The sequence below is a fragment of the Lissotriton helveticus genome, chromosome 7 (assembly GCF_964261635.1).
Source record: "Lissotriton helveticus chromosome 7, aLisHel1.1, whole genome shotgun sequence".
Taxonomy (NCBI): Eukaryota; Metazoa; Chordata; class Amphibia; order Caudata; family Salamandridae; genus Lissotriton; species Lissotriton helveticus.
In genome coordinates this window covers 1491660570-1491732658 of record NC_136068.1, presented here as the reverse complement: position 1 = coordinate 1491732658, position 72089 = coordinate 1491660570, and positions in this window count along the sequence as shown.

The following is a 72089-nucleotide window of genomic DNA, read 5'->3' as shown; positions in this document are numbered from 1 at the left end:
AACAGATTATAGTACTCCAGGAGACACATTTGGCTGAGTCTGAAATGCTTTCATTGGTTAAAAAGAATAGGTGGATCGACATTTGCATAACAACTTCGCAATCGATATACACTAGAGGAGTGGCAATCTTATTTAAAAAATCCATTAAAGCGAGATTGGTCTCTAAGTTGGTTCACTCTGGTGGCCGGTGGGTAATAGCATCAGTTATAATATCGGGGTCTCCAATTACTATAGTGGGATACTATGGTCCTAACCAGGATGACCCATCAGCTTTGAAGACTCTTTTTTCACATCTGTACCTATTCCCCGAACCGGTTATCTTAGCAGGCGATTTCAACATAGTCCTGGATCCCTTAGTGGATAAATCACCCTCTAACAGAGCTAAAATCTTATCTAAAACCAGGTCTTACCTGCAAGATAGCATGAAGCAGCTAGAATATAATGACATCTGGAGATCAATGCATGGGCTGCAAAGAGGAGTCATATTTCGAAACTACAAATATCATCACCAGTCTCGAATTGATTTTATTTTGATTAGCCAACCATTAGTTAACCTGGTTAAATCGGTATCCCATCTACCATTTCACTTATCAGATCACGCGGCGATTCTTATAGATTTGGAAGGGTTTCCTAAGAGTCGATCAAGAAATTGGTCCTTTGATCGTTCATTGCTCTCCTCACCTAATATCATCGATGCTCTCAATATGGAGGTGCAGTTCTTTATGGATGAAAATTTGGGTTCTGTCTCTCCAGCTGTTATATGGGATGCACTTAAAGCATTCTTAAGGGGTTATATAACTAATAAAGCTTCACATAAGAACAAAATCTATAGAGGAGCAGTGGCCTCCTTAGAACTGGAGTTGACTAAACTTCAAATAGAAATTGCTAGGCATCCGGACTCCTTCTCGTCCACATGAGTGGCAGAATAAAGTGACCACCTTAAAAGGAGAGCTAAGCTCAGTTTTAAATGCTAGGGTCCTAGAGAGATGGGAAGCCAGTAAGTTGGCACATTTTGAGTATGGCAAGGGGGCCAGTAAGCTGCTGGCCTGGAAGACGAAGACTGAGCAAGTTCGTAATAACATCAGCTCAATCACGGTCGGTGGTATAACATTCTCCACCGATGTCGACATTAGGAGAGCGCTTCGAGATTTCTTTAGTGAAATATATTGTGAAGATAAGAACGTTGAGTCAAAGCAGGTTGAAGATTGGCTGGCGGGGGTCTCTCTTCCGGCATTGTCATCAGAACAAAGTAATGTACTAGAAGATCCTATCTCGCAAGAGGAGGTTAGGCTGGCAATTGCTAGTAGCAAAAAAGGTAGGGCATCAGGTCCAGATGGTCTGTCGTCTGAAAGTTATAAAGCTCTGATTCCAACAATTCTCCCTTTCTTAACTGAGTTGTTTAATAAGATCCTCCAGGAAGGGATGCCCCCTCCTATCTCATGGGAAAGCACCTCAATACCACTGATTTTAAAACCAGGCAAATCAGCAACAAATTGTGGGTCTTATAGACCAATTTCTATCTTAAACACAGATTATAAAATCTTCACATCTGTATTAGCAAATAGGTTGGGGGCAGTTGCAACAAACATCTTGCATGTAGATCAAAAGGGCTTTGTAAGGGGGCGTCAGCTGTACGAGTTGACCTATGATCTTATAGGTGCCATCGATATGGCGACGGCGGCGTCACTTCCTCTTGCAGTCCTGACTTTGGATGCCACCAAGGCCTTCGATAGGGTTAACTGGGTGTACCTATCGGAGGTCTTGGGAAAATTTAACATCGTCAAAAAATTTAGGCGCGTAGTCAAACTCCTGTATAGGAATCCGTCAGCCTCTATACTCGTCAACGGAGAACTATCAGACCCATTTAACATCACTCGGGGTACCCGTCAAGGTTGCCCCCTCTCCCCCCTTTTGTTCGATCTGTATATAGAGCCCTTTGCTCAATGGATTCGAGACAATAGTAACATCAAGTCTTTTGTGTTTGAAGGATGGGCGAGGAAGGTAGCCTTGTACGTGGCCGACGTTCTCATTTTTTCATCGGAACTACGGTCGGCATTTCCGGCTGTAATTGCGTTGGCAGAGGAGTTTGGATCTGTATCTGGCTATGAAGTCAATGCCGCCAAGACGGATATAATAGTCTGAAATTACCCTGTGCCTGTGGAAGGGGTACAGTTAAGTCCAGTCCTGCGTTACCTGGGCCTAAATATATACACGGATATAAACGAGATAGTTCCATCAAATTTCTCGCTTATTGCCAAAGAGTGTCGTAGGCTAATAAAATCATGGTCTTCACTTCCGCTATCTTTATTGGGCAGATCTAACCTAGTTAAAATGATTATTCTACCGAAGGTTACATTTTTATTTAATACCATCCCCCTTTTTTTTGAACCTACAATGATAGCCAAACTCCAAAGTGATATATGCTCTTTTATTTAGAATAATCGCAACCCCAGAATTGCTTTGAAGAAGATCAGGCGCCGAAGAGACAAAGGTGGTCTGGCGGCGCCTGACCTACAGCTATATGGGTGGGCCTTTCAGGTGTCTCATGCCAGGATGCTGTTAAAATCTCCGATAAACTCGGGATGTGCGCACATGTTTGCTGCATTACTCAGAGGGGAAAAGGTTGCAGATCACAAATTTTTGTTTAAGTTTGGGGATCCCAAGTTTTTAAAAAAAGTAAAACTGAAGGTGTTGAGAGATATATGTAAAATATGGGCTAAACTTAGGCGTTCCATCAAAATTGACTATTATTCTTGTAAGGCTCCATTATGGAATTCACCTGGATCCCCGAGCTGGCTTTTGGATAGCCTTGCAGTACCGCTGCGAGAGGCAGGATTAGTGGTATGGGGTGATCTTTTTGTTGATGGTAGCCTACTTCCGTAGGAGGTATTGAGCTCAAAAATAGGGACTCGGTTTTCCAGGTTTAAATACCTACAAATACAAAGCTGGGCACACTCGCAGATTTCTGTTAAAGGTAGATTTCAGTTGGGGGGATAGTAAATTAGTGTCCCTCTTAACATATAAGCCTCCAACTAAGAAAGAGGTCTCACTCTGCTACAATCTTTTATTAGATGAAATCGAGGGTGAGTTCCAGTTGCCTGATTTGCTGTGGACTGCAGATATTACTAAACACCAGCGTGGAGAACCTGTGGTTTGAGTCTTTTAAGATCATGTGGAACATTGTGAAACCATATTGGCTACGCCGAAACCACCTGTTCACGTTGCATAGGGCCTACTATTCGCCTCAACGTCTGTCAAAGTTTTCGGATAATTCACCTGTCTCATGCCCTAAATGCGGCTTGATAGCAGCCTCAGACTTGCACATGTTCCTAGATTGCCCACTTTTATCACCTTTTTGGAATTCAGTTTGCCTATCACTCTCCACTTCCCTGGGATCCCAAGTTATATTATGTCCTGCTCTTGTCATTTTTGGTGTTTCTCCAGAGTTTCAAGGGCCGGCCAAAAATTTACTTTTCTATGGTATTTTGTTGGCCAGGAGGGAAATATGTAGGAGATGGAAGGATCCGCTACCTCCTTCCTTGCTGGACTGGCGCACTTCTGTGCTACAAACATCGAAGTTGGACCTCTTAAGATCAGGCAACTCACGCAAGAGAAATTTCTGGTTGTTATTAAATTGGTAACGGTTCTTTTATTGATCATGGGGTTTGTTTTTTTGTGGGGTTTTTTCCCCCCCAAGGTCCAATGATTACGCCGCTTGGCACCTTTTTCCACGTTTCTCGATACCCAATAAAGTTGACATCGGTATAGAAATGGGTATATGAATGCAGCATGTGACCCTGACGGTTGTTCCAAGGTGGTGTAGCTGGAGTCTGACACTACTTACTGAGGGGCAACCTGTGGTGCTCCACTTAGAGCCCCTACCAGTCTATCTGTGACAATAAGTTCATCTCCACGTGCTACTATTTGGTCACCAAGGGCGAAATATGAGAACAAAAAAAAAAGAGAGATAAAGAGGAGAAAAAAAAAGAAAATATTACTTTATTTTCCTTTTCTTTTTACTGTAACAATAGTGTCAATCGTTATAGTATAATAGATTGTCCTATTGCTACAGAAGAGGAATGGGAGAATATTCAGCGCCATCTGTAATATAACTTTAAAATATTAAAAAGTACTTGATCAGATATTTTTTTCAAGAACCATATTTTACAAAACAGAAGAACAAAAAAATATAGCTATCATGCATACTTTGTTATTTTAAATATTTAATAAACCCTACATTTCTGAATGTTATTTTCTTATTTCTATTCTTATTTGCGGTTCCTATTCACCTTCTCCCTAAAGAATATATAGGACCTGTACTTTATGTTATAAGAGTACCATCCTATATATTCTTTAGTGAGTATGTGATTTATTAGCAGAACAGTCTACAACCTCTAAGCACTACGACCGCACGTTCCTGAATTGTACAGAATACAAATTTGAAAAATAATAATGCATGCATTTCTATGTAATATGTAATCATTTGTATTTAACTGTTTTTTACTTGTTCTCTTGATCTGAGATAATGTAGTGCGGGAGTGTTTGTTGTAGCACTTCTATTCTACTTTATCTAAAAGTAACTGATGCCTTCTTACATCATCAAAAATGTGGGGCAACACTTTTACAAACTGTAGCACAAAAAAGAAGTATATAGCCACGCTTAACTGATATTTGATGAAATTCCATTTTTAATTGTCACCCCTTTCATATATACAGCGACAGTTTCTGAAGAAAGTTTATTTGTATTTGCTTAATAAAAACTGTTTCAAACCTAGACTGATTTTTTTGCTGCGCAGCCACACCTCCCCATCAGGAAAGTAAACACCACATTATAAGTAAATAGTACTCCTAAGAAGTATGTCACCTACAAACTTGATAAAAAAAACAGCGCACGACACTATCATTTTTCCGCCGTGATTTATACACCACACGGCAATTATATCAATAGCCCTTGAAACATATAAAAAAAATTATTTCCCTCATAATTCCTCTCCACCACCTTATGGGCACTGTACAGAGGTAATAGTGTTCCTAACCTGCCCTCTACTACTTTCTTTCCCCATACTCCTTTGGGAAATGCATCACAATATCACTGACAACAGTGAACCATTCCCACCCAACAGAGAGCAAACTTGTGCTCAGAACACTTTAGCCAATAAAATGTCCATGTTGTTCCACAGATGAGCAAAGAATGACTGCCAAACCTTCTACTTTTAATACTTCACAGCCAATGAACATTAAGCTTCGTAAAGTTCCGCTTGGAGCACGATACCCTAATACTCCCCGAACAGGAAGGAATCGCTTACAAAACTTTTCCACTGACTTATTCTACGACTAACGGTTCCTATGAAAAAAAGAAATATAAATCTCCAGCACAGTAACTATTTCAATTAGCAACATATTGTGGTGAACTTCTAACCTCTGTACTCACGCAAGTGATCCATGAACTGTTACTATGGCAACAGGCAGAGAGGTACTGGCTGTACAAAAAAACGTTATATTTACACTGGATCCTCTACAAGACAGAAAGGAAAGCAAAATACCACATTTACAACCCCCTAGCACAGTTTCTTTTAATAAAAAGAGTCCTCAGGGGGGGACGCGGTCATGAGCCCCCCGGCATACATATAGTTAAAAACATTTTTTTTTTAAAACCCGCGTGACGTCATGTTTGGCGCCCCGTACGCGTACAGCGCGAAAGATTCGAATTGTTCAAAAACATATATTTATGTACATATTAAGGGAAGACATTATCTAGGATAATCATGAAAATAGTTTTAAAAAACTTTAAATAAGCGTATATTACTTTTAAAAGCAATTACGAAAATAGCGGCCGTACGTCGTAAGAGCAAAGATGATTTGAAGAGTTATACGTTTTATAAAACAATATAGTACTGCACGCTAAAGGAGAAAAGTCAGCACAATTATTGACACCTCTCCCAACATTTAAAAGCCCCTGGGGGAGGTGGTAAATTAATCGAGACATAATACGTTAGTACACCCTACTGTGCTTACGCTACCAGGAAAACACAACAACAGTACAAGGCCCAGATTTCCATTGTAGTGATTTATTAGTTCCAGGTCTAGTTGTCAGATCGACACACACACACACTCCCTCATGGCTGGTTTACACCCACACCACATCCATCCAGCACATTCGTCACTACACACGTGACCCTATGTATAAAAAAGACGGAGCGCACGTGTTGTATGCCATTTTAGAGTTGTTCCCAAAGTACCGAACAAGGGGCCCACTACTACATGCGTGGCCTCTTTGGACACTGAGTTAGTGGTGCACGAAGCACTGAGTGGGTGAAGAACCTGCGATGATGATGATGGGAGCAGGAGTATGTCGTTAGCCATAGAGATATCAAGACTCGGCACCATATATGAGACTTCTTTGTTGGAGATCGGGACTACATCATGCGGAAGGTGTCTTTTCCACGAAAAGGTGAGCAGTGAGGCTTGAGTACGTATCGGAAGGAGGTAAAGGGTTGTAGCAGACTACATACAAAAACGCGACTTACCGTTTTAGACAAACGTATTCCTATATAGTGTATTAATTTACATGCATACATTTATTTCCCAATAGCAGGAACGTTTTTATAATCGCTGAAATGTCTAGAATACTACCAATACAAACAGTTAGTAGAAATGTGAGAAGGAACGTGTATAAAAGCGCGATGTTATCTAACTCCAAATTAATATAGTAACAATTACCAATCATAACATCTTTCTTTTAATATCTTTTAGATGTAGAGCTTCACGATGCATTATGTAACAAGGACGACGGCAATGGCACAAAGTGAGCAAAGAAGCTTGTTTCCGAAAGAACGACAATTTATCTGTGAATCGAGAGAATGTGTAGTATGCAGCAGGTGCGCAAAACACACATTGGGCTAATGGGGCTTCAGCTAGGATCAGATAGCTTCCTGGGCCCACACACAGTCGCACCGAGTAGTTCGCAGGTCTTTTAAAGACATTTTGCTTGTTAATGAGGCTTTGATGTCCCCCCCGCTTACAGCCCCTGCAGGTCCACTCTTCTTTTTGCTTGAAGTTAAGCCCCCCCGAAAAAAAATTCTAGCCCCCCCCCCCGATATTTTTGACTGTGGTTGCACCTCTGGCTTCAGGCACCCCCCCGCCCCCCTGTCGTGTGTGCCTCTCCCACGTTTTAATGTCCTTTTTTCTCTCTTTCTCTTTCTTACGCTCTCACATCATTTCTCTTTCTTTTTTAAAGTTTTGGACGCTGCTATCTCCAGTCTGCTATATACAACCTTGTCTGAGTTGAAGTGGGGAACTCTCTTGATTACTGTGAAGGCTTTTTCAACACGTAGAGCACCCTCTTTCAATCACACCAATGGCACTAGGTGAGCAAAGAATTTTGTTTCCGAAACAACAACAACTTATTTGTGAAAGGAGAGAGTGGGTAGTGTGCAGCAGCTTGACTGTGTAGAAATGTATAATTACCTCCGAGCAGTGACAACAGATAGGTTACAACAGTCTGAGAAACAGATCTACAAGCTTATTGCATCACTTTTGTGTCACTTTTAACATGGGAAAAGTGGCGCAAGGAGCTTGTAAATCTGCGTCTGACTTTTCAAGAAAAAATCTCAACTCCAGACTCTGCGAGACAGTTTTAATGTTGTTTTCTCTCTCTTTCTCTCTCTCACTCTCTGTGACATCATTTCTCTTTCTCTTTTAAAGTTATAGACACGGCTGTCTACTTTGACGTGTAGAAGCAGAGTTGAATTGAAGTTGTGAACTCTGGTGGCCGCAGTGTTTATACAGGGTGAGCACAGCGGCCTAGATATACAATGCCTCCATTGCAATGCATTAGAAATAAGTCGGCGTATTTACAATCCCGTTGTGCCACTTTTGTGTCAGTAACGCAGTAGGCACTTCCATATAGACACCACTTGAACGCGGGACTATAACAGAAGTGAAATGTACTAGGCACACTGCACACGTAAAATCGTAGTGTTACCTTCACTTGTAATGCTTCATCTTATTTAGTCACATCTACATAACTTTAAACTCTTTTTTTCTTTTTTGTTTTGCAGATTACCTACCCAACGTCTTTTGGAGTCCACATCATAATTTGTTTATAATACTGTTTTATTAAAGTTATTTTTCTAGTTGTTTATTACATTATCTTTAAGTTACGTTTACAGTTATTGTTGTTTTAATAAAAGTTAATAAAAAAAACTATATAGTTGTTTTTTTTGGGGGGGGGGGCGGTCCACAACAAAAATAATATTTATAATTTGAAATACTATAGTAAGATGTTTGACAGTAGGGTTGTACAATAAGTTATATTTTCTCTGGATGGACTACAACATAGAAAGGAAATCAAAGTAAAACAATATGTACCACATTTACAAACCTCTTGCGACATTTTCGTGTGCAAACCTACCCCCTACAAAATTAACTCAGTGGGCCTCAATGACGCCCCTCAAACCACGAAAACGACCACCCCCCGGAGATTTTTATATAGTGTGAGGGAGGCTGCGTGGCCCACCGCCTGATGCCCTGGAGTCAGCCACACCCAGACCCGGTTCCTGCAGTGTCCTGGGGAAAACAGCCATTACAACGCGGTCATAACCATGCGTGATCGTCACCACGAATTCATTAGCACGGATATGGCTTTACCACGCATGCCTTTACCATGCATGCTTTTACAACTAGTATACATTTACCACGCATGATAAAGGCATAAGCATGATAATGGCTTTGTGGTGACGGACACGCGTTGTAATGGCTGTGGCTTCCCTGCTTCAAATGAGTTTTTAGGTATGCATGTGTCCAAGTCTGATAACATCAGAGGCCAGGGACAAACACCGTGGTGTCTGTGGCAGGAAATCTCATCGATCACAAAGAAGATAGGCGGAGGGTAAAATGAAAGTAACAGGTATAATAAAAATAACGGAGGAAAACTACTAAAATGGCGGTGGACGGAGTATGTAATCAACGTTTGGCGCCTCTGCAATACGTTTCAAATAAATATAGATAGAATATGATTATTAATATATTACAAAAGTATAGCAGCGGAGACACACACGGCCCGGGAAAAGAAAGCGGCAAATTTAATACCTGAAATGAGGACAGCTTTGCTTGGCGAACTTGAAGAAAAAGAAAGAAACATGGGCTTGGAAACGAGGCTGCACATTTATAGAGTACAACTGGAGCACAAAAAAAACCTGAAAGTTTTACATACTATCATAGAAATATAGCTTTTTTTTGACCAGTAAAGTTAGTTCTCAAAAGAACAGTTTTTTTTTAGCCCCAATGCCCCCACGATCCCAGACGGATCCCTGCGTCCTTTGAGAGCCCGCATTGCTTTGTCAGAGAGAGCAGCTTACATGCTGCTCTCTCTGACGAAAAACAATCTGCTTTCCTACTTGAAAGAGAGAGCAGATTAACTTGCTCTCTCTTTCAAACAGGAAAGCGGTTTGCTGTGGCAAAGTGGGAGCAGCGACGCTCCCGCCCTACCATAGCAAACAGCAGTGTCACGGGGGTAGGCACCCAGCCCTCGGAGGTGGTGGTCCCCAGGGCCATCAAGGGTTCCAGGAGGGGGGCCGTGCGACCCCCCCTCCCAACATTAAAAAGCCCCGGGGAGTGCAGGTCCCCGGGGCTTAATGGTCATTTTACATATTACTGCCCCAAGAAGGTGGCGGTCCCCGGGACGTGTACGGGGAAGGGGCCGTGAGCCCCCCACATACTTCAAAATAAAACTCCAGGGGGTGGCTTTCCCCGAGTCTCGCTGGACCTTACAAGCCCCCAATTATGGAAAAAAAATGCCCCCGGGATTTGACCCCCCCGGGGGTTTAATTAAGAATAAAACAGACTTTTACTCTTTTTTCCTTTTCCACCGCGTACGGGTACCGTACGCGTACTCCACGATTTTTTATTTCTTAAAAAAAAAATGTTGGGCCTAAAGATCCATGTAGGACCCCCTGAGCAGGCCTAAAAGGTCAGGATGTTTCTACACTGCCCCCTTTCCTTATTTTTCAACTTTGTTTTACTGTTTTCTTGTGACTCGGTTCTACCGAGGCACAAGATGGCTGCCAACACTTCCTGGTTTGGAGTGTTGACAGACAGTTGACATCCAATCAGCATGCAGCTCGTGCTCGTAATTGTAAGGATTTCCGTACGCGAGAAGTACTTCGTCTATAGATATCACTATGATTTTACTTTTGATTTTCCCAGGAACTACTGAACGGATTTACACCATTTAACAAAAAAAGCACAAGCTGCGAACCGAACTCTACCTCTCTGCCAAATTTTGTGTAATTCCGTTCAGGCTGTAGCCCTGGCTAAAGGTCCTCATGGAAAATTGCATGGGGAAAACATGTTTTGGGACCCCCCTTTTTTCTCTGCCCCCACTTGACGAATCACCCCCAAACTTTCAGGGAAGGAGCGGAGCAGAGCAGGCCATTTTCTTGGAGAAATTCGCAAAGATTCGTCCACCAGCGCCAAAGTTATTCCAAATAGAATGTTGTGGATTTCCTATGGAAAGTAGGTCCTAACTATAACTACCTACTGGCGACCGCCAGTAGGTAATATATATATATATATGTACCTTAAGCCCGCATGGATTGAATCAGGATGAAGAGTTACATTACCATCTATAAATCCGCCGTTACCTTTGATTGCCCCATGTAAGACTGAAAATGGAAATGGGCAAAAGTTGAACTGATCCCCCTCACCAAAGGTTTTTAACCCTTTTTACAATTTATTTTTTCACTGTTTTTTCACTTTTAATTTTGAAACAATGACTAATACTCAATATGTAAACAGGAAAACATATGGATCTACAAAGAGTGGTGAATATTGTTATTAATGATAAGTAAACAGTTATCCTCCTTAGGATTGATGAGATATTGTCACCCACCAGAGGGTTTGAATGAGAAAAGAAAAAATGCAATATAAAATGTCATGACCCAATGAAGTACATAGTCGCCCACTAGAGGGCATAATTGTATGAAATAATTATGTAAAGTATCTTCGTTCAAGGCAGCAGGGACTAGACAAGTATTGTGTAAAAAATGGTAACAATAGAAATAAGGTTGAATTGGCAAGAGAATATTTTGTTGTAAGATTGCACTACAAGATCCATAATTCCCTGTGAAAGGAACAGGAAATGACGTCATTGTTTGTATTCACTTATTTAAATCACACAAAAAAATGTAGAGTAGTTGTTTGTCAGTCCCGTGAGCAAGGTCTAAGTGTAGACCGAAACGCGTAGGGAATGCGTTGCTGGCCTGCTGTGAATAAATACAAATTTCAACAACAGAATTGGATCGGAGAATCATTACCTGAAAACTGCGAGTGCACGAGAATACAGTCCCACTTTTCGTGGGAAACCGCAATACTATATATATGAGAGAGAGAGAGCTACATATATGGTTTCCACATATGTGTTTTATATGTTTCCAGGGTCCCGCGCATGGGCGGGAATATTCATGTGCTTATGACTTTGATGAGGATACCCCTAGAAGAGATCTAGGATTACAGGTAAGTAACTTATCATTAGTGCGTATGAATTCACATGACTATATTGCTCTTATCTGAGTGATTGGATGAGCACATGGGTGTTGCCTGCAATTTAATGAGTACATATCTGAAAGAAACACATAGTGATAGATTCCTTACCTTAGAATTACCCCAAGGCGTCAGACTGGATCCGTAAAGTTTTCGTCAGCAGTACCCTTGCACGGTGGAAGGTGGCGTTGTGCGGCTCCGCGTCCGTTGTTGGCATCGTGGTCCCCGAGATGACATCGCAGCAGCTACTTAGACGCGGCCCTCGCGCGCTGACGTCAGTTCTTTCTCTTTCCGCACCAGCAAGCGCAGGTCCGTAGAGAGTGATACCCCCAGTTATTTTTTGACTGAGTTTTTTGAGGCTTTTGTTTCTGGTTTTTTTTAGTCGATCGACTCTTGGTGTTGTAGGGATGCCCGGTTTCAAGTCTTGCGGGGACTGTCATCGGATGATGTCGGTGACGGACCCGCACAGCGTGTCTCTACTGCCTGGGGTACGACCATGACCCTAATTCATGCCCTGACTGCCGGGCCATGGCTTTGAAACTTTGTGAAGCCGTCCAGAAAGTTGCTTGAGGTCCAGCAGTCGGCTCCGCTCCACTCAAGGTCCTGGTCACGTGGGAGGTCTAGGGACCGGTCGCGGAGCCATCACCATTGTTCTTCAGGATCGAAATCTTCGCACTCTGGATCAGGTAAGACGAAGCACAAGAAGTCGAAGAAGCGTCATCGCTCGACGACTTCCCCTTGCACAATAATGCTGAGGGTGCAGGCGGTGCCTCCCCCGCGGCTCCGGTGGAGCCTATGGTATCGCCTTCGACCTACCTGCCCTTCCCGTGTCCGTCGGTGACTCCGGCCCACCTGCAGGAATTTCTGTCAGCCATGGCCTGCCTCTTTGGGCCGTCGGGTCTCGCGGGTCCGACTGGGGGCCCTTGCCTTTACGGTCAGCGGCTCCAGTATTGCTGTCAGCTCCTGGCCCGACGCCGCAGTGCCCCCAAGGATCCAGGCCTGGATCCCGGTCGACGCCGGTTGACTTTGTTACACCTCCAACGATGTCGACCCAACCGGCACCACCTCCAATGTCGCCCGTGGCACAGGATGACGTCGCCCCTGATTTCAGCCCCGATATGGACATGGGGCCAAAATGGCATCGCTCAACGCCGATTCCTATGCTGATGGGGCGTTTCTACCCCTATGTCCAGCCTCCTTATTTTTGTCCTGTACATCAGCCTTCGGAGTAAGGGGAGGACGGAGAGGGGTCTGTGTACCCTCTCACAGATTAGTGTGAGTATGACCCGGACTGAGCAGAGGAACTGGGGATGCCTGTGGTCTGAACACCTCCCCTGACCTTGACATGCTCACTCCTCCTACTGTGGCTATGGAGGAGGGTGCAAGCTATGCAGTGGTGTTGCGCAGGACGACGGCCCTCAACCTCCAACTCCCTAAGGTGGCCGTCAGGACTAACCTCCTGACAGAAGTGCTACAGCCGGCGGCTACCTCTGCGGAGCCACTGCTGACTTTCAATGAGGCACTTTACAACGTTCTTTTGGGCACCTGGTCAACTCAGGCGCTCCTGTGGATAGGAACGTGGCCCGACGCCAGTGCAAGGCCCCGGGCGACCCCATTTTCCTCTCACCCCACCCCTGAGAGCTTGGTTGTCCAAGCCACGGCGTGTTCCTGCACCAGAAGCAGGTCGCGGATGTTATTTCCACTACATTCTGGTGCCCAAGAAGGACAAGGGCCTATGTCCTATCTTGGACCTCAGGGACGTCAATCGCTTCCTCCGGAAGGAGAAGCTCAAGATGCTAATTCTGGCTCAGGTCTTGTCTGCTCTCAACCCTGGAGACTGGATGGTAGCGTTGGACTTGCAGGACGCATATTTCCACATTCCCGTCCTGCCGGCCCACCGACGTTAACTGCGGTTCATGGTAGACCACTGGCATTTTCAGTTTACCGTGCTCCCCTTTGGTCTTACCAACGCCCCTCGGGTGTTCACGAAAGTGATGGCGGTGGGCGCAGCTCATCTGCGCGGATCAGGGGTTCCAATCTTCCCATATATCGGCGACTGGCTGTTAAAGGCGGGCTCGCTCCAGGCAGTCATCTCCTCCCTCCAGACTACGGCCGACCTCCTGCATTTGCTGGGGTTCTCCATCAATGTGCCGAAGTCATACCTGATTCCCTCTCAGAAGCTCCTCTTCATCGGAGTGGTTCTGGATACGACGCATATTCGGGCTTATCCTCCCGAAAGGCGGGTCCAGGATATTCAGGCTATAATTCCGATCTTTCGGCCTCTATCCTGGGTTTCAGTTAGGATGACCCTGAGGCTGCTGGGCCTCATAGCCTTCTGTATCCTGCTGGTCACTCATACCAGATGGCATTTGTGGGCTCTGCAGTGGGCGCAGCATCAGGGGAACCTGTCCGATTACGTCCAGTTCTCGGATGGCACGGCACAGAAGCTGCAGTGGTGGCTCATGAACCGACTTTGGGTCCAAGGCAGATCCCTCTCCCTTCCCCAACCGGAGCACACAGTGGTGACGGACGCGTCCCTCCTGGGATGGGGGCCACATGGTAGAGGCGGATATCAGAGCCTCTGGTCTCCGGCGGAGTCCATGCTCGATATCCACGTTCTGGAGCTTCGGGCGATCCGACTTGCACTGAAAGCATTCCCTGTGTCAAAGGGAATGTGGTGCAGGTGTTCACAGACAACACCACCGCCATGGGGTACTGCAACAAACAGGGTGGGGTGAGGTTGTGGACACTTTGTCAAGAGGCTTGGTGCCTCCGGACATGGTTGGAACAGCAGGGCAATGATGCATGATGGATCACGAATGGTGTCTTCACTCGGACATGGCGCAAGGTCTCTTTCGACAGTGGTGAGAGCCTTGGTTAGATCTTTTCGCCACAGAAGAGAATGCGCAATGGCAGCAATTCCGCGTGTTGGAATTTCCAAGGCAGCACTCGCTATGCGACGCTTTTCGTTGTGAGTGGAGTTGCGGTCTATTGTACGCCTTTCCGCCTCTACCACTTCTGCCCAGAGTGCTGAAGAAGATCAGGCGCGACTGGGCCCAAGTCATTCTTGTGGTGCCGGACGGGGCTCGAAGAGTTTGGTATCCCAAGCTACTCAGTATGACGATCGATCCCCCGATCAGACTGCCTCTTCGGGAAGATTTTCTGTCGCAGCAGCAGGGGATGGTCCTCCACCAGAACCTATCTAGTCTCCACCTCTTTGCGTGGATATTGAGCGGCGGCAGTTGATTCCTTTTGACTTGCCTCCCGAAGTTTGTGATGTCATTCTGGCAGCCAGGCGTCCCTCCACTAAGTTGGTATACGCCTGCAGTTGGACAAAATTCTGCCCCTCTTTCAGATGTTCTTCTGTTCCTTCTTTCCTTAGCTCAGCATGGCTCTGCTCTGGGATCTATCAAGGGCTACCTTTCTGCTATTTCGGCCTTTCTCAGGCTGCTTGATCAGCTCTCTCTTTTCAAGTCCCCTGTTGTAAATAGATAGGCATTACTCATCTTTTCCCTCCTATTCCTTTCGTAATGCCACATTGGGACTTGAACCTGGTTCTTACATATCTAATTAGCGCTCCCTTTAAGCCTCTGCACAACTGTATTCTTCATCTGCTGACCTTGAAGACTGCTTCACTGGTTTCCATCGTCTCTGCCAGGAGAGTGAGTGAGCTCCAGGCTCTTTCTTGTAAGCCTCCTTTTCTATCTGTCCATCCGGACAAGGTTGTGCTCAGGACACGTCCATCCTTTCTGCCAAAGGTTGTCACTGTCTTTCACATCAGGCAGACCATCACTTTGCCCACCTTCTTTACGCCTCCGCATGCTTCCAGAGAGGCAGATAGGCTCCACCGTCTGGACCCAAAACGTGCGCTCTCGTTTTACTTGAACCGCACACAACAGTTCCGGGTGGATGACCTGCTCTTTGTTGGCTACCTTGGCGCCAAAAAAGGTCAGGTTGTACACAAGCGGACTATCTCCCGATGGGTCGTCTTGTGTATTAAATCCTGTTATTCTCTGGCTAAAAAGGAAGCTCCGTTGGGGCTCCACGCCCATTCTACCAGGGCAATGGCTGCCACTACGGCGTGGGGACGTGGTGTCCCCTTACAAGACATCTGTCAGGCAGCTATGCGGTCTTTGCTGCACACTTTCACTAAGCACTATTGCCTAGACAGCCAAGTCAGGAGAGACAGCTTCTTTGGCCGTTCTGTTCTCCGTGACTTCCTGGTGTGATCTTGTTTTGCAGACCCACCACCGGGACTGGTATTGCTGGGGTATCTATTCTAAGGTAAGATATCTATCACAATGTGTTTCTTTCAGATGAACAAGTTACTTACCTTCGGTAACGATATATCTATAAGGAACATTAGTAGTGATAGATTGCCTACCGCCCCACTTATCCTCTCCGTTCTGCGAACTGATTTCTAGGCTTACGGTCATCCTTTTCAGAAACCTAGTTTCAAGGCACCAGTGGTCAGTATCTTGCATGGCTCTGCGTTTTCTGGTGTGGAAAGTCATGTACAGAACTGACGTCAGCGCGCGAGGGCAGCGTCTAAGTAGCTGCTGCGACGTCATGTCGGCGACCACGACGCCAACGACAGACGCGGAGCCGCACGATGCCACCTTCCGACGCGCAGGGGTACTGCTTACAAAAACTTTCTGGATCCAGTCTGACACCTTGGGGTAATTCTAAGGTAAGGAATCTATCACTACTATTGTTTCTTATAGATATATCATTACTGAAGGTATGTAACTTGTTCTATTAGTGCATGCGTGATTGGAAGAATGCATGTGTAGTGCCTGGGTGATTGAATAAGTCTAGAGATCACATATGATATATAATTGCATACATGGCTCTCTAAGAGCATACATTGCTCTATTACTCAGCGTGCAAATGCAGCTGTAAGTTTCTAAAACTGAAAACAACAATTCTCACTTTTTCAAAGCACAAAACCTTTTCTTAATGGCATACGTAAATCATTTTGTAAATATTTTTTATGTCTTTAAAACATATTTAGGCCCAGATCTCTGTATTGGGGTGAATATATGACATTGTTCTGCATTCTATCCATCAATTGTTCTTTTTGCATTTGTCACCCCGAGTGGGACGGGTATAACCCAGACATGGGTCCCGTGCTCTCCATGCCACTGGAGTCAAGCTATCCTGGCTGATGAGGGGGGAACCCCTAAAGCTGTCCTAGGATGCTTGTTTCCAGTCCAGGGAGGATCTGGCCTGGCAATTCGACTGGACGGTTCCCATTGGGCGCAGGGTCAAGGCTGATCTGCATATGGCTGGATCCAAACTGGAATGGCACAGTGAGCAAAAAAGCAATGGATTTAGGCCCAGATCTCTGTACTGGGGTGAATGTATTACATTGTTCTGCATTCTGTCCATCAATTGTTCGTTTTGCATTTACCACCCCGAGTGGGACGGGAATGCCCAGACGTGGGTCTTGTGCTCTCCATGCCACTGGAGTCAAGCTATCCTCGATGATTAGAGGTGAAACCCCAAAGCTGGTCCTAGAATGCTTGTTTCCAGTCCAGGGAGGACCTGGCCTGGCAGTTTGGTCTGGACTGTTCCCATTGGGCGCAGGGTCAAGGCTGATTTGCATATGACTGGGTCAAAATGTAAATGGCATGGTGAGCAAAAAAACTTTGGATTTAGGCCCAGATCTCTGTACTGGGTTGAATGTATGACATTGTTCTGCATTCTGTCCATCAATTGTTCTTTTTCCATTTACAATATATTCAGCATTTCTCAAAATAAAGTTACACACCAAGAAAATCCAGCACAAGAATTCTCAAGAGATATTCTGCACTAGTAACCTTCCTCAGTTTTAAACATAGCTTGTTTAAAGAAATACACCACCCTCACCATATACATGAAATTTCAATAGCCTTAAAAAACATAGATCACCATGTAAACATATATGATTTCATAATAGATATACTCCTTCAGGCCATTTTTCCAAAAATATTTAGTTCCCTGCATATTTAGGTAATAACCAAGAGTCTAGTCGTACATATAATCATCTACAACTACAAAACCATATCGCACCATCTAAGTATATGCAAACCGGTCATATAAGTTAAAAACCACATTGACAAATACTTCCTTATACATACCTAATTATTATTATATTATATATATTATTATACAGATGCAGCACATTTTACCTTTTATTTCTGACTACACAAGTCCTGTTTAATAAGATCACTGATGACATCTCAAATGCTATCACTGATGACATCATCAAGTGTCAAGTGTCTGTTAGTGTTTTTAGACAGTTTATCAGTGTTAAATTTATATACCAAGGTGCATTGGTGAACCAGTGGGTGTAAGAGTCCCTGTATGGATGATTCAGTGGGTACGTGACTGAGTGTATAAGTGCCTGATTATGTGTCTCAGTGAATGTATGGGTGAGTGACTAGTTGTGTGAATGTCTGTATCTGGCAGTCAGTTGGTGTCAAAGTAGCTGTATGGGTGTGTGAGTGGGTACGTGATTGGCTATATGGGTGAGGGATTGGTTGTCTGAGTACCTATATGGCTATCTGAGTGTCTGGGTGAGGGTGTGTGTAACTGCCTGATGGATGAGTGAGTGGGTGAATCAGTGGCTGAATGGGTTAGAAATTACATGTGTGGGGGGCTGTGTGGGTGAGCGAGTCAGTGATATATGGGTGAGTAACTGGTATATGAGAGGCAGTATAGGTGAGTGATGGGGTATATGAGTGACTGTATGGGTGAGTGAGTGAATGTGAGAGTGGCTGTATGTGTGAGTGTGTTCTTGTGTAACTGACTGTAGAGGTAAGTATGTGTTAGTATCTGTATGAGTAAGTAGGCGTGTGTGTGTAACTGTATGTGTGAGTAAATGGCTGTGTGATTGGATGTATGGGTGAGTAGGTATGTGAGTAGCTCTATTGGTGACTGATGCAGTGTGTGAGTGGCTGTATGGATGGCTATGTCAGTGGCTGTATCAGTGGCTGTATCAGTGACTGAGTGGGTGTGTGAGTGGCTGTAAGGGGATGTATGTGTAGATATATGAATCAGTGAGGGGTTGTGTTAGTACTGGTGTAGGTCTGTGGATCGGTATGTGAATGAATTTGTGAATGGTTGTGTGGGAGTGGTAGTTGGTGTATGAAAGGTTCAATGGGGGTGTGAGTGGTTGCGTCAGTGATTTTGTGGAAGATGTCATCAGGGATGTCATTTGAGATGTCATCAAGGATGTCACTGGCCATGTCATGAGTGATGTAATATATGAGGTCATAAGCAGTGCGCATTGCGGAGGCGCGTGCTATAGTTAGCTCAGCGGCGAAATTTCACTGGTTTTGTACTAGTGAAATTGCGATTCTTCTATTACCATGACTAGAGAATCTGGATTTCATGAAAGACTCAGAGGTTAACATTATGCACTTTTAATGCGGACCCAAGCAGCCGCATACATCATAAAGCAAAGGTTCCACAATAGAAAATTAGCAAACAAACAAAAGGCATGAGCACATAACAATCAGCCTCTTTTAAATGTGGTAAAGAAGGAATAGTCCCATAAACTTTAGAAGAGTCGATAAGAATTCTATAAGCCATCACGAAGAGAAGAAAAGATGAACAAAATGTATACTGTATGTATAAACAACCACCAAACAACCACCCAAGGGAAAGGGTGGGAAGGATAATGTTAGCCTCCGAGTCTTTAATGAAATCCAGATTCTCTAGTATAGGAGAATCGCAATTTCATTGGAAGACCGGAGGCTACCATTATGCATGTTGGTTGCCTTGTAAGACAACGTCAGATATATGAGCGATTGGTTTGCAATAGTGTTGAGCGAAAGTTCTAGAATAGTTCAAGTTCAAGTTCGGGCATTTGTATAGCGCACTACTCACCCAGAGGGTCTCAAGGCGCTAGGGGAGGGGGTTCATTATTTGTCGAATAGCCAGGTTTTAAGTTCTTTTCTGAAGGAGATGTGGTTCTGAGTAAGGCGGAGGTGAGTGGGGAGTGAGTTCCAGGTCTTGGCAGCCAGGAAGGAGAAGGATCTGCCACCCATGGTGGATTTCCGGATGCGCGGGATTGCGGCGAGGGCTTGATTGGACGATCTTAGTTGGCGGGTGGGTTTGTAGAAGGACAGTCGGGTGTTGAGGCCTAGATTGTAGAGGGCCTTGTGTGCATGGGTGAGAAGGCGAAAGGTAATTCTTTTGTTGACGGTAAGCCAGTGGAGGTCTTTTAGATGTCCGGTGATGTGATCTTGGCGCGGGATGTCTAGTATGAGTCTCGCTGATGCGTTTTGGATGCGCTGGAGTTTTTTCTGTAATTTTGTTGTGATTCCGGCGTAAAGTGTGTTACCATAATCCAGTCGACTCGTGACCAGTGCGTGGGTGACAGTCTTTCTAGTTTCGAGGGGGATCCAGCGGAAGATCTTTTTGAGAATGCGAAGTACGTTGAAACAGGATGACGAGACGGCGTTGACTTGTCTGGACATCGAGAGGGAGGAGTCTAGGATGAAGCCGAGGTTACGTGCATGGTCTGTGGGTGTGGGTGCTGTGCCCAGAGCAGAAGGCTACCAAGGGTCGTCCCAAGCTGAGGGGGAGGATCCTAGGATTAGAATTAGCCCAATCAGCTGCTTTAAGAATATCATTCAACTTACCTCCGGACCAGAAGGATTTACTGGCCATTGCACCTCTGATAGATTGAGGCTTAAAAATATTCAGATCGATACCTGCTAAGTTCATAACAATTTTAACCCATCTAGCAATAGAGGCAGAGCTAATACCTTTGTGAGGTTTAACGAATGAGATAAGTAACTGATTCACACCGGAAGGGCGAAGAGCATTCATTCTAAAATCATAATCTTTCATACAGTCTACAACACAAAGTTTTTTATATAGATCAAAACATGGGTAGAAGATAGAATCAGACATAGTCTTGGTTCTTCTATACAGCTCAAATTTGACTCCAAACATGTCATAGGATCTATAAGAAATATCAAGAGCTTTAAGATCAGAGACCCTACGGAAAGATATTAAGCAAAGTAGTGTAGCGGGTTTAATGGAATGGTTATTTCTGTTCAAGAGGGAATTATCAGGCCAACTAGAGAAAAGATCAAGAATTAATTTAACGTCCCAGAGAGATTGGTATCTTGGTTTAGGAGTTCTCCTTCATCTAATACTTTTAAGAACTCTACAAATAATGGCATTTTTCCCTACCATTTTACCGTTGATCAGAGACAAGAGGGTGAATTTGACTGTCTATGTCTGTAAGAAGGTCATTGAGGGAAGGAATTATAAGTCAGCTCCTGGGTATTGGGGAACCAGTCTTGGGAAGGCCAAAAGGGAGTCACCAGGACAATGGAAGAGTGTTGATGTCTCACTTTCTGCAGGACTCTGGATCATGGCAAATGGGGAAAAGGCATAAGCGTTGATTCCTCCCATGATTGGAGGAATGCGTTCACAGCTAGAGCACCCGGGTCGGGCATCCAGCTGTAATAATTCTCCAATTGGAATGTTAGTCTGCTCGCGAAGAGATCGATTTGGAAAGGACCCCAAAAATCGTTGAGGGAATTGAACACAGAGGTGTTGAGTTTCCAGTCACTGTGATCTAAAAGGAACCTCGAGTTCAATCCGCACGAAGGTTCGATTGACCTGCAAGATATTCTGCTCTTACAGAGATCTTGTGTTCCAGGCAGAACATCCAAAGTTTTTTGGCTAAGTTCAAGAGGTCTTCGATTTTGTACCTCCCAAGCGGTTTATGTAGGCAACTGCAGACATGTTGTCCATTTTCAGAATAACTGATCTGCCTTGAAGGGAGTGTTTGAAACTCATTAGAGCATAAAGACCTGCGGTCAGTTCCAGGTAATTTATATGGTGGGGAGATTCTTCTTGAGACCAAACCCCTCCAGTGTTCTGATCTAGGAGACAGGCCCCCCAGCCATGAAGGCTTGCATCTGATTCTAAAACAAAATCTGGCGCTGAACCAAAGATCGCTCTGCCGTTCCAGGCGTCCAAATTGTCTAACCACCAGGTCAGTTCCACAATAGCCACCTGGTTTAAGGAAACACGATCTCAGTACCAGAGGCCTTATCTCAGAGCCCTCGCTTTTATCCTTTGAAGGGCTCGATAATTTAGGGGGCCTGTAAAGATAGCTTGAATAGAAGAGGAGAGAAGACCCAGGAGCCTGGCTAATTCCCTCAAGGATAGACTTTGTTGTTTTAGGACGTGTCTTATCTCTTTCCTGATTCTGAAAATCGTCTTTGGTGGAAGAAGGCAATTTGTGGTGTCTACGGTGAAATCCAGGACTTCCATAGTCTTTGAGGGGGATAGTATTGATTTCTCCATGTTTATGATAAATCCCAGATTCTCTACAAGGTCTACTACAGTCTTGAATAATTTGAGAGTGACCTTGAGAAAGGATAAGGATATTGTCTAGGTATATGATAAGGCGAATACCCTTTTCTCTTAAAGAAGAGGCGGCTGTTCTCATTACCTTGGTGAAACACCAAGGGGCTGAGGAGAGGCCAAAGGGAAGAGCTAGGAATTGAAAGAGATGGTTTTTCCAAATAAATTAGAGAAAGGGTTGATGTTCCTTGGCCATTGGAATGGTAAAGTAGGCATTCTTTAAATCTAATTTGACCAACCAGTCCCCTTCCAACAATAGGTCTCTCAGAAGATGGATGCCTTCCATCTTGAAGTGTCTGTAAACAAGGTATTTGTGGAGCTCCCTTAGATTTATGACAGGCCTCTATCCTTTGTCCTTTTTTTCTACAAGGAAGAGTGTGCTTATAAACCTCAGCAAGTCCATAGGGACTTCTACAATTTCGCCTTACTGAAGCATCGAGGAGATCTCCTCCTCTATTATTTTCTCTTGAGCTAAAGTGAGGGGAATTTCTCTGGGAAGTGAATTTTGAATTGGAGTTTCTGTAAAATCTATAGCAAACCCGTTCACGGTATTTAGAACCCAAGGGTCTTGAGTGATAAGTTTCCAGTTCTGAGAAAAGAATTTCAGTCTGCCTCCCACTTTTAGTGAAATAGAAGGGGAAGGATAAAGCATTGTAGTACTCATTTTGAATGTTGGTGTCACTAGATGCTCCTCTTGCTCTGAAGCCTCTTGAGCGGAAGTCTCTTCCTCTTGGTGGGTAGAATTGAGGTTGATTAGAGGATTGGTAGCCTCTCCTGCTGTAACCTCTGGATCTCGAATAGGGCCTGCGGTTGAAGCGTCCGGAAGATTGGCCCCTTCTTCCGGCCCTGCCAAAAAGGTTGTTGGAATTGAAGACTCTTTTCATATTCTGATGGGCTTTGTCTAACGCGGTGAAGGTAGAAACATATTTACCTAAGCTTTTAATTAGATCTTCATCGAAAAGCATACCCTTAGGGTCGAGTGAGGGTTCCTTGTCAGCTAAGTCACTTAATTTGGGACTGATCTTAGTTTGGACTACTCTTCTCCTCTCCGAGTTAAGACCTGCATTGGCGTTGCCCAACAAAACTAAGGCCCTTTGACTCCAACCTCAAATTATATCGGTGTTCAGTGGAGAGCCATTAAGATAGGCTGGCTGATGAGGGGTGATGCCCTGAAAACGGTCCAAGGATGCTTGTTTTCGGTACAGGTAGCACCTGGCTTGGCAGTTCGGGCTGGACTGTTTCCATGAGGCACAGGGTCAAGGCAGATTTGTTGATGGCTGGCTCTAAACTGGGGTGGGATGATGAGCAAACGTACTATGGATTTGACCTGGTGCTAAAGTTATTAGCAAAACAAAAAAAAACACTTTCCTATGGAAACTTTGGTAAATTACCTACTGGCAAACGCCATAGATAGATAGATAGATAGATAAATCTCCACAAAACAATTCTGTTCTGGAGCCCCCGACCCTTCAGGGCAGCCTCAATTCCAATGGGCACAGAGCAGCCCATCCATTTGACACCAAAGAAACACTTTGAGGCTCATTACTGGTGGTGAAGCTTTATTCGGCATCCAGACGACACAGCATGCTGTCTTTTTCTAACGTTTCGGTACATAATTAGCCTTGCTCACAGGTGGGAAATCAGGTTTGCAAAGTGCGCTCATGCATGCCTTTTTTTTAAATGTTACATCACATGACTGCATGATGGAAATACAATTTCATAGTGCATTTGTTAAATCCATACGAAATAACAGTCAGGAAGTCCTCATATTTATACTATTATTGGAACATCTCATTTGGCACAAGCACTGATGTTGGTATGCAAACTTGAAAAAACAGTCCGGTGAGTTCAAATTGTGTGGTGCTGCAATTCTACGAATGTCCTCACAAACCTTCAAACGCCAGCACGATCGACGTGGGATGTTCTTCCCCTCGAATCCCCTCCACATGCGTTCATATTTGCATGATGAGCAAACGAACTATGGATTTGACCCGGCGCTGAAGTTATTAGAAAAAGAAAAAAACGCTTTTCTTATGGAAACTTTGGTTCTAACTATAATTACCTACTGGCAAACGCCAGTAATATATATATATATATATATATATATATATATATAGATATATATATATATATATATATATATATATATATATATATATATATATATATATATATATATATATATATATATATATATATATATATCTATATATATATATATCCAACACTTGCAGGAAACCCCTTTGAAGAAGGCCACAGGAAGAATCTGACATCATCACATTGTTTAATGGCAGCATGGAAGCAGGCGACATGGAAGAGCACACATCAAGGAATCCTTACCCCAGACGCGTTTCGGGAGTCTCTGCCTCCCTTCTTCTGTGGCGTGCTGTTCGAAGACAAATGAAAACGCTGTTGCACTGCGCACCCTTAAATTGAAACACCTGCCGAGGTGGGCGTTGCCAACTGCACGGCCTCCTGGTTGTTGTGGTGCGCTGTATCTAAATTCAAGTGAGTGCGCTATTCATTGTCCCAATAAAACACAAAGTATTGTCCCAAGTGGGTTTGATGAGGGCACTGACAGTCACCTGCCCCGCTTCCTTGCTGTCAAGGTGAATTGGATATATATATATATATATATATATTATATATATATATATATATATATATATATATATATATATATATATATATATATATATATATATATATATATATATATATATATATATATATATATATATATATTCCCAGACGCTGCTTCACACATTTCACCATATCATGTACAGAAAGCAGGCCCGGACCACGTTTCAGTGCTCAATCAGTAGTTTATTCTTTTAGTCGGCCATGACGTGTTTCGGTCCTTCCTGGACCTTGATCACATGACAACGCTCATTGGCATTTTTTCCCTTTTTAAAGTGACAGTGCTTGTGGAAAATTGTTGTGATACTCACCCAATAGACTTAGAAAACATACTTATATTGGCAATTCTATGTCAGGACCGGAGGCTTCAGATTATGCTTTTCCTTCTTCGCTGTTTATTCCAGTACAATCTCACAGCAGCCAGAAAAGCTCAAACAAATGCTTCCCAGGTCCCAAACAAAAGGAAAAAGCATTATATCCAAGAAGAAACATAACATTTCTGGGGAGACAAACTACAAATCCCATCAGTCCATTAGGATAACCATAACATTAGTCCTTCTATAGTGTCCTCACATGTAGATAGGGAATCCATCGTGTGCCATCTTCCTCTTTCTTCGCTGCATCGCAGCCAGTTAAGTGGTTTTTGCTTTCTCTGTACTGTATTAACTGTATTTGGCAGTCAAATTGCAGTTTTCTCCATGATTGGCCTGTGTTATGCCTCAAAGTTAATGTTGGGGGGGCCCGTTTGATCACGGGGGCGTTTTAACCGCCCCTCACGTGATCTCCCACTAGGGGGAGGAGTTCCGTCCCGTTGCTCCTCAGCGCGGTTTCTCTTCAGAAACTGGAGCCGCGCTGAGGAGTAAGACGCGCCGGTGCCTGACCCCCCACCGCCTCACCCGAACGCCCAGAGTTGGGTCCGTATTGTCCCTTACACCAGACGCCCCGCTGGGGGTCCGTATAGCGGTTCTACCGCGTTGCCGCCTGCGGGCGATATTTTCAGCACTGTCAGTGTTTAAACGCTGGTTTGTTTCTGCTTCAATAGCGGGTTATTAACTGCGTGCGCTAGAGACTGCTTGGAAGTATTTAGCTTTATTGTGCAGCACGCAGGGAGGCGGCCAAGACCCGGTCTGCTAGAGAGGGTCAGCGCGCTCCGGGGCTGGTGCTGCCTCATATTCCTGGTTACTCAGGCACAAACAGTTTAGCTGGCCTCAGGCCTGCCCACATTAGTGCTGTTTTTTCAGTGTTCCCTCAGTCTAGCTTTGATTACTCACCTGTCAGATGGTACACATGGAGCAGGAGGGATATTATGAAGAAGAGGAAACTCATCAATATATTAATGTTGATGAGTTCTATGATGCAGTAGACAGTTCCATCTACCGTTGTGTGACAGAGATAGTAGGCCCCATGGAGGAGCGCCTGCCCACCCAAATAGTGGAGGAGTGCCCAAAATTGGCGCAAGCAAATTTTGGTGCACCTGCTACTAACCCGCCTCCCTTAGGGGAAGTTCCTCCTCCCCCAAGAAGGCTTGCAGGGAGGGGGACTCTGTGGGGGCGCAGGGTGTGGATAAGGACGCATTTGAGCGCCTGCGAGATGCATTTTTAGCTAAGGCGACCAATCCCACCCCTGCGCCACTACCGGCCCCGTTCCCTCGGGGTCTATGGGCACGGCTCCTTCATCCCCAGGGGGGATGTCTCCAGCAGACTCTGACGAGGACGAGGGGTCGGTGCGTTCTTGGCGCCAGTCTGGCTCTGCCGCCGAATTGCCGCAGCTTGGACACCTGGGGACAAGGTGGCGAAGTTTGTGGCGGGGCGCCTCCGCAAGCCCCTGGAAAAGGAATCAAGAAGCTGTCTGCGAGGGGAGTGTCCACGCCCCACGTTAGAGGGAAAGGTCGCTTTGACACCAGAATTGGATGCGAAAATGACCACCTTCATGGCAAAATTCGTGAAAGACTCCCGTAAAGGCATTGATCGTTTCTGGCGTTCATGTCAGGACAAGTTGCTTGACGCCATAGGACCCATTACAAAAAATACTAGACATGGCGGAGGAGGCGAAAGTGTCAGGATCCGTCATTTCCCCTGAGGTATTGTCTAATTTGGGGCAAAGAGTGATTATTTTTGGGGGAACGCTAATTGCGCCCTCTCGACCGAACGAAGTATAAAGAGGGTGTTTCATAGGCGTTTCTCTCGAGGGGCCGGTCGCGGCAGGGGCCACGCGACCGGCCGCGGCGGTCAAAATTTTGCCAACAAGGGTCAAGGCTCCGGGCGAGGTCAATACAACACCTCGGCCAACTACACAAACTTCTATCCTACGGGAGGCCAACGCTTCAGAGGGCGCGGTGGCTTCAGAAATAACGCCAGCAACAACAGTTCAAACGGTAAATGTTATTTCTGCAGACCAGGTTCAAATTGGCGGCCAGAAAGCGGCATTTCCAGAGGCATGGGCAGCAATCACTGAAGAAGCGTGGGTCTTACAGACTGTGCGTGGTTTCCATATAGACTTTTACGATCAACCCCGTCAGTCAAGGCCTCCACGCCCCATTGTCTTTTTCAGTGGCAGATGCGCAGTTGATTGACAAAAAGGTCTCAGAACTTCTCCGCAAAGGGGCCATTTGTCGGTCAACTCGTCATCCTTTGGGTTTCCTCAGCAATCTCTTTCTTGTGGAGAAAACCGATGGAGGCAAGCGTCCGGTAATCAACATCAAAGAATTCAACGGGTGGTTGGTCTACCGACATTTCAAGATGGAAGGAATCGATCTTCTCCGGGATATTCTCCTTCCAAACGACTGGATGGTCCGTTTGGACCTCAAGGACGCGTACCTGGTGGTGTCCATCCATCCCCGCACCGTCAATTCCTTCAGTTTATCTGGAAAGATCAGGTATACGAGTTCACGGCCCTTCCATTCGGACTTTCCTCTGCCCCTTGGTGCTTCACACAAGCTGCTTCATCCAGCGGTGGAAGTCCTGCGGGGCCAAGGTATTCGGATGATTGTCTATTTGGACGACATCCTCTTGATGGCCCAGTGCCCCGTGAAGCTGGGCCTTCAGCTTCAGCAGACGATTTCCTTGCTTCAAGGGTTGGGATTCGTCATCAACAAGGACAAATCTGTCTTCGTCCCGTCGCAGACCGTGGTATTCCTCGTGTTTGTTGTGGACCCTCTTCAATCATCCTTGAGTCTGCCGTCCAGGAAGATGGCCAAGATTCGGCATGTGCTGCGCCAGATTGCCAGGGTGGTGGGGCTTCTCTCCTCCTTCATCCAGGCAATCTTCCCGGGGCCCCTCCATTATCGAGCCCTTCAACGCCTCAAGGCGCATCATCTAAGGAGCGTTATGTCGTACGAGCACTTGGTTCCCCTCACAGAGGAGGTGAGTGGGGAGATGTCCTGGTGGCTCACCCATATGGAGGCCTAGAACGGTCGCGCTATCTTCGAATCAACCCCAGATTTGGTGATAGAATCAGACGCCAGCCGGTCGGGCTGGGCGCCCGCTGCGGGGAATTCTCCACAGGCGGCGCCTGGTTGTCAGAGGAACAGGACTTACACATAAACTGCTAAGAACTTCTGGCGGGGTCCTTCGCAGTGCGTTGCTGGACTAGAGAGTCAGCGCAGTCTTGTGTTCTCATGAGAATGGACAACGTCTCAGCGGATCGATACGTCAACCATCTGGGTAGTCCACGGTCTCGTGCACTGGCAAACCTGGCAAAGGAGTTTTGGGACTATTGCCTGGCCCATCATGTATCCGTGACAGCGGAGTATTTGCCGGGCCGGTCCAATCAGGTGGCAGATTGGCACTCCAGATACCTGCGGGACTCCAGCCTGTGGAAGATGGATGTCCGGTTATTCCAATGGATGAACGTCCTTTGGGGCCCTTTCTCAGTGGACCTGTTTGCGTCCCGCTTGGATTATCAAATCCCGCGGTTCTTCAGCTGGAGGCCGGACCCTCTCACGGAGGCCACAGACGCTTTTCTCCAAGATTGGAGTCAGAAGAGAGCTTATGCGTTTCCCCCTTTTTCGATGGTGGTGCAACTGGCTGCCCAACTTCGCCGTCAGAGAGTGGAGCTGCTGGTGGTGACGCCATTTTGGAGGTCCTAAGTTTGGTTTCCAGTTCTTATGGACCTTTCTTGGGATTCTCCAATCCTACTCCCCCGGTTTCCTCGTCTTCTTCTGAATCGGGAGGGGGAGCCGCACCATCTCATAACACAGAGCTCTCTCTGCCTCATGGCATGGCGGCTTTCAGGCGACGTTGGTTGCTCCCAGGCCTTTCGAGATCGGCTAAGGACCTTTTTGTCAAAGGCCTGGGCGGTCAGTACCGCAAAGAGATATCGGTCCACCTGGTCCAGGTGGGTACGTTGGTGTCTTCGACGGGACTTGGATCCCTTGGTCGTAGGCGTTGTTACAATCCTGAATTTTTTGGCGGAGTTGGCGTCAGACGGTCTGGCTTTTCGCACTATCAAGGCAATGCGTTCTGCGATATCAGCCGCTCACCAGCCAGTAGAGGGAGTCCCGGTCGGGGAACATCCTTTTGTGTGAAGGCTCATTAAGGGGCATTCGCCTTTCATTACCTCCGAAACCGCGCTATTGAGTCCTTTTGGACGTCAATGTCGTTCTGAATCTCTTTCTCTCTTGGCAACCTAACAAGTATCTTTCTTTGAAAGAACTATCAGCTAAGTTGGCCATACTTTTGTGTTTAGTGTCTTGTCGAAGGGTTTCGGATGTGCGCACCATAGATATCTCGGCAAAAGTTTTTTCTCCGGATGGGGTTACCTTTACAGTGGGATTCCGCACAAAGTCTGCGTCAAGGACAATATCCTATCCGGCTTTCACAGACGCTCCCGAGTTGTGCGCTGTCCAGTGCCTGAAGGTATACGAGGACTTGACGAAAGAGCTTCGTCCTCCGGGCGAAAGACAATTACTCATTGCTTTACGAAAACCACACAAAGCAGTCTCCTCCCCCACTATTGCCAGGTGGGCGCGCTGGGTCCTGCAGGAAGCAGGTATTGACACTAAGCTGTTCGGAGCTCACTCAGCTAGAGGAGCCATGGCTTCCAAAGCGGTTTCTTTAGGTGCTCGTTTGGAGGACCTTATGCGCGTAGCGGATTAGTCCTCGGATTCCACCTTCAAGAGGTTCTATTTCAAACCGGTGGTGGACATTGCGCATTTAGTGGTAAGTAAGCTTTGAACTAGCATAATATGAAGCCTCCGGTCCTGACATAAAATCGAAATTTGCCTAGCTTAGTAACGGTAAGTTTCAATTCTATTAAGGAGGTGAGGATTATCCCTCCCGATCTCCTCTGGAGGACGTCCCGCCCGTATTGCAGTAAGTAGTCAGTTTTGACTTTGCCTGATGACTATGCATTGCTCAAGGTGTTGTGATATCCAACGTTGATTTATTTGAGCGTGAAGTTGTTGTGTCTCTTCCACTAGGGCAGTGCTTCCCAAACTGTGCGCCGCGGCACCCCGGTGCGCCGTGATGAGAAGCCCGGGGCGCCGCGCCGCCACGCACCATGTGGGAAATAGGTTGCAGAGGGCTATGAATCACTGAGTAGCTGGAGGTTTTAATCCACCTCCCCGCTGCCGCGCCGGACGGAGGCTGCTGAGGTGAGAGGTGCACATCCGGGGGTCACTGCTGCACTAGAGATGAAACGCATCTGTTAACCCCCCGTGAGCGGCGCCCCACCCTCGGACCACAGCTCCTGTCCGACGCACCAGAGAGACATTTGGTCGATAGATTTGCACGCGCGGTGGGCAGACAGGTACAAATGACCCTCATTAAACGAGGGGCAGTGGGGGCGCGCTGGTAATCCTGTGATATGTTTCCGTTCACCACCGAGCTGCGATAATTGCCCCGAAAACACCAGCCAGCACCAATGGAAAACATCGTTTAAAGCGAATAGTAACCAAAACTATTTTTTTATAAACCTTCCCCGAAATGGTTTTCCCGAATGGATAATCAGTAATGTTACAACTAATCCACTCCACTTTCTTTAAGGGGTGATTGCCTAATTTTCATAAAGATCTGAGTCGTCCTTCGGTTCTGCCAAACATGAGCCTTCCCACAGCTGGGACTTCAAACAGAGAGTATTTCTTGCATATATGGTAATGTGCACACAGTCCTGGCACCCCCAACTTAACCCTTTGAGTCACACACAATGCCCTAGGCCAGTGTAAGCAAAGGTGTGTTGACGATATGTGAGGGCCAGAGGGATGGTCAATGAGCCTGATGCAGTAATCTTCAGGGACAGTGATGGGTTCTAACAGCTGGTAGTGGTGCTCTTCAGAGCTGGTTATGGACTCTAACAACTATAAGATGAGATCTCAGAGACTCTGGGTGTGGGCAGGGTGGTGATGAGGGTCTGTGAAGGCTGGCTGTGGCCGTGTAAGGGTCAGCTCTGAGTTTTACAAAGTGCGATTTCAAAAGATCAGGAAGGCGGGTAGGGGTGAACGGGGATTCATAAAATTAAAGGGGGGTGCCGCGTGCAGGATGCTAGTTGCCAAAATGCCTACTGGTCCGGTAGACAAAAAGAAAGTACACTTCACTTACTCTGCCAGTGTCGACCCCATTGATGGTACAGGTGCGACGATTGCACTGGCACCACAGACAGTCCCGGCCAGTGCCGCGGCCGCAGTCTGGATCAGACACTGACTCCTGAGTCTCCAAACCGACTGGACAGCTGGCAGCAGCTGAGGCAGTAGTCATCATGCTCACCACCAGCACAGTCAATTCATTACGGCGGCCGCATTTTGAGAGCTGCAGCGGCAGGCCCAAAGCCTGCTAGCTGCGAAATTTGTGAAATTATGACGCACAGCCACGCCCGCCTATGGTGATTGGGCACATTTAATCATATTTGGCTTGAATCTTGTATCGTTTTTCACTTACAAGTTTTTATTAAACAACTGTTATCTTTTTATTTTGTTACAAATATGATTATAATACCTTCATTGCATCCCAATTAATTTTAGTAAGACAACAGGAGGTACTTCCAAAGTCGGGCTTACATCCCGCGCACCGGTATAAAATGGCGGGGAGCCACGGCCAACTGCCAGTTAGGTCAAGGGAGCCACGGGCCAGAAAAGTTTGGGAACCACTGCACTAGGGAATGAAGGTTCAAAACAGGACCAGTAAGACGTTGGCGTGACTCGCACGAAGAAAGAGGAAGATGGCACAAGATGGATTCACTATCTACACGTGATGGACACTATAGAAGGACTAATGTTATGGTTATCCTAATGGACTGATGGGTTTTGTAGTTTGTCTCCCCAGAAATGTTATGTTTCTTCTTGGATATAATGCTTTTTCCCTTTTGTTTGGGACTTGGGAAGCATTTGTTTGAGCTTTTCTGGCTGCTGTGATATTGTAATGGAATAAACAGCAAAGAAGGAAAAGAATAATCCTCGCCTCCGTGTCCTTAATAGAATTGAAACTTACCGTTACTAAGCTAGGCAAATTTCGATTCTTATAGTTTCACATTTAAACAATTTTCCCATGTTGCAAATTTGTATTAGTTTGATGTAAATTTGGTATTTCGTTGACTGCTTAAAACATGATAATTTTGTGGCATTGTTTCCATTTGCATTTAACCATTCCACAAATACAAATAAATATATATTAATAAATATATACATATTAGATACCTTAGCAGCAAAGTTTAATATACATGGAAATACGAATCAATGATTAGACATAAAAAAAATAGTTCATACATTTTGTTTTTTAATTTCTAGAACAATTAGTATGTTAAAAAATATGATGTTTTCCAATTGAACTTAATTCTTGAGATTTGTGCATAACTGCAGTTTTGTGAAACTGGTTCAATTTAGCTAGTCTTTGTAGTTATGTGTCCTGTCGTGGGCTACCTCCAAAATAATGAATACAAATATGTAAAGTGCTAGTGTGACCGTAAGTAATGTAAACACCACCTCAAAATGTTCAAATAACAACTTTTCTAAAAAAAACAATGTATTTATGGTTAAGGTCAGGCGGCAGCCTCTCATTATTTTATTGTATAGTATTCATTTACATTGAAAATCCTCCTTTCAGACATTGTTCGGAGTTGCAGCTGGGTTATCAGTTTCTATGCATCACTTTATAAAACCAGAGTTAAAACCGTAGTTTAAAACTGAATATGTTTTCCTAGATGATCATTAAAACCACCCACGTTGTAATTTGGGTTTTGGGAGGGATCTATTACATACATGTGTATGGATCTTCTGTGGTGTTTAAACCTCCCCGGGATTTGCTATTGAGATTTAAAATATATCTCGTTTCTAGTCTCCGCAGTGCCCTCTCTCTGTCTCCTCCCCTTCTATTTTTTGGTACAGAATCTATGAGATAGTAGGAGCGGTCTTGGAGGTCGTTGTTATGGACTTCTTGGAAATGTCTAGCTACAGGGTAGGTTTGGATCTCGATTTGTAATCGCCCTGAGATGTTGCAGAATTCTTTTGTTTGCAGGGAGTTTAGTACTCCCTACATATCTTAGATTGCAGGAGCATTCTAAGATTTATATGGCATGGCCAGTTTGGCAATGCAGAGAGCACACAATTTCCACTTCTCTTTCGCAAAACGGTGTTTTGTATGTTTTTTTGTTTACACCGTACTGACAGGTTTACAGTTTTTACATTTCATGAAGCTCTTCCTTTGTGTAAGCCAATTCTGTTGTTCTACTTCAATTGCAAATAGGTAAGTAAGCACAAAATACAGTGGTCTCCTGGGGGAGACCAAACCATAGACTAAAAAAGTGGAATGCAAACTGCCACTGAAGTCGGTTCTTGGACCAGTAAACTAAGAGGAGCTGGGGACACAAGGAACCACCCAACGAAGGAACCCAGGAACCCCATGGAGGCTATGTGCAGAGTGGAAACACAGCTATGTGCCCAATAGAAGTCAACTGGGAAGTTGCTGTTGCTTTTGCAGTTTTTAAGAAGAAGGACCCTTCCCAGTGGACCCTGAAGAAACCCTGTAGAAGACAGAAGGTTGGAGAGTCACCCCATCCCACCCCTGGATACCCCAGGAAACAGATACCTATACCAGGGAAGCTGGGTGCATAGGTGCGAAGTGACATCGGAAACTGCAGTAGACCACAATGGAGAACTTTTGGAAATATGCCGCTGGAGAAGACTGTGCAAGAGTCCGGTGGAATCCAAGGGTGGATTCTTGAAATGAAGAACTTGTAAGCAGAGGGGACATAGTCTATGCCACTCGGTGGTGGCCAAGAGGCACGGAAGAGCAATGCCCACCGATGTCGGACGGTTCAGAGGTGTTGACTGTGATTTTGTCGCTGCAGCTGTGAGGGCCAGGTGATGCTGAGGAAGTCCAAGAGCCATGCACGAGCTGTCCTAAGTCAGAAGTCGAGAACCAGGTTGTCGGTGCCCGGACCAACAAGCCTTGGCAGCTGCAACTGGCAGGGGAAGTAAAAGAAGGAGCAACGCTGGGACCATCAAGGTCCACGGGACTCACCACAAGCAGGAGAGTCAGAGCAGGCCCAGGGCAATCGGGGGAGCCCACTGGAGCAGAATAAGACCCTCAAGAAGACCACGAAGGACAAAAGCAAAGCAGCTGGGTCTTTAGAAGACTGCACCTCCTGAAACGGTCACTATGTAAAAATAAAATTGCCCACCTCAAATGATCTGCTGCTTGTAGATCATGAAAATGAATAAATGAGCTAGTTTAGACAAGAGGCAATATAGAACGCAGTTGGTACACAAAGGCACAACAGTATAAAAAAAGACATCAGTAGAGAGTCGTTTCTGGTCTTTTATTTCCAGATGTATTCGACATGCAATTGATGGAAATTGCCAACGCGTTTCGCCCAAACATGGGCTTCTTCAGGGCAATGAGATAATGAAATCGGTTAAGTCCTTAGTTGCTGGGTTAAGAACGGAGAATAAAGCGGTTCTAAGTCGTGGTGAAGAAATCTCGTACTGGAGAAAAGTTCTGTGTTTAAGTGGTGCGAAGTACCGTATTATCGTAATCGCCGTATAGGGAAACAGAGCCGTACCCAAGGCGCGTCCTGTCACCAGCGTGGACCCACAGGCTGAAGATTTAGGGGTCACAAGAGGACTTCAAGCAGCTTACCAAGAAGGAAGGCCCACAGTGCAAAGGATGCGGTGAGGAGGCTGTACTTGGCAGGAAGAGATGCTGGAGTTTGGAGCTTCTTGTAGCCTTAAGATCTCTGGAGGGTGGAGCCAACAAGCCTTGCCAACAGCAAGTCAACGAGGTGCACATGGTTTCGTTCCTAGCGGTTTCAACGAGGGTTACTGGCCTCAAAATTGCAGAGAGGACAGGTCAGGCCTCGAGAGAAATGCAGAACCACCACCTGTGTTGCTTAGCTATTCGAAGTCTGTGGGACGTCAGGAGCAGCAGACTGGTCAGCTTCGTTAGGGTGCCTGAAGATGCATGGGAGTGGCTCCTTTCCTCCAAGCGAGATTTCTTCGAGTGTCCTTGATGCCCACAGTTTTGTTGAAGATCATGTATGAAGCACAGACACTGACAACAAAGAATACTTGCAGGACAGCAAGACCAGGAGCAGCAGGTGTCTTCCTTGATGCACACTCGGTTCCAGGCGAAGTCCAGCGAAGTCCAACTGTCCAGACGGTCAAAGAGTGGCATGGTTTCAGTCTTGAGTCTTGTCCCATGATGGATCTAAGGAACCACCCAAAGGTAAACCCTTAAGTACCCTAAGGAAAGGGTTGGAACAACTCAGGGGTCCCTCCCAGAGGAGGGGGTGAACAGAGGGGAGGATATTCCCATGTCCTTTGTCCAGTTTCGCGCCAGAGCGTTAGCAAAGGGCCCTGGACTAATTCAAACTGGAGTATGCAAGGTAGGCACCAAATATGACTTAAAAGCAGTTTGGTGGAACTGGCAAGCACCCCCACCCCAGCCCATTACACTAAGGGGCCGATTAGGATGGCGGACGGACTTGCGTCCGTCCGCCACCCCTGAGTTGGAGGGACCGTCCGCATGGGCAGCGGCGGTCCCTCCATAGCAATTAGGATGTGACCGCCACCCTGGCGGTCACATCCTGTATGTTTTACATTGCGGCGGATGCTGCTTGAAGCAGCATCTGCCGCAATGCAAAAAACGAAAGGTGTGCATTTGCATGCACAAAGCGGCAGGCACCGCGCGGTGCCTGCCGCTTCGTGCACGCAAGGGCAGGGGGGTACCATAGGTACCCCCCATGTGCACCCCCCACGCAACCTTCACCCAGGGGGCCCGCAACGGGCCCCCAAAGTGACTGTCCGTATGCTTTTCCACGGCGGAAAAGCCGCCGCGGAAAAGCATGACTCACCCTGCATCCTAATATGGCTGGCGGTGTCTGATAGACACCGCCAGCCATGTTATTGCTTTTCCGCCGTGGTCGCCTTCCGACCGCGGCGGAAAAGCGGCGGACGGATTGGGAGACCCACCAGCCATCCTGATTTGGCGGTGGGTCTTTCAGGCCTCCTCGGCGGATTTCCCGCATACTCCGGGCCGGCGGTGGCTTCCGCCGGCCCGGAGTATGCGGGAAATCCGCCATCCTAATGACCCCCTAAGTCCTGTCTGGGAGATGGTCACACCTCCCTGTGACAGGAAACCGATTGTTCTACCTTCCCCTGATCAAGCTTGGCTCAGCAGCAGGAGGGCAGAATCGTGTCTGTGGTCAAAAGCAGCACTTGCTTGCTGTCAGACCCTGAAAGGCTGTAACCGGGAGTACAGGTGGGTACCCCAAGGAAGCCCCCGAGTACATGGGATCATACTTACAACACTGGAATTGGTGTTGGTGTATTATTCCCACATGTTTGATGCCAAACATGACCAGGTTTGGTTCAGCCACTATATAGTTAGACATCTCGTAATGACTGTTGTCCACCATATGTATTAAAATGACTGACCACTCTTACAAAGTCTGGAGAATCGACTCCGGGGTTTTTAGCGGTGTCCTGCTCATTCATGGGCACCGTCACACTTATAACCAAGCAACTTGCCCTCAGGACTGGAGAGCCTGCCATAGAGGTGACTTGTAGGCTTTACATGTAGTGACCTCAGATATAAGGAAACTTATATCTGTTGTGAGAGGTGCAAGCACCAACTCACACAGACTGGAATTGCAGGCCTCTAGTCATAGTTTAAGTGGACTCCCATGGGTGGCACAATACATGCTGCAGCCCATGGGAGACCCCTGGTGTACCTATGCCCTGGGAACCTCAGTACCATATACTAGGGGCTTACAAGGATACACCAGTAGCCAGTTGTGGAGGTACACAGTAATTACCATAGTCAAATTTAGGAAAGAAGCACAGTGACTGGAGTCCTGATTAACAGGATCCCAGTCAGACTAGTCAAAAACATACTGACACCAAGCAAAAAGTAGGGTAACCAGAAAACCAGATCCTGTTTTCCTACAGCGCACATATGCCCCTAGGGCATATGTGCACTTACTTACATGTGCACTACGAATTTCGCAGTGCCTCCAGGGGGCCTTGAGGCCAGAGGCACCCTTGGATTTGGATTTCCTAAACTGAGATTTCCTAGGAGGAAATCGCAATTTAGGAAATGTAAACCATTTCCTATTTGGCCCTTAGGTCGGAATGCAATAGCATTCCTAGTTGTGATATCCTAATAGTGATTCCTACTCTGTAGGAATTGTTCTTAGGAAATCGCAAATTTTGTACATCTAAATAGCAATTCCTACTGAATCGCTGTATAGGAAATGCAAAAAATCAATTTTGTACATCTGACTATTATCCTTTTAATTGTTCCATTTAATTAATTATTATATATTTATTGATTATTCATATTTTATACATTATGGGAATTATGTGTTTCATTTGAATTATTTATTATTTTATTGCAACCTGTTTATGTTATATTTGTAAAAATGTCTTTTTTTAAATTTTATTTGTTTGATTTAAGTATTAGTTCAATTTAAAAATGTTGTATTTATTTGTTTTTTGGTTTCTAGGGGTAATTAAATTATATTTTTCTTAATTTGTTTCAAATAATATTTTGTATTGTTCTATTTATTTATATTCATTGTACACATTTTTTTATGAAATATAAACAATTTTCCTATTGTTACATACGTTGACGTGGGAATATTACATTTAACCCCTCTGAAGACCAACATTTTCCTACTGTTGCTTAGAATGGAGTGGGATCTTATATCTAACCCCTCCTAAGACCAACACTTGCCTCACTTTTCTTTAGACTGGAATAATAATAGTAAATCTAACCCCTGCAAAGCCCACTATGTTCCCTACTGTTGCTTTGACTGAGTGGGATTACTAAATCTAACCTTTCCGAATACCAACACTTTCCCTAGTGTTGCTTGGACTAGAGTGAGAATAGTAAATCTAACCCTTCTTACACTTTTCCTACTATTGGAAATACAGAAGTAGGAACAGTAACAATAACCTCACTGAAGTCCAACACTACTGTTGCTTAACTTGAATGGGAATAGTAAATCTAATCCCCTTGAAGTTACACACTTTCCCTACTGTTGCTTAGACAGGAGTAGGAATAATAAATCTAACCCCTCTGAAGTACAAACGTTCCTTATTGTTTCTTAGACTGGAATGGGAGTAGTAAATGTAACCCCCGAAGTTGAACACTTCCCCTACTGTTCTATGCATTGGAGTGTGAATAATAAATATAACCCATCCAAAGTACAACAGTTTCCCAAATATTATTTTTTGTATTGTTTTTGTATTGTTGTTTAATTTTTGTATTTTTTTTATATATTGTCTTTTTGAAATGTTATATTATGTTTAGATTTTTTTAAAATGCTTATATTTATTATATTAATTTAGCTAATATTTATATATGTGTTTTTAATTTATTTTTGTTAGTGTTAATATTGTTTTTGTAATTTGTTTACATTGTTAAAATATTGTCTTTATGGTTTAAAAAAATATGTATATTATGTATATATGTATGTATATATATATATATATATATATATATATATATATATATATATTACCTACTGGCGGTCGCCAGTAGGTATATATAGTTAGGATCGATTTCCATAGGGAAATCGCAACATTCTATTTGGAATAACTTTGGCGCCGGTCGAGCAATCAGGCTGAATTTTTCAGCAACTTTGCCTCGCGGCTCTCCGCTCCCTCCCTGAAAGTTTGGGGGGGATTCATCAAGCGGGGGCTGAGATAAAAGGGGGTCCCAAAACGTGTTTTCCCCATGTTAATTTCCATAGTGCGGTCTGTCGCAGTTTTAGCTCGAACGGCTGAATGGATTTGCACCAAACTTGGCAAAATTGTAGGGACTGGTAGCCCGATGTGCCTTTGCTATGTCTCAAGATATGTGCTCCAGTGGATTTTGAGTAATTTAGGTTTAAAAAAATTTATATATCTGTAAGCGCGCCCCGGTACGCGTACCGGGGAGCGCTCCGGACGCGCCACGCGACTTGCGCACGGCAAGCTGATTGGTTCTTGGGTGTCTGTAAACATTCGAAACAGTCAGCAGCGGCCGCCATCTTGTGTCTCGGTAGGATTGAGATACAAGATTTGGCAAAAATCAAAGGGGGAAATGAGCAAAAGGGGGCAGGGTACACCCCCCTGACCCCCTAGGTTTGATGTGGGGGCCATAAAAGGGTCCCGTGGGACAAAAAAATATATATATATTTTTCGATTTTCGCGGGGGGAGCGCCCGGTACGCGCACCGGGGAGCGTACCAGGGAGCGTACTTAGGTGAAAAATAGTGAAAATAATAGTGTAAAATAATAATTTTGAGTGATTACAGGTAGGGTAGCTCTGAAAAGAGCTTTTGGGTTCTGTGGCTGTTTTAGGTGCCTACAAGTGTGTCCCACACACACCCACATGCACACAACCCCACACCCACACACCCACACACTCCCCACACACACTTCACACATGCACGCCTCCACCCACAGTCAAACACCCCACACCCCCACATCGACACCTTACACATCCACACCCACACCCACATCCCACACACCCACACTCAAACACACACCTTCCACCCCTTCCACCACACACACACGCACATACACACAAATATCTCATAGACACACCCCACACATCCCACACACACATCTCCCCCCACACACACACAGAGCCAACTCACAGACACATCCACACATCTCACACATACATACACATCCTACACACATACCTTCCACACCCACACACACCCCACACACACCTCACACACCCACACTGCCACCTACATTCAAACACCCCATACACTCACACCCACACACACACCTTACATACCCATATCCCCACCCTCATCCATATACCCCACACACCTATACACCTCATCCCCCCTAGACACACACACACACACACATACACACCTCACAGACACCCTCCGCACATCCCCCACACACACCTCCCCCACGTCTACACATGGGGAAAACTAAGTGAAACACTAAAATAATAATTTAAAGTGCTTAGAGGTAGGGTATCTCTGATTAGAGTTGTTGTGTTGTTTGGGTGTTTTAAGTACCAACATGTAGGTACCAATGCTGAGTCTTAAAGTCAATGTACACCGTCTCCTCTGTAGATAATTTGCATGTTGTTACAGAAGTTATTGTGGTATATGGAATCTATACCATAGTCTGTCAGGGAAGCAGAAACAACATGGAGGCAGGAGATGAAAAAGAGTTGTCAAATACACATTGGAGATAATATAGTGGGAGAAAGGAAGTAACTATGAGCAAAATTACTATGTAACACAAATACGTTGCACAGTATACTATAAGTCTGACTTTATATTATAATCAATTTGGTACTAGTTTATGAATTACATATAATAATGAATAATGTCTCGAACAATTTTTGATTATTAAATATAAATTTATTTTTCTGATTCATTTTCAAAATTTAATAGAACGTCTAACATTTGACTGTCCGAAATGTCCTCTTTTTGACTGAACATAACTTCCAACATTTGACTGTCAGAAACGTCCTCATATTGAATTAACAAATCCACAGATTCTACACATTGTAGAAGTTCATGGTCCTGTGATTCATCCATGAATTCCATGTCAATGGGTTCAATGATTTCCTCATTGTTCATCTCTAGGACAATTTCAAAGGAAATGTTCTGTTCTCCTTCCATTTTTGTGCTGAAATTTGCATTAAAAAAAAACCAGTAGAAATATGGCACTGTTGGGTTTAAGTTCAGACAGGTAGTTTTGATTTTTTAATAGTGAAGTTAACTTTGGGCAATGTATGGTAATAGGCAGGAAGTAGAAATATTAAAAAGTGCCTGTGAAGAAGCGTAAGTAAATTCATAATTATAGCAGAGAAGCCTAAGTTAATCTATAAATATAACAGAGGAGCCTATCTCTATCTATAACTATAGCAGAGGGACAGTAAATAACTATCAGAAAATGTTTTTAAAAAATAACTTAAAGTGCCCCTAACAAATTATCAACTTACTTTACAGAGAGGTGAAGAAGACAAAATGCGAAAATCCTTCCAAGATGTACCTCAGGTAGTTGTGGTCAAAATGGCCGTGTTTCCCTCTCATTTTTCATTTATATTCATGTACATAACAATCAAATGTCAGGAAAAAAAAATAGAAAATGAAAGTAACATTTTAATTGGTTGTCAATTCTAACACTTCAGATGTGTTTTTGTTATGTAATTTCCCTCAGGATATTTAGACAGGGCTACAGGCCAAATGGCTCAATGGAATTCCACCAAATTTGGGAAAATGGTAGGGACTGGTATGTAGTAGGGCCTATTCTATAGTTGGTGATAGTGTCTCCAGTGGTTTTTATGTAAATAAACTTTTATCATTTTTGGAGCGCTTCCCGGTGCGCGTCCCGGTACGCGTACCGGAAGCGCAACGGGAGTCCTCCATTTTGTGTTTCGGTAGAATTGAGACACAAGATGGAGGATAAACAACGTTGGGAATGGGTATAAGGGGGCACGGTAGACACCCCCTGACCCCCTAGGTTTGATGTGGGGGCCATAAAAGGGTCCCGTGGGCCCAAAAAAAAAAAAAAAAAAAACGATTTTCGCGGGGGGAGCGCCCGGTACGCGCACCGGGGAGCGTACTATGCTGAAAAATAGTGAAAAAAGTTAAAAAAAGATAATCATTTGGAGTGATCAGAGATAGGGTAGCCCTGAAGAGGGCTTGTGGGTTCTGTGGCTGATTTAGGTACCTACAAGTAGGTACCAATGCACAGTCTTAAATTCAGGAGGAATATTCTATTCTCCTCATCAGAAAAGTGCACACCATCTTCTCTGTAAATATCTTGCATGTTGTAACGCAAGTTGTTGTTGTATATTGAACCCATTCCATAGTCTCTCATGTAAGCAGAAACAGATTTATTCACATGTTTCCGTTCTTTCTCAAATTGTGGACAAAATTGATTGGACCACTTCCATTTCTGTCTTTGGCATATATTGGAATATTGTTACACTACCGTAGATTGGGCGTCGAGAAGGGACGTTTATAGACCATAGGTATTATCCCTAATACGAATATATCAACACAGTGTGTACCTATAGTCTGTGAGAAGTGTCAAAAAAGCTAAATAAAGTGAAGTGTGTCTCGCAAACTACCACAAATGAGTTTAAAGGAAAAGGGAAGGGCAAGGCATCCCTTAAGGATAAGATCCCTCACTCACCCGAAGGTGACATTCTTCATCATTGGGGTCCTCCTTACCAATGTTGAAAACCTAGTCACCATTGGGAGCTGCTACTTCTGAAGGATTTAAGGAAGGAGCTCAGAGATGTTTTCAACGATGGAGGCTAGGATGGTAATCCCAATTGTGAGCTGTGGGGTGTAGTGAGGTGTGCAGCGCTGTGAGAAAACAGGTAAGTGATGGTTATTAAAACTGCCTAGGTCCAATCACAGATCAATACTTTATTAGTGTGTTGTGCCTGACAGGATTAAAAGGAAAACAGCACAGTGGTATGGATTTAAAACCACTGTCACTCCATGGTCAACATGTTTCAGCCTCCTGATCACTATCCGTGTATCAATGGCTTTCTTCAGGACCAGATTATATGTGTGATAATGCTGCTGCAATGTTCAAAGTGAAGAAAATTTCATATAAAAGAAAGGAAATTTATACAGAACCGGTATTCCTGCTTGTATTTTCAGTCAAGTCATACCCAGGTATCCTCAATAGTAGGATATTCCTGCCTCACCTCTACCTGGCGGACTGCTCTGGAGGGAGGCCCCGCTCTATCCGTCGGTACCTCGTCACCTTCGAGAGCAAGTCACAGCGCTGCACACCTCACTACACCCCACAGCTCACAATTGGGATTACCATCCTAGCCTCCATCGTTGAAAACATCTCTGAGCTCCTTCCTTAAATCCTTCAGAAGTAGCAGCTCCCAATGTTGACTAGGTTTTCAACATTGGTAAGGAGGACCCCAATGATGAAGCATGTCACCTTCGGGTGAGTGAGGGATCTTATCCTTAAGGGATGCCTTGCCCTTCCCTTTTCCTTTAAACTCATTTGTGGTAGTTTGTGAGACACACTTCACTTTATTTAGCTTTTTTGACACTTCTCACAGACTATAGGTACACACTGTGTTGATATATATTGGAATATACCAAGGCAGTTTGTGGAAAAAGTGCCATCAAATGATCAAAGGTGTCCTTTAAAAGCATTTCCAGACCTACCCCAGTCAAAGTGCCCAAGTCATTTCCTCCACAGTGCACAATTAACAGGTCAGGGTGTGGCAAATGCAAAAAGGTTTTCACCAATGGAATCAATTGGTGACATTTTAATCCTCTGTGGCCAATCCATTTTATGTTCACGTTTGATAAATCAAGGTTTTGTAAATTTCTGGTAGCTGCATACCTTTGAGCCAAGTGGATATAGCTATGTCCAATAATCCAGACAGAATACATGGTCAGAGGAGATTCTGGTGCAGTTAGATGAAGTGTGGAAAAGAAATGGCAGTTGGAACAATAGAAGTTTGCATTGCAAAAAAAAAACTGTGGAGTTTCAGTGCTTTTGAATTACAAGCAATGATTGGTAGAATGAGATCGGTGAAAACTGAAAGTTAGGGTGCATGGTTGTGTTCTGTGTAAGAAGTAATTTGAATGGTTAAAAAAAAGTCATTGAAAGAAACCTTACATCAGATAAGCTGGTGTATTTGCAGGTCAAACATCCTTGCAGAGGTGATTTGCAACATTGTAGAATAAACTTTTAACCCTGGCAGGTCAGTAGGGAGGGAGTAGCTATGGTAACAGGTAGAAAGGGCTGGGGGGGGGGAAGGGTGTTGGTTTGAAAATACAGAGGGAAGAGTTTTGATTGGTTACCATGAGCAATATGTGTGTAGAATTAGAGGTTTTCTGTGCCTTTATGGTTTGCAGTGACCGGAGAACATACCTTTTGCTCTGCTAAAGAAATATTGGTGTGTGTATCTGACATTGTCCTGAATCTCCTAAAGCATTTGTAAAGGTGAGTTATGATTCATTTAATATACATAGAGACTTGTATACTTTATGGAGAAGATTTGGAAGCAAATTGTGGTTTTTTAATGTTGCTTTGTGTCATGCTTTTTGATAATGCTTGGTAAAAAGTTTTTACTGCATAGAGTAATTGTATTCTGTAAAATTGTGAAGTTTTAGTAGTGACATGGAATGCTTCTACATAGGACATGTGTTATGTTTTTTAAATGTGATGTCAAAAACGATTTTGGGAAAAAATAAATGGATTTTACATTTTTAAAAAGGAATAAAGAATGTGTGCATGTTTAAAGAAATATATTTGACTCTTTACAATGATGTTACCTGTGTTTTAACTCAGTGTAGGAAGCATATTGAGTTTGTTTGCATAGAGTAATTGTATTTTGTAAAATTGTGAAGCTCCATGTGAAAGCTTTTGCCTCAGTCTTATCCCTGGTTTTTACATTTTTGAGTATAATGTGGCGCTGAGGTTTAAAAAGTGACGCATCTAATTACATGTGTCTCTTTTTAAATATGGTGGAAAAAGGTACATGGTTGTGCTTTCCTGGGGAGCGTAGGTGGTGAGGCTTGTGTCTAAGAGTGCAGTGGACTAGGCTTCATGAAGCCTATCCCTGACTGCACTGTTAGACACAGGTGTCAATTTGACTCTTTACAATGATGTTACCTGTGTGTTAAATTAGTGTAGGAAGCATATTGAGTTTGTTTGCATAGAGGAATTGTAATTTGTAAAATTGTGAAGCTTCATGTGAAAGCTTTTGCCTTAGTCTTATCCCTGCTGTGAGGCAGATGGTTGTACATAGGATCTGTGCTGTGTTTCCTAAATGTGATGTCAAAAACGATTTTGGGGAAATGAATGTTTTTTACATATTTGAGTATATTGTGGCGCAGAGGTTTAAAACGTGACGCATCTAATTACATGTGTCTCTTTTTAAATATGGTGCAATAAGGAACATGTTTGGGCTTTCCTGGGGAGCGCAGGTGATGAGGCTTGTGTCTAAGAGTGCAGTGCACTAGGCTTCATGAAGCCTATCCCTGACTGCACTGTTAGACACAGGTGTCAATTTGACTCTTTACAATGATGTTACCTGTGTTTTAAATCAGTGTAGGAAGCATATTGAGTTTCTTTGCATAGAGGAATTGTAATTTGTAAAATTGTGAAGCTTCATGTGAAAGCTTTTGCCTTAGTCTTATCCTTGCTGTGAGGCAGATGGTTGTACATAGGATCTGTGCTGTGTTTCCTAAATGTGATGTCAAAAACGATTTTGGGGAAATGAATGTTTTTTACATATTTGAGTATATTGTGGCACAGAGGTTTAAAACGTGACGCATCTAATTACATGTGTCTCTTTTTAAATATGGTGCAAAAAGGTACATGTTTGTGCTTTACTGGGGAGCATAGGTGGTGAGGCTTGTGTCTAAGAGTGCAGTGGACTAGGCTTCATGAAGCCTATCCCTGACTGCACTGTGAGACACAGGTGTCAATTTGACTCATTACAATGATGTTACCTGTGTTTTAAATCAGTGTAGGAAGCATATTGAGTTTCTTTGCATAGAGGAATTGTAATTTGTAAAATTGTGAAGCTTCATGTGAAAGCTTTTGCCTTAGTCTTATCCACGCTGTGAGGCAGATGGTTGTACGTAGGATCTGTGCTGTGTTTCCTAAATGTGATGTCAAAAACGATTTTGGGGAAATGAATGTTTTTTACATATTTGAGTATATTGTGGCGCAGAGGTTTAAAACGCGACGCATCTAATTACATGTGTCTCTTTTTAAATATGGTGCAATAAGGAACATGTTTGGGCTTTCCTGGGGAGCGTAGGTGATGAGGCTTGTGTCTAAGAGTGCAGTGGACTAGGCTTCATGAAGCCTATCCCTGACTGCACTGTTAGACACAGGTGTGAATTTGACTCTTTACAATGATGTTACATGTGTTAACTCAGTGTAGGAAGCATATTGAGTTTGTTTGCATGGAGGAATTGTAATTTGTAAAATTGTGAAGCTTCATGTGAAAGCTTTTGCCTTAGTCTTATCCCTGCTGTGAGGCAGATGGTTGAACATAGGATCTGTGCTGTATTTCCTAAATGTGATGTCAAAAACGATTTTGGGGAAATGAATGTTTTTTACATATTTGAGTATATTGTGGCGCAGAGGTTTAAAACGTGACGCATCTAATTACATGTGTCTCTTTTTAAATATGGTGCAAAAAGGTACATGTTTGTGCTTTCCTGGGGAGCGTAGGTGGTGAGGCTTGTGTCTAAGAGTGCAGTGGACTAGGCTTCATGAAGCCTATCCCTGATTGCACTGTTAGACACAGGTGTGAATTTGAATCTTTACAATGATGTTACATGTGTTAACTCAGTGTAGGAAGCATATTGAGTTTGTTTGCATAGAGGAATTGTAATTTGTAAAATTGTGAAGCTTCATGTGAAAGCTTTTGCCTTAGTCTTATCCCTGCTGTGAGGCAGATGGTTGTACATAGGATCTGTGCTGTGTTTCCTAAATGTGATGTTAAGAACGATTTTGGAGAAATGAATGTTTTTTACATATTTGAGTATATTGTGGCGCAGAGGTTTAAAACGTGACGCATCTAATTACATGTGTCTCTTTTTAAATATGGTGCAAAAAGGTACGTGTTTGGGCTTTCCTAGGGAGCGTAGGTGATGAGGCTTGTGTCTAAGAGTGCAGTGGACTAGGCTTCATGAAGCCTATCCCTGACTGCACTGTTAGACAAAGGTGTCAATTTGACTCTTTACAATGATGTTACCTGTGTTTTAAATCAGTGTAGGAAGCATATTGAGTTTGTTTGCATAGAGGAATTGTAATTTGTAAAATTGTGAAGCTTCATGTGAAAGCTTTTGCCTCAGTCTTATCCCTGTTGTGAGGCAGGTGCAAGATTTCGATGTAACAGTGTCGTAAAAGTGACGCAATGAAATCGCATAGATTTAACTGTGTCTTTATTAAGAGGCTTTTTGTGGAGAAATGACCCCTCTCTGTACATTACACTTGACAGAGGTATAATGTGGTGCAAAAGGTTTAAAAAATGACGCTTTTACCTATATGCATCACTTTTTACATATGGTGCAACAAGGCATATGTTTTATGACGTCAATGCGTCACAAAAAGTGACGCTTCAGTAGCGCAAAATTGACGCATGGATTTATAAATGAGGATCGATTATGTCATCTGCATTACCTGAGATTAGGAAGTAGATTGTGCAGATGAGGTGAGATATGTCCAGAGGGATAGAGGAGGTGAGGTTTATGATCAAGACTGTAGTGGGAGAGAGGCCTTTCTCGGGAAGCATAGGTGGTGAAGCCTGTGTATAAGAGTGCAGTGGACTTAGACATAGGTCTCATCTTCTTTGTACTTGTGGACAGAGCTGTCTTCCACTATACTCTTCAATACAGGCCTCACCTTTTGTGCACCCCTGGAGAATCCTCACTTGATCTGTAATTTTGAATAGATTGTTTGCTTTTTGTCATTGCTTTGTTGTTTGGTAATAGTGGTCTATAATGTGCTATTTTTTTCTTTAACACAGATTGAAATCGTTATTTCAAGAATAAAGAAAGATGCCCACGAGGGAAAGGTCAATTATACAAAGTAACCAGGAAAAATCAAAAACAGCAACGGAATTACAGCATTCTTCCACAACAGATACTTCAAAAAACAGGAACAAAGCTCCTGGTAAGACAACTAAGTCTTTTTTACGTAACATATGTACATCCCAAATAAATGATGGACAGCATGTAGAAAAAGAAAATGAGAGAGTAAAATTGAAAAGGAAGGAGAGAACTTCAAAGAATCCTAAAACTGGAGCAGGAGAGAATAATATGTATAGGAATAGAAGGCAGAATCAGTTTAGTGACATTCGTAGACGAAAGTTTCGCAATAGAGTGGTTTTAAATTTGTTAAAAAACATTAGGAAAGGTAAACAGAGAGCTGCTTTTTATAAGAAAAGTGTAGAGAAGATTGTTGATCAGGCTTTTGAAGTTAAGAAAAAATTATTTATTTTAATAATCAATAGAATTAGGACACTTAACAAGACAATTGATGTTTTCCAATCAGACAGTAGATGGAAAAGAGTAATTAATCGGACTAATTTTTGTAAAGTTTTTTCTGGAGAATGGATGCACAGTTCAAGTTGTGAGCCATTTTTTAATGAGGAGAGTTACTTCCAGGAGAATGATTTAGTACATGCAGTTGACACCAGTGGTCGAGCGTATGAAGTGAAAGACGGTTGTCCGATTGAAAAAGAGAAACTTGTGCCTAGAGAACCAGAAGAGGTGTTATCTGATGGAGTTTTAGGGAGACGTACTAAGGGTCCAGTGTACACTTGGAAGTGTAGTAGTATTTGTAGTGTGCAACAGGAATCAATTGATTTGTTTTGTAATTTCTTACGTATATAGTAAAAAAAGTATAAAGCAGAAAGGGAAGTTGTTACAAGACTTAGATCCTTGCAGAGTGAGAGGAATCACAGGTTTGCAAGGCCATTCACTGGCTTGTCTTTCTAGAAAAGTCTTTCAGAGTGTTTTTCATCATTTTAGGATGTTAGCAGTGCATCATACCAAAATGAGGAAATTAGTGAGAATGTTGTATTATGCAAAAAGTCCAGCACTTAAGCTTAAACAATTAAACAGTGCTCTTTTGCATGGAACAGAATTAGATGTGAAGAAGATTTGTGAAGAAATTGAGATTTGTTATTTTCGTGAGCAAGAGGACAGTGTAGAAATTGAGACAGCAATTCAAGGTAATGTGGAAGACAATGTACAGATTTCAAATACAGAAAAGTTTGAGCAGGAAATTACCAGGTTTAAAGTGAAATCAAGTGAAAGGCCGAATTTTACTTGTGTGTGTTGTCGACGGGCTCATTATAAGATTCAGACTAGGTTAGTTGATTTATATGCAAAAAGTGAAAAGATGAATAATTATGAGTGGAAGGATTTTGCAACATATTTGTGGGTGGAGAATTGTTTTGATTTGAGTTCTGATTGTTAATATTGTTATGATAAATTAAATCAAAACAGAATGCCTGCTAGAGCTGTTCATAATAATCTGGAGTTGGTAGACATTCCCCGTGAATTGATGGATTTAAACACATATGAGTCTATTTTGATTCAATGTGTCCATCCTTTTCAGGCAATTGTTCGCATGGAGCCTAAGATAGGGAAATTGCCTCCTACAGATTTGCAGAGAGGATTAAAGGGAAGAGTTGTTTATTTGCCCCTAGATTTGAAAAAAATATTGATACAATTGGTATAGAAAAAGTAGAAGAGGAACCTTTAGTTATTCTAGTTAATGGGGTTCCAACAAAGAGTAAAAAAATCTGGCAAGATTTAGTGGATGTTAGGAAAGTCAAAAAGGCAACGTTGTATTTAGTCAAAAACAATGAGTATTATAAAGATGTATGTGTTGCAGCAGAGGAAAAAGCTGCAGATGAAGATAGTGATTGTTCAGGCGGCCAAATTGAAAAAGTTAATGTGTCTAGAAGTGAAGAGATATATGAACATTATACTGTTCATCCTTTGCATTCCAAGGAAGTAATGGGGAATGCAATTGAATTGTTTCAAATGAAAGCAGCAAAAGGAAGTCCCATTAGTGTATGGGAAGAAAGTTTGGAAGCTCGTTGTTTTCCACAGCTATTTCCAACAGGTCGAGGTGGACGATATGACGATCGACCACTTCAAATTCCAGCATCTGAATATCGAACTGTAAGATTATATGCTGAAGATCCAAGATTTCGACAATGCATTCCCTATTTGTTTCATCTACTGTATGAAAGTGACTTGTCTGCTCTTTCTTATGCAGTAAATCATATACTGAAAAGTGGCGCACATCTGCAAAATGTTTCGGCGAGGGTCTTTATGGAGAAAGTGAATCTGCAAGATAATATTTTGGAATCTCATCTAATCAATCTCATGGCATGTCAGCGTGGTACAAATGAGTATTGGTACCGTCGCCATGGGGAATTGAAATGTATGCTGAGAAACTTAGGAACCCCTAAATGGTTCCTCACTCTTAGCTGTGCCGAGTATGCATGGGAGGACTTACTTCAATTTCTAGGAGAGGCCAATGCTAATATACAAAATATAGAATTCAAAACACCTGGAGAACTGTGTTCTTTGGATCCAGTGAATGTATGCAGATATTTCAATCATAGATTTGAAGCTTTGATGTCTTTTATTACCAACAAAAAAAATCCTCCCCTTGGAGAGGTTTTGGATTTCTTTTGGAGAAAGGAGTATCAAGCGAGAGGTGCTCCTCATATACATATGTTGTTGTGGATTAAAGATGCACCCAAATTTGGAACAGATTCGGATGAGACAGTGATGAGCTTCATTGAAGAGTATTCAACATGTGCTGTTCCGAAAACTACGGAAGAAAACAGTTTAAGGCAACAAGTTTTACGTTTTTAATCCCATCGTTGTGGAAAGTACTGTCGTCGAAAATTCAGAAACAAGGACAAGTTCTACACAAAATGTCGTGTCGGCTTTCCACGACCAGTGATTTCTAAAGGAAGAGTAAATAATTTGATGTCTTCTCTGCGACATACTGTGACGAGGAAATCACCAAAAAATACATACAATTTAAAAAGAGACGAAGAGTCCAAGTACATCAACGACTACAACCCAGTGATTTTGTCCATGTGGAATGCTAACATGGATATTCAATTCGTTGCTGACAACTCTATTGCTGTGGCTCGATATGTGACGTCTTACATCACAAAAAAAGAAAAGACTGAACTAAAGGAAATGTGGGAGGACATTTCACATGAAAAGAGTCTAAGCAAGAAATTATACAGTTACAGTCTGAAGATGTTGTCGCATCGAGAAATTGGAGCATATGAATGTTCTGATCGATTGTTGTCAGCAAGTCTCTATGCCAAATCTAGAAGCATCATTTGGGTGAGTCTAGGTCTTGCTGCAACACGAAATCGAGTTTTGAAATCTGTACAAGAGATAGAGTATTTGGCGGAGAAAGAACCAGAAAGTACAGATATTTTGAAGACAAACATGTTGGATACATACTATCCAAATAGAAGTCATCACCTTGAGAACGCTTGTCACTATGAAGTTCTGCAAAGATATATTTATAAGAGGAACATCAGAGAAGATATCAATAATGGAATATATGGAGTCATTGGATGTGAAGGATGTCTAGTGAAACAGAAAAAAGGTCATTTGATTAATCATCGCAAATTGAGTTGTGATAATCCAGACAAAAGGGAATTTTATTATTTGGCTCTTTTGCAACTGTTTAAACCGTGGCGTGAAGAAGAGGAACTTCTTGGAGATTTTCTCTGTTATGAAGACTCCTTTAATGCAACGAAGGATACCTTAGAATGTCCTGTTTTTCCAAATTATCTGCAAATGAAGAATGAAGAAATAGAGCAAGAAGCCACAATTGCTGCAGAGATTGCGAGAGACAGTTCTCAAGGCAGTCAGAGTTCTACTTCATTGAGTCAGGATCCACTAGGAGGACCAATTATCCAAAATGAAGCTGCTACTGCCATGGATGAGGTGGAAAGAGCTATGGAACAAGCTCAAGATGATGAAGTTAACTTAGAAGATTTGGTGAAACAACTAAACCTTGAGCAGAAACAGATATATGACGAAGTAACAGAACAGATTGAACATGGATTCAGTCATGAGAAAAAAGAGTGCTCATGTACATCATTTAAGCCTGTCCAACTGTACGTGAGTGGAGAAGCGGGAACTGGAAAAAGTTTTCTGATTAAAGCCATTGCAACTTATCTGCAGAAAAGGACTGAATCACCGCTGTCTTGTGTTGTTACCGCTCCAACTGGGCTGGCAGCACATAACATTAAAGGGATTACTTTACATCATTTACTGATGCTGCCAGTGGAGCATGATAACAAATTGGAGTATCACAAGCTATCTGGAGATGCGTGTTCCGAAGTTTCAAGAGTCCTGAAGAAAATGAAACTTCTTATCATTGATGAAGTAAGCATGTTGTCAAATATAATGCTTGCTTTTGTGCATTTGAGGATGCAAGAAATTCTTAGAACAGACTATGATGTCTTATTTGGAGGAAAACATATTATTGTTTTTGGAGATCTTCTGCAGTTGACTCCAGTAAAAGGACAACCTGTGTTCAAAATACTCACTGATGAAGATACCAGGAAGTGCTTAGGGAGCATCGGAAACGTTAATATATGGTTAAACTTTAAATATGCAGAACTGCTTCAAAATATGCGGCAGGCAAAGGATGAAGATTATAAAAATATTCTACAAGATGTAAGGATCGGAAAAGTAAGTCAGCAAGGGAAAGAAGCTTTACATGCACGATTAATTTCAAATTTGTACCCAAATGAAAACATTCTTCCAGAGAACATATTCAAGAAAATTAACGAGAAGAAATCTGGCATATGTTTGTTGCCAACTCTGAAAGAATGTTCCATGTTCAACAACAAAATGTTACAGTTAGAAAATGAAGAGATAGTGAAACTGGAAGCTATTGATAAAATAGAGCATATGGGAGCAACAATTATTTTGTCTGAAAATTTGAAATCAAAATTGGATTCATTAGAGAAGACTATATCTAAAACTGCTGGTTTTGAAAAGACTCTGAATGTGTGTTTGAATTGTCATGTCATTTTAAGTAAGAATTTAAATGTTGAAAGAGGTCTGGTAAATGGAGCAATGGGTTATGTTGTTGGTTTTGTGAATTACAAAAATAGAGATGTAATTGAAATTTTAAAAATTAAATTTGATGACATTGATGAAATAGAACAAATTTGTCGTTGTTCAGCTAGATTTTTGCTTGTGAAAGACTTATATGTTCGCCGAAAACAGTTTCCTATTTGTTTGGCATATGCGGTGACAATTCATAAGTCTCAAGGTTTAAGTGTAGATAGCGCTTTGGTGAACATTGGAAGTTCTATGTTTAAGGAGGGTATGGCATACGTGGCATTATCACGAGTCAGAACTTTAGCAGGATTGTACTTGATTGAGTGTGATGAAACAAAGATTTGTGCAGATTTAGATTGTGTAAAAGAATACAATAGGTTAAGAAGAGAGTATGCTCCACATTTGCCTCAATATCCTCTGATTGAAAAACGTGTGGTAGGCCGAAAAAGAAGAAATGAGAGTAATTGCAGTGAGGTATCAGCAAAAAGGCATAAAGTAGATAAAAGTGTAATTGTAAAGAGAAACAAAAAGGATTCTGTTGAAGATGTTGTTTGATTTCAGTTTGAAAACAGTTCTGGTGTCAACTGCTATGCTAATGTAGTAGTTAATGTTGTTTTTTTTCTTCAAAATTTACAAAGACAGATTGTTGAAAATCGAGACCAAACATTGTGCTGTTTATTGAATTCTGTGTTAGACAAATAGTAGTAGTGATAGAGCAAAAATAGAAAGTGTTTCAGAAATTAGAAATCTTCTAGATATATGTTCAGGTCAAAATCAATTTTCACAAAATATTCAGCAGGATTGTCAGGAATTTTTAATATATATGTTTGATGTATTACAAGATGAAGGAGTAGATATAAAAAATCTATTTGGCCTTTCTTATCAATGGCAACATGACTGTGATAACTGTGCTTCATCAAGTACTACTAGAATAGAAATGTGCAAATAGATCATCTAATACATCATGATTTATATTACATGAGGGGGGCCGTTTCAACAGAATATAAGGATAGCCGCAATACTAGAAGAAATATCAACACTTTCGAATATGGCGGCCACGTTTCTACATAAGAGTGTGCAATAGGTATAATCACTTGTTTGAAACGAAAGACCAGTTCAAGATGATGGAAGCAATTCCCCGTATATTTGAACATATGCGTATAATCGTTCAAATATTGACAGGGTTCGAGATTAAAATACACGAGACTGGTGCTAAAAGATTAATTTATAATGTGTATATCAAGATTCGAATGAGATGAGGAGGGCCGTTTTTTACATAACATAGGGGTAGCCGCTATATTAGATGATCTATTTGCACATTTAAATATGGCGGCCACGTTTCCCCATAGGATTACCATAGGTTTGCCTAATAGGTATAATCACCTGTTTGTAATTAACATCAAGAACGCGCCAAAACGGCCCCATAAAAGAGGCCAGTCAGTTACGGGTCACAGTCCATGAGGAAGCTGTATCCGGAACAAGGCGACAGGGAGGCCGATATTCACCAAAAAGGTAAGAAATGCCCCGCAACGAGAATAAATGACTGCATGCTAGAGGATTAAGATAGGTAATAATTGGGTTACCCGGTCAGTGCGTTGCCCCTAGAACTAACTCCTGCTTGGTGGAGGGGGGATATAACTTTAATCTATGTGTAAGTGGGTCTTAGACAAATAATGTCATATACTTAATGGTTGTAAACAAATGGGCTATATTCACCGAGGGCCTCAACTAACAGCCTTCCTAGACCCACAATTAATGACAACTTTTAAGCCAAAACAAAATAAATACAAGCTGCTCTAATTAACAAAAGTATTGCATGCACATAACAGTGAGGAGAGCGCTTGTTAATAATACGCTCCACATTGATGACAGTCGTGTAGGATGATAGACACACGAGGGATGACAATGGAATACCTATAATCCGTTGTTCTTTTAGGTGTAGAAAACTTTAAGACACCTCCAAATGAAGGACAAAACAAGCTGGTAGATGAAAACGAAAAGTAGCAAACGTACGCCCTACCTACAAATGAAAAATTGGACCGCTGCATAGATACCACTACAAAAGGTAGAATCGGTTCTTCAATAAATTCATTGATCCTTATTCCAAAAGGCTGAGGTTCTCCATCGTTTTGTATTGTTTACCAAGACTACTATGTATTTCTGTCCCTCTTTAGTGACGTGTGGTTAAAGCCTAAAAGATAGACGGTTGTCGCCCCAGATACAGCAAAGACCATATATATGAAATTTTAAATTCAGGTAATGAGCGTTTTTGATGGGAAGACTAATCTATAACTAAAGCAGGCTTAGTCTTAAAACAAAGCGGGATACATTTGAATCTTGTTATTTATTCTCCAGGTGGATTAACTATTTGAGATAATTCCGCCAATGAAGAAAAACTCGCAAATGGCAGAATAAAGATAAAATAATCTGCATTTGTAAGAGAGCACATATGCTTCATATCTCCCTTAATTGTTGAGGTAGGTCATATATTTTATAAAAAGCTGTTACCCCAAAATCCAGAGTGTGATTTGATAGAATGACTATATGCATGTTAAGAAAAGAAATGGAACTTGGCCGCTTATACAATGTAAAAAACGTCTTAAATCTGAAAAGTGATTGTATAACAGTTGAAATTCAGCATAGGCCTTTTCTTATTTTAAAACAGAAAATAGCTACAATTAATGTTTCTATATGCTGCAGCTACTGTTATGTATCCTGATACGAATTCCTTGAATAGAATTTCTACATTTCTGTACAAGAAAGTTGGTATAAAGTTACTACGATGGTATACATGTATTAGCTAAGCACAAAGTATACAGTTTAACAATGTTTGAATGGACAGCAGATAGCTAACTGCTATGTAATAATGTCACAATGCAAAATAACGGAGTGGCTCTTAAAGCAGATGTGTCATCTAGCTGAAGCCTAACAGTCAGTGTATAATAGGCCCCTATTGATTATTTGTTTTCTGTAACTTTACCTTTTAGATACTTAAAAAACCCTGTCCTGAAGAAGGTGTCATCATCAATCAAAAGACACCGAAACGCCGCGTCGACCTTTGGTTTTTTTTAACTGTGTATTTTATTGTGCAATGTTTTTGTGTTGCAAATGATTATGTATGACTTTTTAATAAATTGTTGATTTCTCACTGGTAATGATTACAGTCTTTTAACTGTTGTGTGTGTATATAGATAGGGTCCCTACACTGACTATTGGCCGCCATTTGTATGATAAGATGATGTTATGTTGATATATTTCCAGTTGTGTGAGCATAGATAACCCCTAAAGCCGTTCGGTCAGGTTATTCTACGCCCCAGGGTATATCCCCACCAAGTAGGGACTTTTGCTTGTTTCTGGAATGAGTAAAGAGTCATGACTGAAAAAAAGGAGTATATTAAAATTTTGAAAATATTTCAGATGTTCTTGGAGCTTTTCTTGTAGAAAGTCGATGAAATGGATTTCTAAGTGAACAGGAAAATACTATGCAACGAGAAAAGGACCTCCATGATATACTATTTGGCCACAAGGAAAAGTAAGTCAATCAAAGATTAGCGTACATTTGTCATTTGTCAGTATGTAAGGGTTTTTGTAAAACACAATATTTTAGATTGTGGTTTTTTTCCCGCTGTCATATGATGAGTAATTTGAACTCACTGCTTTAAGTGAAATTCAATATATTCTGAGAACAGCAAAAATAAACTATGTAACATGTAGTAGAAGTTATTCTATACTTTGGATTGTGTAAATTAAATTGCATTCCCATTCTCTGACATCCACTCTCCCTCGCTTATCTTTGTTTGCTCCTTACTTTTGACCTCTTCTCTCTATTTTTCATTCACTACTTCTCTGTGCTCAGTGCCTCACTCTACTTGTGTTATTTTCACTTGTGTTTATCTACCTTCTATCACTTCTTTTACAACAACTACACTGCTCCTCTCTCGTCGTTCTTCATCCCATTTCTTTTACTCTGGTTCCGTTACTATCCATCATTTCCTTTCTTTCAATGTCCTTCTCTTTACTTTCATCACCAAATTATTTTCTCTCAGTAGCACTATTTTAGTCGTGTTTTCCTCTCTTTCCTTTTTTTTGCTCACTTACTTTTTTTCTTTTCTCACTCATTGTACTCCACCTCACTCCGTTTTTCTCTTAGTGTGTCTACCTTATAACTTCCTCAGTCCATTTCATTCAATTGTTGTATATTATTCTGTCTCCCTTCATCCTTTCACTCTATGACTGTTCTTCACTTACTCTCAGTTATCTTCTATTCCTCATTCTTCTAAATGCATCCTTAATTAGACTGTTTTCTGTCTCAGTCATTATCTTTTTACTTACTTGTGTTTCCTGATTTAGTTTTGCTAACTCACATTGTTTTAATATCTTTCTTACCTTCAGTTCATTTCTCTGTTCTTCTCTCTCTTTTTCTTAGTGAATCTATATGCCTTACTCTTTGTAATTTGTTCTCCTTCTATTTCTTTTTCTCTCTTTTTGTCCTTCTACCTTAGTTTATTTCCCTTTCTGTGTTCTTCACTCTAACTATATTTCTAAATAGAGTGTTTTGATGTTTTTAGCTCTTCATTTGTATCTTTTAATTTAAAATACATATTTTACTAATTATAACTTATTTTGTTTTTTCTCTCTTTCACAGATATCAACTGTAGTAAAAAAAATTATAGTTACATTTATTATATGGTAAGTATGACTAAAAAAATGTAGTTTGTTATCACCCTTTGCTTTAAGGTCACTAACATTTTCTCAATCTACCTCACTCCTGTGTTTTTACTCTGCTTCTCTCACTTATTCTTATTCTCCATGTTTACTCCCCTTTCCCTATTTACCCTCTCATATTCAACTTCTTTTGATCCCTATTCTTTACTTCACTTACCCTCTGTTCCCTTCCTTTGCTTCTTTACTCATTCTCTTTTTCTTAATTATTTACCTTACTCCTACACATATACCTCATCCCCCTCCCAACACATACACACACCTGTAACATACACCCCACACACACACCACACATACACCTCATACACATAAAAAAACCTCCCACACACACTCCTCAAAAACACACATACATTCCATACACACACACACATCGAACACATATACACCCCACACTCATACACTTCTCACACATATTTCACACACTCTCATCTCTACCCACACCAAAACACTCCACACAACCACACCCACAGACACACCTTACACACCCACACTTTGACCTACACCCACTAACTCCCTGTAAGTCACACACACTGCATTACTTATCTTATTTTGCTGTTGTACTCAAGCCCATTCAGGTACTGTTTCCTTTACTCTCTTTGTCCTCTCTCTTTGTCACTCACCATGTGTTATCCTAATTCAATATTTCTCCCTCTATCACCCCTCTTTACTTTTACTATGGGTAGCGCACCGGGGAGCGTAACAAGGGGAAAACAAAGAGAAACAGTAAAATAATATTTTAGAGTGCTTTGAGGTAGGGTAGCTGTTGTGTTGTGTGGGTGATTTACTTACTGCACTCCTTCCACTCCTTTTCTCAGTACCTCTGTTCTCACAGTTCTTCATTCCCGTTCACTCAGTCTGTCTCTCTTACTGTAATTGTCTCTGTCTCTTCACTCTTTCACTACTTGTTCATTATGCTTTCTCCCTGAAGTTCAAGCACACTACGTTATTTACATTTCTTTGCTGCTTCAATTATTCCCTTTCTGTTACTTCTTCTTTTCTTCTTTTAGTTTTTTCTCTCTGTCAATCCACATGTTTTAACTTTATTCAATGTTATCCATCTTATTTCATTCCTCTTTAGTTATGCACACTCCGTTTTTCTCTCTCTCCCTTACCAGTGTTATTTAAATCTGGTTCCGTTATTACCTTTTATTTGTACATAATTTTTTCTCTTTCCTTTTACTCTTTACAGCCACTCACATTATTCATGTGCCTCTCTTTGTTTGTTTCACAGCCTTATATTTTTTTCATTTTCTCTCTTACACTTTGTTATATCTTTTACACTGTTTTACTATGTATTACACAGTACATCTGTGTTGCTCTCTCTTGCTGTCTGTCTCTTAACATTACTCTCTCTTTCTCTTTCTCTTATGCTCTCCTTCTCTTGTTTTTCTTTTTTTTTGTGTTGCGCTAACGGGGCGCTCCCCGGTGCGCGTACCGGGAGCGCACCCATGAGAAAAATGAAGTCAAGAGGGCTAAAAATTTTTGTAAGTTTTTAAAAAATGGGAGGTAGTTCTGAAAAGAACTTTTTTAAAAATGTTTTTGTTGTTTTATATATTTTTTTATTTTTCTGAATTTTTTTTATTTTTTTTTATTTTTTGAACAATTTTATGTTTTTTTGGTTTTTTTTGGGGGGGAACAATGAAAAACAGGCATTAGAAAGGGCTCAACAGGAGCAAAAAAAAAATTATTTCTTGGGGCGTTTTGAGCACTTGTGGTTCTCAAATGCTCTATTAATCAAAATAATACTCATATTCGCACATGAAATTAGGTCACCACAATAAAGGCACACTATCTTCATGTGCACAAAATTCTGTTGGATGTTTGGGACCGTCTCCCTCGCCCCTGGTCCCAATAGAGATACCTGTGCCGATGTACTGGCTACAGGAGTTGGTGGATTATCTTGGAGGTGACGCATCTCTGCAACGCTGTAATTCAGTGGATGCCACCTCTGCATATGGCGGTGCATAGTATATTTACCATAACTATACTTTTTGTCTGTACCTCTAGACAAAACAGATTTACAAATGAGGCATGTCACATGTCGGGCATTGACCTTTTTTTGGCCTTGAGGGTATGAATAAAATTGCCAAATAAAACTGTCTTTGTGGTGGGATTTCCGGGGCTCTTCACGTAAGAACTGCCTCGGCTCTACGTCTTCTTCCTCTTCTTCTTCCTCTTCCTCCTCTGGGTTGGGAAGGAACTGTGGAGGTGGTCCTTCCTTCCTAGGTGGTTGTGGTGGTGGTGGGGGTCCACCAGCTGCAGCTACTACAGATGCCATTATTTTAACAAGCAAAAACAGGTCTTCCTCTCACAAAGATGAAAGTCAGAGTGAGGAAAGAAGGAGGGGTTTTCATCATTTGGGAAAAAAAAAGTTCTAAACCAATGAAAAGTGTTATTTACAGGTCACATGACCTGTTACGCTTACGTTACGCGTCCCGCTCCGCGCCCGGAGCGCTTCCGGTAAGCTGCGCTTCGCGCCTCGTTCGCGCACCGGAGCACTTCCGAGTGCACGAACGCGGCGCGTCATAAGACGCATTACGCGGCAACGCGATACGTCGCGCTTACGCGACGCGTCACGATGTTGTTCTCGAACGCGGCAGTTGTACAAACGGTACGTTTCCCTGTACGCGGACCGGGTCGCGGCATAAAAATGAGCTAACGGGAAGCTACCCGGTGCGCGGACCGGTAGCTAAACTAAAAAAATAAAAAATATATATATACATAAAAAAATTATAATAATTACATATAAAACATATTTTTCCTTTAAAAGAAGAATACATTTAACAGCTTTTAATATTTGCTATTAAAAAAACATTGAAATTCACTGAAAAAACCATAGGTTGTAGACCATATATAGTTAGGAATTAGCATTTACAAAACCTTGAAAATTCGCTGAAAAAACCATAGGTTATAGACCATATATAGGTAGGAATTAGCATTTACAAAACCTTGAAAATTCACTGAAAAAACCATAGGTTATAGACCATATATAGTTAGGAATTAGCATTTATAAAACCTTATTTTACTCACACAAAACCATTGAAATTCGCATATATAGTTAGTTGCACTAACTATATATTTCGCGCACCCGCAATCCACTGCTGATGATGTCACATATTACATCATTCATGACATGGTCAGTGACATCACTGATGACATCACTGGCAAAAAGGGTGGAGTTGCCTGCAGTTGATTTTCTATGTAGTGCCGTGTGGATCTTATGGTCTTCTGCAAACACTTTCAGGTCTAGATATTCTGCAGATGAATTGCTTACAGTCCCTGAAAAGTGTAAATTGTAAGTATTCTCATTCAGTTGATTAATGAAGGCTTGTGCTGTTTCTAAGGAGCCCTGCCACACGATAAACAGATCATCTATATATCTGTACCAACCTTCTGTTTTACCCTCCACTCCATCCACCATGCAGCTCCTGGGTACCTGCTCCTCCCACCAGCCAACGAAGAGATTCGCGTAGCTGGGAGCGAAGCAAGTACCCATCGCCGTCCCAGACACCTGTCTAAACAGTTGGTCCTCGAATAAAAATATATTATTGTTCAAACAAAACTCGATGAACTCGATGATCATACCATTGTGGGTTGTAAACCTCAGTTGTCTCAAGTTCAGAAAGTGTTGAACAGCTTCGAGGCCCTGTCGGTGATCAATGACGGTGTATAGGCTTGTAATGTCAAGTACAATTAGCAGACAGTCCTTGTCCCAATTGACATTCCTTATAGAATTCAGGAAGTCCTTGGTGTCCCGTACATAGGAGGGCAATGTCAGAACCAAGGGAAACAAAAATTTGTCGATCAGTCTGGACATGCTTTCAGTAAGGCTGCCAATCGATGACACGATAGGACGGCCTGGAGGATGCAAGCTGTCCTTATGTAGTTTTGGCAGATGGTAGAAGGTAGGTGTGAGGGGTTGAGATGTCCGGAGGTAGAGAAATTCATCTTTACTCAGCATATTTTGGTTATGCCATTTCCCTATCAGTTTATCATAATTCCGGATACTCTCCAAGTATACCTCGTTGGTGCACTTTACATAGAACTTGGTGTCAGATAGTTGGCGCAATGCTTCAAGTCTATAGTACTCCCTAGTGAGAATTACGACATTGCCCCCTTTGTCTGAAGGTTCAATGATGATTTTTTCATCCTTCATAAGACTTTGTAGGGCCATTTTTTGTTGCTCAGTGATGTTATGCTGTATAGGATGATTACCTTTCCTGTACCGCATCAGATCTTGGGTCATGGCTTCAGAAAAGGCGTCTATGGAGTCCCAAGGCATCTGTGGAATGAATATAGATTGGGGTTTGTACCCACTCTCTTCACGGTCTTGTTGAATACCCAATGCGAGTGCTCTTTGTCCTCTATCCGAGGTCTCAGATGTATCCTGTATGTTACCCTCTTCACGCAGGTTTTCTAGAGCCTCTATATATATATATATATCGAACACAACTATCCTGCTCCAGCAAGGAAGAATGGTGGAATCGAGAAAGGCTTGGGTCTGATTCCTACCTGGCCTAGACCACTCTAACTGAATAAACAACAAAGATGGCCAGGTACATACATTTAATTATTAACATTAGCGCCGCACCTAGCCAATAATCCTAAGTGAGGAACGTTTTCATTCTGAATATTTTTTACTTTGGTTTGCATATTTTTCAATTCAGACAATGTGCGGAAAAAGAGACATTGTTATCAAAAAACACCATCAACACATATTACATACAATGACCACATAAAATTCATTTAACAACTGATGAAAGCATAATTGAAAAACATTCACAAAGACACAATATATATACACAAGAGGATAAATGCCACCGAATACTGCATTTATAGGGCACCAGTCCTAATTTGATATGTACAAACAGGAGGCCAACTGCAAATTTACATAGGCCAGCCTGTCAGCTACACCGGAGCACAGTTCTTTTTTTCAGGGTTGGAATTGCAAAAAGAATTTATTTAAACTATATTTCTTCAACACCCATAAACATTCTTAGTCCAGCATGGAGTCAACGCGTTTCGAACCCATACAACACTTGTGGGTTCTCCTCAGGACAGGGACTGGAGATGGTCTGTGTATCTTTTTTTCTTTTCTTTCAATGCTGTATGTGTTGATGGTGTTTTTTGATAATGATGTTTCTTTTTACGCACATTGTCTGAATTGAAAAATATGCAAAACAAAGTAAAAAATAATCAGAATGAAAACGTTCCTCGCTTAGGATTATTGGCTAGGTGCGGCGCTATTAATAATAATTAAATGTATGTACCTGGCCATCTTTGTTGTTTATCCAGCAAGGAAGAAGGCACGTACTCGAGGTAAGTTGGAATAGGGCTTCTTTATTTCCTTAGGTCTCCCACGACCTCGCAAACAAGGAGAGATTAGTTTCGGCTGTACAGCAGTCTTTGTCAATCTCAAATATATATACATATTTAAAAATTAAATGATTAAAGTTATTTATCATTATTTTGTTGGTAACTAATTAACTATTTTAGATGAATATGATATTTTAACTTTTTTCACAATATTGTTGATGCAATATTTTTTGCCATATGTATTCTAAATATAGAAACACAGTATTTTAGTAAACAATATTTTTGACACAATATTCAGGTCAAACAATATTTGTGTTTGCAATATTTTGTTGCAAACCCACAAATCGGGCAGCAGGAGAACAAACTTCTCTTCCTTTCAGAATAGGTACAGCATGACAGCAGCAAAGCAGGTTTCCTTCTCACGCAGAAGGTATAAAAAGTGCAGAATTCATCGTTTTCATTGATCACAATAAATAAACAGCTCACATAATTGAGATTCTGGTCGGTCGACGGCGAAACCGTGCCAGCATCATCCTTCACCAGCGACGTCGAGAGCACACTGATCGTCAATACAAACCATCTCGTCATCAAAGACACCATTGACTGTATCGCCGTTGACATTGAAGGCAAACAGAAATATATACCACAGAGCACAGAGAGGAATCACCATCAACTCCTCCATCTCGCTTCTGTCAGGCACTGTCACTGGATCTAGCGCCACTACCTTATTGTCCGATAATCCCATCTGAGGATCCGGTACAGCCTCATTTCACACTATTAAACCTCTGGCCACCAAGAAACTTGTCTACGGTTACTTCTATATCAACAATAGGAACGTAGAAACCTCCATATCAACACAAAATCCATAGGAATAGATAAACTTCACCTCACAGCACTCCTTTATCTTAAGGTACAATATTTTGTAAAATATTGTAGCCACTGATATGGGTGTGATGTCTTATACCCCAACATCTCCTGCTCAGTCACTATCTCGAGTATCACCATTTGATGACATCATCTCCTTTCAACATGTGAGGAGCATTAAATTAAACATCCCTTTGGAAATACCTCAATGTTTGGGGTAGTTGATTCCTGAAACACTGCAGCTAGAATAGCTTCTTTTTTTGTTAGTTCTAGGTCTGTTGGAGGTAGGAGAAGAAACATTTCTGATTCTCCTGCACTAAAATTTGTCACACCATGTTTACTAAAAAAAATACAGACCTCTTGAACAGGATCTTACTTTTCTTAGATCAGAATGAAAACCACTCTATAATAGTAACACAGTCAGTTGAAAACACGATTCAGCACCAGAGTCTGCTGCTCCCCGAGAGAGGCCAAATGATTTGATACACCTCGCAGGAAGGTGTGTGGGACTGCATCAACCTATTAAAAAAAAAATAAGTACAGCAGCACTCCCCAGGCGGTACCACAGTGAGATTTGGGACGAAATGAAGTCTTTTATGGGAAACTTGCCAAAACATCAGCAACAGGACTTGATGGAAATGGTTAATGAGGGCTCCCTAGTTTTAAACTAAGTGATAAATACCACTGTAGACTCAGCAGAACTCTCTGCTGCATGCTAATGTCACAGTAACTCTTTGAGGAGATCTTCCTGGCTAGGTCAGTCCTCTTCAACAACTGAGGCGCAATTCCAAATAGCCAGCTTCCCTTATCTGGTATGACTCTCTTTGGTCAGCATAATGAAGAGGAAATGATTCAGATGAAAAATGAAACCGATACACTTGAGGCAGTTGGCCTTGAGAAATAAAAGAAATTCTATAGACATGGTCTAATGAGTTTTGTTTTTTCCGACAGGGATTCGAAAACTCGAAATGGGCTTATTCTACCTCAACAAAAACAGAGCCAAAAACCTCAATTCCATCGAAGGTACCTGAAAAGAAAAACAAAGCCTCTAAAAGCCTCACACTCTAGAGGAAAACGTTCTTCATGGAATAGACAAGGATATCCCTCTACCCCTTCCCCCTCCGGTTACCCATTCCCGTAGGGGGTGCGGTGATGTCTCATCTTGAAGAGTGAAAATCAGTATTAAACAGTAAGTAGGTTCTAAACATTATTTGAAAAGGTTACTTCATTCAATTTAGGACACTTTAATTCAAGATATTGGACCTTCACCAGATTTTTCCCTCATAAGAAAAACGTATTGGCTCTACTCCATAAATCAACAGGGTGCATAGTGCACACCCGCAGCCCATCTGTATGGGTGGAGGGGCCGCGTCCTCCACCTTTTTCCCCAACAAGAAGACTGTCTGTCAGGCTGAACAAAGGTCAGCCTGACAGACCCTTTTCTTGTTCAAGTCAAGCAGCCAGGAGCTCGACATGAGCTAAATGTGCAGGCTCCTGACTTCCTGAGCTGAACTTTGCCAGGCTGATGATTTCACAGCCCTGTAGGCATGAAATTCTCAGTCTAGTGAAAGTGCCTCGAGCCCTCCCTCTCATGATGAGGTGGAGCGTCACTGATAGCCTCAGACATCAGCGCTTTAGTTTTAAGCCCTGAAGTGCCCTGGGCTGTATGTCAAATCAGTGACACCTCATCACAGAATGGCCAGTGACAAGTGAGGGACTGCTGCCTTCCCTCAAAGGCAGCAGTTGCAACCCTCCTGGGACGTCCAATGCTTTCCTCCCAGAGAGCTGCAGTGAAGGTACATTTTTCTTTGTTTGGGGCATGCCTGTATGTATGTGTATTTGTGAGTGAGTGCTGGGAACGTGTGTGTATGTGTGCACATTTGTGAATGCATGGGTGTGAGTGTGTATGTGTGTGAAACAAGATTTCCATTTCAGACAAAAACTATTGAAAACATGCAAAAGTCGATCAACAATCCAGTGCAATGCCATACCTTTTTAGGAGCACAAGTAAACACAAAGTCAGATAGAGTGTACCCTTAGGAGGAGAGATTCCAGCAGAAATACTTTTACCTCAAACATAATTGCACCCCCACAGTTCGTCAGACCCCCACCCCACCCCACCTAGGATCCATGACATCTTGCATCTACTTAGCCTTATTCAACTCTCCAACAGTGCATATAGGATCAATAGTCGCAAAAGAAAGACAGTTTGTACAATCATCTTCTAACCATCCAAGTGAAACAGTCACTAACATGATGCTGCAATTGCCTGAAGCACAGGAAAGGTGTTCCATTTAAAAATATATCTACAAAAACACCAGTAGCGACTGATACCTCCACTATCTTTAAAACCATGCAACATAATGGTAATAGTTTTCTTTTTCCTCTTTCATATGCCTCATTGGGGGGTGGGTTAGTAACTTCATTCACCGCCATAGGTTTTAGATTTCGCAAGTGATGTAATATGTGAGGTCATCATGAGCAGTGCAAGTTATACTTATGTCAGTTACATAAAATTTGCAAATTTCAGTGTTTTTTTATACAACTTTCCAGTCAAATGCTAAGGTTTTTCATGTGAGTTAAAATCGTACTACCTTCCTCCTGTATAACTACACTTTAACTTTAGTTTTACGAGTGAATTTCTGTGATTTTTTTAACATGAAGTAATATCTTAGGGCCCGATTCACAGAACTAATTTAAGACAAAAGGGGGCGCTAGAGGGCGCGCAAGCGGAATGGCTGCTTAGACAAGTAGCTCCCGCGCCTTGGTCAGCTATCCTGTAATTATCCTTGACCACAGGGTGACAAACTGCCTGTTATGCCGCTCATCTGCTGCTGGAAGACATCCTCTGTCATCGACCCGAGTTTGGAGCCGCTGCGAGACCTGAGGCCTGATTTATCGCCGGCTGAAACTTCACCGGAGAGCGGCCGGGTGACCGTGAGTGGAGGGAGCCGGCTGCGGCGGTCTACGCAACACCGGGGTCGGCCACGAGGACTTAGGCCGAGACCTCCGGCAGCCGCCCGGAATCGAGACGGTAAATTTGTGAGCGCCCGCGGTAGGAGGTGGGGTGCAGCCGCCCCAGCGCTAGTGTCGGCCTCCCTCCCCCGCAGCTTCTGGCTCCCGCGCCCTGGACTGACGGAGGTCAGTCTTCCTTCGCCGAGGAGGCGCCGAGTGGCGGCGCACCCCCCCCCCCCGGAGGCGGGCCGGTGCTCTTGGCGAAGCGGTGGGTCCCATGGCGCTCCCTGACCCAATGGCGGCGATGTGTGCTACACTGCTGATGTGAAGGGCGCTGACACTATTGACATTTTTGCTGCGACGCCCGACCCTCTTCACGCCGTGCCGACGGTGGGGCTGTGTGACTGTGGATGCATTGCTCTGGGGGCAGGCGGGACTGGACCCCTGGATCTGGCTGTGCTGCACTGTTTCCCGCTGGCAGGTTGGGGAGCCAGACGTTACTCACCGCCACACTCTGAAGGATTCATCTGAGACGCTCCACTCCGGGGGGCTTTGTGCCGGCGGCCATTACACCTGTCCTTGGATTGCATAGACATCTCCATGACTTGCTAGACCTCCGGGTCGCCCAGAGCTGGCTCGCCGCTGCCCCCACCTGGATCCTGTACACTGTCATCACTGGTGTGCCAGAGAGCTAGGGGAGCGCCTGGGATCTGTGCCTTGCCACCAGTGACTGCTACGCCGGGCTGTTGCCATCTTCTGCAGCGGAGGCTGTGTCACGCATCTGACTCAGATACAGATTCAGCGACCACTCGCTTGACCATTGTCCGAATAACGCTGGGAGAGAGGGCAGTGACTGGGCGCTGTGACCTGCCACCATGGGGCGCCTGGATAATCGACAGGCAAAGCTCAGCTTTGACGGCGCCAAAAAAGACGCGAAATCACCACCTGCTGGATCTGGACCTAGCGAAGCGACTCTGAAGGCCGTCGCACCTCCCGAGACAGGCCTTGACCTTCACAGCTTGTTCCAGGAGATGAGACAGGGATTTGCAACGGTTGTTGAAAAGGTCGACGGCGTCACCGCACGACTGGACGCCTTGGTTCATAAAGTGGATCGCCATGAGGAACGGCCCACGGCTGCCGAGCAACGTGTGTCTGACAACGCAGATGCCACCGCGACTCACACAACACAACTAGCCAGGATGGGCAATCTCCTCCGAATCATAGCGGCCAAAAATGAGGATTTGGAGGCTCGCAGCCGCCGGAACAATATACGCGTCACCAATGTGCCGGAATCTACAGACACGGGGAGGATGGAACTATATATTGAGAAGCTGCTTAAAGGGTCGATTGGAGAAGACGCTTTTTCCCCCCAATTCATTGTTGAGAGGGCACACCGTTCTCTGGCACCTGTGCCTAAACCCGGACTGCCACCCAGGCCTATTATTGCCAAATTGTTGAACTATCGTGACCGTGACACTGCACTAAGGGCGGCCCGGACCAGACAGACCTTGCAATATAACGGTATTACCTTCTCCATATATCCGGACTTCACACCGATGGTGCAGGAAGAACGGCGTAAATTTCTCCAAGTAAAGAAAAAACTGCGGGATACCCAGGTGGATTACGCTCTCCTATATCCGGCAAAGCTGATGATCACGCATCAGGGACAGCAAAGGTTCTTCACGAATCCGCAGAAAGTGGAAGACTTCCTAAAGTCGCTGCGGAGAGCACGGAGGGAGGAACATGAAGCTGCAGAGGACCTGAGAGACGGAGGCCCGCCACCGGAGCCGAATGATCACTAAGCTGTTTCAATGGTGCTGGGTGCATCCCCCTGCAATGATTGCATGCTACCCATTGCGCTCACCTGAGAAAACTGAGATGACTACTTGAAACGGACCTGCACAGCCTGGCCGCTCCTGTGGTAATGTACACCAAGGCCCACTCTTCTGGCCCTAGGCTCCACCGAGGGCGGTACAGACTGGAGCTATGGACCCGAAGGTGGCTGTGCGTGCTCTATGCTATACCCCTACAGGGTGTTCCCCTTAAGACTACTACTGTTTTTGCCCTTATTGCTTGGGTTGTTAGTGGGCGGGTGGGGGGAGGGATGTTGGGTGGGGCTCCATGGCTACTGGCATGATTGGGGTGCCGTGGTGGGAGGGGGGTTGGGATGTTTGGTGAAGAGGCATTTATCGCTTGGACTATATCTGCAGATTATACGATGGTATGCGCACCTATGTAGGTGGGGTAGGACAAGCTCTGACCCGGTGCATGGGTTGACATTACCGCTCCAATTGTTGACTTCTTTATGGCTACTCTGAATGCTACTGCAAAATTGACCTGTTTGTCATGGAATGTTCGGGGCTTGAACAATGCTAAAAAATGCCGTGGTGTCATTGCCTACCTTGCTAGACATCACGTTCAGGTTTCCATGCTGCAGGAAACCCATTTGCCGCCACAGGATAGGATCACCTTTGCATGCAGATGGGCTGGGGACCGCATTTTTTCCTCGTACTCCAATTATGCAAGAGGGGTGGCTATCCTTATAGCACGCACTGTACCGTTTCACAGATATGGGGAGCTGATCGATAGGGAAGGGCGCTATGCATTACTGTGGGGCAGAATAGGCCGGGACACTTACACGTTTGCTGTAGGGTACGCACCGAATGTAGACACACCTGCTTTTTTCACCACGCTGTGGGGCAAGATCTTGGCCGCAGGCTCACGCCACGTTATCTGGGGTGGTGATTTCAACCTGGCCTCAGTTAGACAGGGCGGACGGGGTTTGCTCCTATAAACCTAGAGCGCGAGAGGCGCTGGAGGGAGTGCTTGCGGAAGGCGAGTTGCTAGATGCCTGGAGACACTTACACCCATGTAGGAGGGAGGGCACACACTTTACCTCACACACAGGGACGTGGGCACAACTGGACTATTTCCTAATCACCAAGGGGATAGCCTCTGAGATGGTGGGGGTGGAGCACCTGCCAAGGACATACTCTGATCACAGTCCGGTTATGCTTCGATTCCACACACCTGGGTGGGATAGCCAGAGGCCCCATTGGAGATTACGCCCCGAAATATTGCTGGACAATCTGTTTCGTACTGAGTTAGGGGAAGAGATAGCCGCCTTTTTCCCCAGAAACAAGGGTTCGGTGGACTCGGTGGAACATATATGGGAGGCCTTCAAGGTGACCATCAGGGGCTATTGCATCTCCAAGAGCTGTGGGGTTTTGCGGGACATCCTTCGTACTATTAACACACTGGAAAAGGAGCTGAGAGCTCTGGAGATCCGCATGGTGGAGGACACTGGCCCTGAACTATATGCAACTTTCAGGGAGACATTGTCGAAGTATGAGGAAGAGGCTGCTAGGGAAACTAAGTTCCGTGGGAAACATTGGTTAGCCCGTTATTACTGCGAGGGAGATCGGCCAGGGAGGGTACTCGCCGCGCTCACACAAACTCCGCGGGGTCGCAATGTCATCTTTGAACTCACAGACACTAACGGCGCCACAATCAGGAATACGGACGAGATTCTCACTGCATTCACAACACACTACCGCTCACTCTACACTACCAATGCAGGGTCGGACACTTCCTATGCTGACTACCTAAAAGATGTAGCGTTATGTTGGCTCAGCGATGGGAATAGAGCCTTCCTAGGGGCGCCCTTCGAACTTGACGAGATTCGCGATGCCATCATGTCCCTCCAGAATGGCAAGGCCCCGGGCCTTGATGGCATTCCTGCCGAGTTTTATAAAGCTTACATCGACATAATGGCTCCTGTCCTCCGCGAGGTTTACTCGGAATACCTTAGCGATGGCGTCCTTCCATGTTCCATGCGTGAAGTGGTAATCACCTCTCTCCTGAAGCCTGACAAAGATCCCAGCTCCTGCAATTCTTACCGACCACTTTCCCTCCTAAACTGCGATGTTAAAATACTTGCTAAGGTTCTGGCTACCAGACTATCACTGCTAATGACTCGAATTGTTCTACCGGATCAATCGGGATTTGTGGCCGGCCGGTCTACTTCACACAACCTTCGTACCCTTTTTTCTCTCCTCCGCACTGTTCATCCAGACGTACCTGTCGCGGCCATCTTTCTAGATGCAACCAAAGCTTTCGATTCAGTCAAATGGCCATACTTATTTGCTGTGTTGACTGGCATGGGATTCCCGCCCCTGTATATATCTTGGGGTTGCCTGCTTTACACTCGACCCACGGCGAGAGTCTTGGTCAACTCTCGACTCTCACAACCTATTGACATTACATGGGGCACGCGCCAGGGCTGTCCACTCTCACCCTTATTGTTTGCCATAGCTGTGGAAGCTCTCGCCTGCCGCTTACGTCAGCTACACCGGGACGGGGGGGTTCAGTGCCTACAGCGGCAAATAGACGTGTCCCTCTATGCAGACGGTATTACACTATATGTTAAGCACCCTGAGACACACCTCAATCCCTTACTCAGGGAGTTTATTGTGTTTGGTGGGAAGTCAGGAGTGCATATTAATTGTTGGAGTGGTGCCGGACGGACCTCCGCTACTTGGGGATCCGCATCTCCCGAGACAGGGAGGAGACCCTACGGTCCAATTATGGAGTTGCAATTACTAAACTGACTGCTTCTGTGGACCGATGGCTCACCCTACCGCTCTCCATGGCTGGAAGAGCATCCCTTATCAAAATGGTTGTCCTCCCCCGATTTCTTTATTTCTTTCTCAACATTCCCTATTTCCCCGGCGCTTTTTTCTTTCGGACCCTGAAGATGGAGCTGCGCAGACTGTTCTGGGGTACCAGGAGCCCGCGGCTCAAATGGTCTTCGCTTACTCTCCCCTATGACAGAGGCGGCTTTGATGTCCCTGACTGTGAGGAGTATTATCAGTGCGCGCAGGCACAATTCGCCTACCACTGGATGGCCCCCACGCCATTCATGCCACATATTGCGGTGGAGGACTGGATTGTGCATCCCCTACCGCTAAATGGTTTGCTTCATTGTCCGGAATCATCCATCGCCACACCGAATACTTCGGTCTCGTGCACAATGGATGCGTGGCGCCGAATAGCCAAAAGACTGGCTTGTCTCCTGCCATACTCACCGAGGTTACCACTTGCCTATCATCCTAACCTCACTTTACTGTGGGAACAGGGATTCCGCAACCTTTGTGCGAGGATTCATGTCTCTTGCTGGGGCGACTTGTTCTCTAATGGTAAGTTTAAATCGACAGAACTTTTCTTTGCGGCACACAGCTATACCCCTCTAGAGCTTTTTTACTACATCTGCTTACGTGCGGGGATGAGGGACATCCTCCCCAACTTCCCTGATGAGCCGGAGAACCTACCTCCACTTAATTTCCTGTTATGCTCACAGGATGGGACTCATTTGGTCTCCGGCCTTTACCGTCAGATCAGGGCCGCGGCCCGAGGCCGGAATCTAGTGCTCGGGCACGCTGGGCCTCTGAACTTGCTATAGACATCACTGACGAGCAATGGCTGTACTGTTGTGCGCTCACCTCCCGCATATCTGCCAGCAGCAGATTGAAAATAATACATTACAAATACCTACAGCGGCTATATTATACGCCGGTGCGAAAACATAGATTTGGCTTAGCGGATGATGATCGGTGCATACGATGC